The sequence below is a fragment of the Camelus dromedarius genome, chromosome 20, assembly GCF_036321535.1.
Source record: "Camelus dromedarius isolate mCamDro1 chromosome 20, mCamDro1.pat, whole genome shotgun sequence".
NCBI classification, from domain to species: Eukaryota; Metazoa; Chordata; class Mammalia; order Artiodactyla; family Camelidae; genus Camelus; species Camelus dromedarius.
In genome coordinates, this window is record NC_087455.1 from 29,930,620 (window position 1) to 30,002,708 (window position 72,089).

Genomic DNA, 72,089 nt, shown 5'->3' on the forward strand with positions numbered 1-72,089 from the left:
ATAGGCAGTCAGTTCCCATCTTTCACCAAATGGAGCAAATCAAGCCTGCTCCACCATCTCCACATTACTCCACGTGCGTGTCGTAGCCAAAAAGTTCGTCCACCATGTCTCATTCACCCTTAGTGCAAACCTGGCTGTGTTGTTATTATTGTTGGAAAAACATAAAATGATGAATTATTTCGGATCCTCATTCCTCATTTGAGAGCCTCTTTTAATTCATGATTTATGATTTAGTGTTTCTGCAGTTCTTTCAAGTATTTTCAGCCATATAAAAGCAAAAAGAAAAAGAAAAAAAAACAAAGCTATCATTGTGTGCCATCTACAATTTTGAAGAACAGTTAATTCAAGCATATTATATCTATTTAACTTGATAGTGACTTTCTGAGAAAAGAGAAGTGTACATTCAAATTTTATAAATCAGAATTTAAATGAACCATGGAGACATTCTGAGATGATCCTGTGGCGAATAATTTAACTCACCTGAAAAAGAATCCTGCAAAAAATGAATGAAAGAGACAACAAAAGGAAGAAAAAAATTCCAGTGTTGAACCCAAACCTGGTGATTTGTACCCATTTTTCTTTTTTTTCCCCCCACATGATGGTTATTCAAGCGTTGGGCACATATTTATGTTTTCCTTCCCACCTCTCCTCTCTAGGTAAGAAGCCCACAGCACTTCCCACTGTCCCCAGGGGGGACTATCAGCATCACTGGGATGCGTGCAGCATCTTGGAAGACTTTTTCAAACTCCACAGCAGGTCTCGCAGTGGAATCCGACATGCCTCAGGGTTAGGTGAAGGGAGCCAGCATTGCAGGTTAGGTTCTCTGGGATGTTGATGCTGAGAAAGAACTGGGAGTACAAAAGATTTCTTGGGAGGTAAGATCTATAACAGGAAAAGAGGAGGAAGCAGAATTGAGCAGGTGGACCAGTCCAAAGGCCATGGGACTTGACCAAGTCTGCCAGCCCCATAAGGAGCTCAGTCACAGAGATTGCCTGTTGGAGGGTCTCACACTGAGGGGAAGTGGCTAGTCAAGGGGAAGTGCCGCCATCTTGTTCAGCTCTTGGCTGAGGATCTCCCCAAGGAGAGTGTGACCTTGACTTGAATCACTGAGGCAGATCCCAAAGGAGCTGACAGCTGTTGGACAATCACAGTTCCCTCAGTGCGCAGTGAGTTATCTCTTGAAGAGGGCTCTGAGCAACACACGTCTGTCTGCCCCAACAGGGGAAGAATGGGAGAATCTGACATACATTTTAGAGGAGTCCTAGCGACTCTTGGTGATTGGTCAGCTCTACAGAAAAGAGGTTGAAGGGAACCCTGACAACCAGGATAGCACTGCTGTCAACAGACAGCGTTTGGTTGGGATATAACCCCTTCCCACCCTACCCACAGCCACCTTTTACCGCAAGTGGCCTACTTATTTTCTGCAGAGGTTGCCATGACTTGTGCCCTCTACGTTGAGCGACCAGCCATGCTCTTTAGCTGCTCCCCTGCTCTGCTCACCAGGGGATTGATCCACGACCCAAGGCAGCCATATGCAGGCTGGGGGTGGCTTGATGAGAAATGGTCCCATTTTAAATGGGGACAAATGAACAAAATACTCCCGTTTTGGAAGATGCAGGTATTTAGTGTAAAAGGAGGGGTGGGAGCAGGTGCTCAGGCTGCATCCTAAAGGACACTGAGTATTGTTCCCTTCCTCTCCTGCCACACTGAGCTGACCAGAGAGCAGTGGATGTACACTCTGTTGTCACGTGAAGAAGCAACATGTCCTTTGCTACCCAAGATTCTTGCAGGAGGCTCCAGTCATCCCAGGTAATCTGGGGATGCCACTTCCTTAAAGAGTCTGTCCTTTGAACTTCACAATGACGATGCTGATGGTTATTTCTCCTTTGTAAAAGTGGGTGAAAAGATGAAGTTTGACTCTGAACCTCTAAGAGCCATCCTTTAGTTCTTGGTTTGGGCAGCTTGCCTTCTCACCACCTCTGGTAGTTCTTCCCACAGAGGGAGCTATCATGTCTCTAAATTTTGAATCTCAGGTTGATCTGCCTGGCATTCTTTACTTGCAGCAGGTGATACAAAGAACACTGTCTTTGACTCTCTGTTCACAATCTAATTAGCAAGACTCTACCTCAAGCTGACCTTATTTATTCTGTATAGATAAAACTGTTTATAGTACTATCTATTCAGTATTAAATCTCTGTAACATCCTTCCAGTATCTGAAGTCTTAAAAGCATGATTTAAAACTTGAACTGAGCTACACACACACACACACACACACACATCACTTAGAAGCAGGGAGGCTCTGTTGCTCTAATTCCCTGCCCCTACTACAGGTTAGGAATTCTTTGACCTTCAGATCATGAAATAAGAATCATCTATTTCTTTGAGATTTTGCCCAGGGAGAAGCCAGATTAAAATGGAACAAGAGAAACCACTAAGAGGTTGTGTTGCAAGGAATTTTAATTTTTAAAACGTATCACTAATTTTCACATTATATCTGATACTATTATCTCTATTTTATAAAGGAAGAACTGAGAATCAGAGGATCAGAGAGGTTGCAAGTGACTCTATAACCTAATCTGTACTCACCGTGCCACACTGCCTCTAAGAATTGTGATGCCACCAAAGTAAACTGTAAATAAAGTTAATTTATTTTAAACTGTGTAACCAATTGCTGACTTCCATATCATTCCTGTCAGATGTCACACAACTTTTGTTGGAATATTTCCAGTGATGGGTAGCATCACCTCTTTGAGGCAGCACATTTCACTGCTGATCAGATTGATGCCTACAGGACACTCTTTTATTTTGGTGAAATGTGCTTAATGGTTGATGTAGAGGAATTTCCCTGATTCAGTAAATATTTTAACACCTTTCACAGTGTGATTAACTGCTACTCCTGGGTTGGCATCATAGGTCTTAGGGTGCTTGGTGGACCTTGGCCTCGAATCTATTACTGGTCTTCAATCTACTGGAATGAAACGAAAAGCAGGATGGAAGATTCCACTACCCTCCATCCATCTCTAGTGCCACTACTCTCCTGGACTGTGGTACTTCCTATGATTCCTCGAAGAGGCATGCCATGGGACACATCTTCTGCAACGCAGAGAGGCTTCTCAAACTTAGAAAAGGAATGATTACCTTTGCAAGGGGTCAAAAAAATTACTAAGAAGAATTATTCACTAAAATGCTAACAGGCTGGCTTGAAGAAGTTAAGTTCTTCACATTTGGTTAGCAATATGATCACCAAAGTATCATGTTCACTCCTAATTTACCAAAGGATGAGCAGTAAGCACTACATTTTTTAAAGTTATTCTCTTGTATACCCTTCTTTAAACAACATAGTACTATAATGGAAATCCAAATATGTACACTAAATAAATCAGGAAAATTGTTCTCTCTCTCTCTCTCTTTTTAATGAGGAGTGACTTTTGTTTTCTTGAACACTTAATATCCTTTGAAGCTGGGAAGAATCATTTCAGAATTCCTTTAAAGGTAAGCTCCCTCAAAATACTTATTTGGGATTTTTTAAACCTATAACTAATAAGACAAAAAAAATTAAAAATGAAAAAAAGATAAGACAATATATAAATGGCAAGTAAGCACATGAAAAAATGCTCAGCAACATTAGTCATTAGGGAAATGTATTCTGAAATGACAACGAGATAGCACTACACACCACCCAGAGTGGCTATAAACAACGAGACTAACAATACTAAGTGCTTCCAAGGATGTAGAATAACAGACTCCCATACATTGCTGGTGGGAATACAAATTCGTACAGCCACTTTAGAAAGCAGTTTGGCAGTTTCTTATAAAATAAAACATACACCTCCCATACGATCCTTCAGTCTCATTCCTAAATATTTACCAAAGAGAAAGGAAAGCAGATGTCCACACATAACTGGTATGTCAGTGCTCACAGCAGCTTTCTTCATAATAGTCAAAAGCAAAAAGCAACCAAATGTCCAACAATGGGTGAGGGGTTAAAGATACTGTGGTATATCCATACAATGGAATACTATTCAGGAATAAAAAGGAATTAACTACATAGACTCACACAAATTTGCCCAGCTGATTTTTGGCAAAGGTGCAAAAGCAATTCAATGAAGGAAGGATACCTTTCCCCCAAAAATGATGTTAGGGCAATTGGACAGCTATAGGCAAAATCACAAAATGAACCTCAAACTACAGTCATAGAATCCATGACAAGTACATAAAATAGATAACAATTTTGGGACTATTTATGCCAATATTGGTTAGAATTAGGTTTGACTACAAATGACAGACACTTCATATTAGCAGCAGCTTAATTTCATGAACAACAACAACAATAACAAAAATGAACATAAGGGCTAGTACGGCAGTTCCCAGGGGTTGTAATAGCCCAAGGCTCCTTCTGCTTGGCTGCTCCACTTTCCTTGGGATTCCACCTGGTCCAGGTTGGCTATCCCAGCCCTCACCATGTCCATGTCCTGGCCAGCAGGAAGGGGACAGGACAAAGTAGTGAGCATCCTTCCCTTTCTGGACACTTCCCAGAGGTCTCCCATCAAACATCTCTTTACATCTCTTGACTGTCACTTATTTACAAGGCCCACCTAGCTGGGTGGGCAGTAAGAAATGCGGTCTTTTTTCCAGGGAGTGTTGTGCCCAGCTGAAAATCAGACATTCTATTAATGTTTCTAAGAAGAAAGGAAGAAGGTATATTGGAGAAACTTGGAGACTCTTTCACAGGCCACATTTACATTTGTTTCTTCAACTGTTCTCAAGTCTTTACCTTCTTGAAAAGTCTAAACAAAAAATATGACTTCTATAAAAATACAAAACACCCAACACTCATTAGATGATTTATCATTCATTTAATAGGTATACTCTCTTTTTTCAAGAAATTGTGCTAGGTGCTAAATCATTAAGAAAAGATACACTCTCAAGGAAAAAAAATTCATTATTAGTAGCAATTAAAAAAACTTACTATTGATCTGTACTTTTTTAACTTTACCTGGGTTATTGTTTTTTTTTTTTTTTAAGTTTTATAAAAGTGATCTAATCAGCAGGGATTACATTTTGGCTTTTAAAAAAATTAGATTTTGTCATTATATATAATCCTTGGTTTATTTGGATATTTTTTCAGAACTAGAGTTGAAGGTGATATTTTAATTCTAATAGCCATTTTTAAGTTTGTATCTAGAGTCTGTCCCCCAAATAAAGTAAATATTTCAAAAATGACAATGTCCATTTTATTGTCAGTATTTATACATAACTGGATCATCCCGGTCTTGTTTCTCTTCTCCTTTCACTCCCTTATCTCCTTTCATCACTGACCAGATCTACATCGAGGTCCTTGCAGAGAAATGAACATAAAGAAAATTTACTCCGTTTTTCTTAATAAAGAAATAGTTCCTAGTATTTCTGGGTTTAAATAAATACTGAGAATGCGTTTATCAGTGAATTTCATTTATCCATGTTATTTATTCATATGCAGCAATATTAGCAATCTCGAAAATGCTATTCTCTTCTTTTTAAAAAAATCCATTTATTTATTTTTCTTCCATTCAACCAGTCTTTACCAATTACCTACAAAGAAGTGGCTCATATATTTTTCTTTCCCATCAAAATATGGCTTTACTGTGGTCCAGAAGTGTTTTCTTTGTTTCCATCTTTCCAGTCTCAGCACCTGTTACATCTGGTATTTAAGTAATTGTTCAACAGACATCTGTTTAAGAATGAAAGAAAGAATAAATGTGGTCTTTCCAGATCCCAGATCCATTGATGGTGTGCTGTTTTCTTAAAAACGATGAAAACAATCTATGATGATGTTGAGTGTTTCACTGACACTCCAGAATCTCCTGGTCCTGGTATTATTTATGTGCCACTCTATAAAGGCCCTTGCGATGTTTCGGTGAAGGAGAGGAGTCAGATACCATACCGAAGACCGTGTCTTAGAACGTGGTCTCCATGCTGTCTCTGTACAGAAGACATCGGTGCTTTCCCTGAGTTTAGAATTCCCCTCTATTCCCTACCAAGTACAACATGCACTTCTCCCTGACCTCTCACCCTCAACTTAACTCTAATAAAACAATCAAGCCTTTCTTTGTCAGCAGCTCAGGGTTAATTGTTCTTTCTAAAGCTTGACCTTCGTGCTGTTTCTAATCCCTACCCTCTTGTATCCGCAGACACTGCCTACCAGATATATTTTGACTTACTTATGCCGCTTGCATGCGTAAGCTATTGCTAGCTGCTCTGCTGTGATAGGAAAGTCACAAAAGGAAGGTGACCTCATCTTATAAATTGCTTAGATAGATCTTTTGGCCAATGGTGGTTTAGAGAACCAATTCAACCCCTGTGCCCTTTCCTTCTACTGGTCACTTACCAATTAAAATGTTCCTGCAGTTGTTACTTATTCATTTTTTAATTGACCAAGCTTGAAGCTTGCTGATTCTATTAGCCTGACTGAAAAATCAATGTTTAACAGGTAAGTGAGGCATTCACTGTATGAAAGTTGGTCATGTCAAAAACACACATCTGACTTTCTCAAAATAAGCATCTCATGTCCTATAGAGTGGGTTTGGCTTAAATTTCCTATTAAGTGGCTGAAATATTGAAATATTTCAGAGACTCCTGAGGATTTCATGCCTAAGAAATTGTGTGAACTCCTCCTAAAAATAATTTTAAGTTGAGAGCAATTGCCCCAGAGGAAGGACCAGGGAAACTAGAATACAGAAATTCTGCTCTTAGGTCCAGGAAAAATTTTATATCAGGGCTTGGGAAAACTGCCAGAAATTCACACTGCCCTTGATTCCTTTTCCAGATGCTTGTTTTGCTCAAGGGGTGGGAGGGTTTAAAGTATTCTGATATATATGCATTCTTATTGTATTTTCAACTCTTAATGAATTCCAAATGTTTCCTTTGCTCCTTCCTGGGCACTAAGGACTGAAATACAGGCCAGAAAGGGACAAATTCTTCTCCTGACTTTTCCACTTCATGATTACTTTTGAATCGTAAATGATGCACTTTTGAAACTGGGAGATCCCAGCCGCTTTTACCTGTCTTAAACTATTGTCAAAAGATTTCAGGCTCCAAAGGATGATCAGACATGGTAGCACCTGTAGCTTCTCTCATTTTGCCTTGCCCATATGAGTCCCTCTCATATGAAATGATTACTGAATTCAGATAACATTTCTGATAAGTATTATAAACCAGCACCTTCATTTCCATGCTACTAATCTCAGTGATGACTTTCAAAATTATTTTAATGTTTAACACCAAATTAAAGTCTTTACTTTTGCTTACAAATATGAAAATGTAATACAGGAAAAATATAATTGATCAAGATGATGAGAAAGCAAGCCATAAACTAGGAGAAAATATTTGCAAAGTCTGATAAAGGACTGCTACCCCAAATTATGCAAAGAACTCTTAAAACTCAACAGTGAGAAAACAACTGGATTAAAAAGTGGGCCAAAGACCTTAGTAGACACCTCACCAAAGAAGATAGACAGATGGCAAAGAAGCATATGAAAAGATGCTCCACGTCAAATGTTATGGGGGAAATGCAAATTAAAACAACACCTATTAGAATGGTCAAAATCTAGAACACTGACAACATCAAATGATGACAAGGATGGAGAGCAACAGGAACTATCATTCACTGCTGATGGGAATGCACAATGGTACAGTCAATATGGAAGACAGTTTGGTGGTTTCTTATAAAACTAAACATATTCTTACCATACAATCTGGCAATGGTACTCCTTGGGGTTTACTCAAAGGAGTTCAAAACTTATGTCCACATAAAAACCTGCACGTGGATGTTTATAGCAGCTTTACTCATAATTGCCCAAACCTGGAAGCAACCAAAGTGTCCTTTGATAGGTGAATGGATATAACACAGTTTTGTGGTACATCCAGACAACAGAATATTATTCGATCCTAAAAAAAAAATCCGAGGAAAGTCATGAAAGGGCGTGGAGGAATCTTAAGTGCATATCACTAAATGAAAGAGACCAATGTGAAAAGGCTACACACGGTATGATTCCAACTATATAACATTCTGGAAAAGGAAAAACTATGGAGACAATAAAAAGATCAGTGGTTGCCATGGGTGAAGGGGAGAGATTGAACAGGTAGCGCAGAGAATTTTTAGAGCAGTAAAACTACTCTCTACGATACTATAATTATGGATATATATAATCATACATTTGTTCAAACCCATGGAATGTATAATACCCAGAGTGAACCGTAAAGTAAACTTTGAACTTTGGGTGATAACGATTTGTGTGTGTATTTTAACAAAATACACCACTGATTTTAAACAAATCAGTTTCATCCATTTTAACAAATATTTCACTCTGGTGGGAGATGTTGAAAATAGGCCAAGTTATGCGTAAGTGGGGGCTGGACTATATGGAAATCTCTGTACTTTCCTCTCAGCTTTGTTGTGAACTGAAAACTGCTCTAAAAATAAATTTTACTATATATATATTATATGTGTATGTTTGTGTGTGTGTGTATGTGTGTGTATAAATGACTGTGAACGGAGACTTAAATGTTAAGATGCTAAAATGGTGCTAGGCTATGATTCTTGCTACAATTTCCCTCACTTTTCCATTAAGATATCATGAAAAGGTTTTTGAAAAATAAGTCAACCATTTGCAAGAGGAATTTCCCCTGATTGAGGTGCAGAGGAAGCCAAACCAAGACGTTTATCGTGAATAGTTTATCCTCCAAAAGAGAAGAGCAAAATTGGTAGGAAGAAGTTAAGCCTTCACACTATTATTCAATCAGAATCTCCAAATTCCAGGAGAAGGCACAATGGAAGCACAGAGGGCCAGGAAGCCTGGGTGGCTGGTTACAGAATGTGATGGATAGACCCCTAGTGTTAGGAGCTGCAGATAAGCAGTGCAGGGAAGCGTGCTGACAGCCCACAGTGTTCAAGTTTGTAGTTTTTCCATTTATCACAGCTGATTAAAGAAAACCCCAGATAGCCTCTGATTCTTGACAACATAAATTCTCCTTGCAGACAACTAGACAATGGGTCAGGGGAAGATTCTGTCATGGCGGCTGCTCAAGAGGTGATAAATGGAAACGTCTGCTGGATTCCAGCCTTTGGGCAAGGGAGCATGTTCCCAATCCCTCCCACAACTTTAGACCTATCTGTTTTCAAGAAGATGGGAAAGAGAAGCAGAGGAAGTTTCATTGACCAGTTGGCCAGCTCTGAGACTGGAAGGAACTTCCCTCATTGACATGTGATAGGAAAACAATCACCACCACAACCTAAGATCCATCAAATATTCTATAGTATAAGGAAACAGAATGCTATCTGAAGATGCCAAAGAATCACACGTAACTGGAGATTACTATAGGAAAAGAAAACTTGAGAATATGTCTGTTTGTGTACTTAGTGGGATGCGAGGCAATATGGTGTCTATCAGTGACTAGTAAGTTAAAAATGTAAGGAAACTAAAAATTTCACTGTGGAATTAGAAATGCCATTGGAGGCAAAAAAGCAAAACTGACTCTGCTGATAATCAAAACAGTCATTCATAGGATGAATAAGAGTTTTCTGTTTTTTGTTTTTCCAGGAACCTTCCTCATTTCTCCAGAGACAGTGCTCGCAGCTCAGATTTCTTGAAACACAATGTGCTCACCTTTATGAGCCCTGACTTCACTGTGCTTTGCTGTAATTGCATTTGATGTTTGTCTCTGTCCCTAGACTATGAGCTCCTTTAGGGAGGGACCATGAGCTATGCATTTTTGTCCCAATAAGCAGCATAAACTCCAACCAGTGGGTATGAAGGTATGAAATGAGAGCTCACACTTGGCTTTCTTATTAGTTTACATTTTTGTTTTTTTAATCAGCATGAAAAAAACCCAGTCTGTGACTACAGTATCACAGAACACAGGGCTCGAGTTTGGGATGTGGGGATACGGTTGAAAGGTATGGACTGAAAAACAAATTTTTTAAGAAAAACAAAGCTAAAGTAATAAACAAAGTAATGGGGATGGCAAACAGGAATGAGGAACCAAGCAAATAGTAAATTAAAAAGTAAAGTAGTGAAACTGTAAGATTGACTTAGAATTAAATAAGGAAATGTTACTTTCCTAAGGTCATTCCAGGGGTCAACAGATTAGTTGAGAATACATAAAATAGCTTTTATCACAAGATCAGTTTCCTTTTTCTTACTCTCTCATTTCATTTCTTTCTCCTCCCCACCCCCAACCCCACTTTTTCCTTTCCCAGTTTTCTCTTTAAAAAAAAGAAAATCTTTATCATGCTTTGAACTTGCCAAAGACAGCTACAGACAATAGAGTGATTGCTGTTATAACAGATAAAACCTAAATCTCAGTGGCTTAAAAAAGAGAAGTTAACCCTCAATAAAGTCCAAAATGACAGGGCTGTCTTTGATAGCCTTTCAGGGACTCAGGTTCCTTTCATTTTATGGTCCCACCCTCCTCTAAAACCTTGGAATCCTCTCCATCTGTTACCAAAGGCAAGTTCGTGTGCCCACTGCACCACAAAGCAAAACAAACTGAAACGTCGAAGTTTGGAGCAGAGAAAAGTTTATTGCAGAGCCAAGCAAGGAGGACGGGGTGGCTCATGCCTAAGAAAACCCTGAACTCCCCAAAGGATTTTGGCCAAAAATATTTAAAAGCCAGGTAAGGGAGTGGGTGTCGCAGGGTATGTGATCAGCTTGTGCACAACCCTCTGACTGGTTGATGTGGAGGTAACAGGGTGATCATTATCAACCCCAAGGCACCAGAAGGTCTGGGGGCAATGCACCCTCGATCATCAAGTAGTTAATTTCTTCCCTTTGGTGGTGGTTTTAAGCATCTGAAGAACTCAGGAAATATACATGAGATACTATGATCTGGGTGCTTCAAAGAGGAGCTGTCCCAAAGGATATAGGGGAGAGGTCTAACCCTGGCAGGCCCCCCAGGGTCCTGCTCCGTTACACATCCTGGTGGCAAATAGAGGTCCATTAAGGGACCGAATAGAGATTCAAACAGGGACGTTTTTATGGACCAAGGGCACAAGTGGAGCACATCACTTTGGTCATATCCTATTAATTAGTGATCGGTCACATGGCCACACCTAAATGCAACGGAGACTGGGAGTGGAGTCCAGCTGTGGCTCTGATAGAGCAAAATGGGTTTGGTGAATAACTTGTCTGCCTCTGCCACAAACAGGTTATTACAACAATGGATAATTGTGATATAGTGCACTGTATGCAGCTCTCTCCTTACTCTCTCTTATCCTTGCAATACTCTGATGAAACTGGATATTAGTATGTCCAATTTAGCAGCCTACAGGTCTGAATGACAAACCAAGATTAGTATCCCATTCTGACAACAAAGTCCACTGCACTATGCTGCATTTCTCCAAGTAAAGCATAATGTGGAAGTGAGCTTATAACCTGACTGAATTGTAATGAAGCTTAAAAGATCATGAAATTGACACATCATCAATAGATTCCATCCTTTGAGATGTCTTTCTAATTCAGATAATGGACTTATGCTAATTCACGTGAACGCTTTCCCATTTTAACGGACAACACAGAACTGAAGAGATCATTGCAGTCTCTTGCAGAGGAATGGAGCAATTGTCATTTTCCCATCACTTACGTCTCATTTGTGCTAACAGAGTAACAAATTTCCATTTCTAGGTGACCATCTTTAGACCTCACACTTTTCAAAGATGTTTTAAATATGTAGTTTCATTTTATCTTCACAACCCTTTGAACAGTAGAGACATTAGATATATCCATTTACAAAGAGATAGCAAGGAATGCTGCTAAACACTATGTATATAAAATACATAATATTGTATATAGTACTATAATTAATATATATAACACATATAAAGTACTATAATTCATATAGATAACACATATAAGGTATAGATCACTTACACATTGTATTACATATATATTATACATTCTATGTATCTTGCATATTTTAAGATTATATTTATATAATTGCTTATATATAATTATAATCACTGATAGAAGATTCTTATATCTTTAACATTTTTACTGAGTGATAGCCATTTTACAATGTTGTGTCAAATTCCAGTGTAGAGCACAATTTTTCAATTATACATGAACATACATGTATTCATTGTCATTTTTTTCACTGTGAGCTACAAGATCTTGTATATATTTCTCCATGCTATGCAGTATAATCTTGTTTATCTATTCTTATACCTTTTATTACATGTATTTATACATTCATTTAATCCTCAAACCATTTAATGAGTGTTTTTATTACCAATATTTTATTGACTTGGATATCAAGACAGAAGGTTAAGCAACTTGACTGAGGCAATAGAGTTGAGCAGTGAAGAAAATAAAACAGGTCCGGCTACTAGTGAAAGTCTCTAGTAACTCTAGTCCCAGAGTTCAGCTTCATAGATTCTATTTATTCTTTGTTTTCAATTATCCTTGACATCTATTATTCCCATTCATCAAAACACTTACCACTTGGGGCTTTCATGACATTCCCTATTCTTGCTTCCCTGTAACCTCATTACAGTTTATTCCATGAACATGTTGATTTGAGTATGTAAAACCTAGCTGTTTCTTAAAATAAATCCACAGCTTATTTATGCAGAGAAATCCTTAAACTTCTAAAATAAAGGGTGTATATTTTATCTAGACATATATTTGAGATACTAAAGAAACACCAGTTTCCTTTTAAGAAATATTTTTAAAACATTATTTTCTGTCAAATTTCTGGTGCCTAGCACTGAAGACAAAAAAATGTTTTAAAAGAAAGCTTTTGAAATATTAGTCATTTTTAAGTGAGTCACGCCCTAAAAGAATTTGCTTGGGAGTCAAAGAAAGGTGACTTTAATATGCCATAAATAAAACCCTGATCAATTTGTTCATGCATTCAGCCTACTATGAATCTGCTCTGAAACAGAAAATAAAAGACTAAACACCAGTAGAAACTTCAGGGAAAACGTAATTTGTAGAATAGTTGTGGCCCAGACATTGTACCCAACATACAGGATAAGATGAGTGCTCAGAAGCACCAGGTCCTGTAAGAGTGAGGAAACACTTTGTGTATCTGCTACAGACAAATTCAATCCTCTGGGGACCTTGAGGCCGAACTCTTGTGAGGCTCCCTGGTCAGCTGAGGCTAACAGCAGGGCCCTAGTAGGTGCTCAATAAAAAGATGCTGTAAAAGTCAATGCGGCCAAGGTGGAGTTTACACAAGAGTAGTAGGAAGAGTTCTGAGTTCGTTCTCTAACTAGAAACTCTAGATGACCTTAGCAACTGGTTTTGCAGGTAATCCAGGCGCTAATCTTTTCTAAACTCTAACACATTTAAAGGAAGACGGGACTAGAGACATTTTACACTGAGTGCATCTCTTTGAACTTCCTTAAGTAGACTGGGTGGAGGCCCTACCGTTTTTTATGTTGGCGCGTTAATGGGGCACCTGCAATTTCCGCCCTTCTCTTTCCCCTCTTCCTGACGGTCCCCGCTCCTCGCCCAGCTAGCAGGCCCACTCCCACCGCCAGCTGGGTTAATCGGGGCCCTGGGAACCACCGTGTCCCTCAAATCTTGCTTCAGGAGAAAACAGGTAATGATCACTATGTTTTAAGCCATTTAAGCCACTGCAGCATGAAAATCTTCAAGTGAAAGCTTTATTTAGACAGAGAAATCTAACCTACGAGAAAAGAGTCAGTACGGTCAAACCTTTTCCTTTGCCTAACTTCATGTTAAGGCCCCCGTGGTCACTTCCATCTAAGGACGCTGTCTCTTCCCCTGGGGGTTTGTAGGCTTTCAGAGAGCCGCGGCGCCTCCTCCCAGGCTCACCTCCCGCCAGCTCCTCCCGCCGGGCCCACCTCACCCCCACTTCGCGCCCACCCATTGTCCCCTCGCAGCTGTCACTGCGCGCAGATTCCCCAGCTCGCGATTGGAAAACCATCCCGTCGCTCAGCCCACACTCTGGGGCCGGATGCCTCACTCTCTTCCGAACCTTAAAAGGCTCCGGACGCCTTCCCGAGCCAGCAGGTAAAGCCACCGCGGCGGAAGGGAGAAAGGGAGGGGCCGCGCGCCCCCGTCGCCTCGCCCTGGAGGGGAGAACGGCAGACTACGGGTGGGGGTGAAATCGCGCCATAACGGCCCTCCCCAAGCCTCTGACCGCATGCCCCCACCCCCAAGTCCAGATCATAATGCCCGCGCCGCTAAGAGGCTCTTGTAATCCAGCCCCCGGGTGGCCCCGGGGACAGTTACCACCGCGAAGCACGGAGGGCGGGGCGGGCCAGGCGGCTTGGAGGGGGTGGGGGGGGGGATGTGAGAAGTCCCGGATGTTGCTGAACCGGAGCCCCTTCTAGAGGGAGTAACAAGCGCAGGCGCAGAAGGGCCGCACGAAAAGCTAAGGTGGGGGCAGGGAGAAATTTCTTCTCGGCTGGTTTAGAGGCGTGAGCCGGCGGTGGCGAGGGATCTGAGGGGAAGGCGAGGTAGGTGGGGGTAGTAGTGGCCAGGAGGGGGACAAAAAGAGGGGCTTCCTGCCCAGGCATACTCGGGACAAGAGTAGAGAAGTTGGAAGCCGAGCGGGCTGGGGAGGAGTGTTGGTAGCGGAGAGGACGCTCGCTCCTCCGCTCGCCCTCTAGCGCGGGCGGGCAGGGCGCGCGCGCTGGGGAGCGGCGGTTGCTCTGGGCCCCCAGAGCTGTGGGCACCAATCAACGGTTGCCATAGCAGCGTTTGACGTCATCGTGCGTGTGGTGCCCCTGCTGCCGGGGCTGGTGATTGGAGGAAACCCCGTGTCTGCGGAGCGGCTGTAGCCTGTGAGCAGCGAGATCCAGGGACAGAGTCTCAGCCTCGCCGCTGCCGCCCAGAGACTGCTGAGCCCCCGTCCGTCCGCCGCCACCCACTCCGGACACAGGTAAGGGACCGGCCGCCGCCTCGTCGCCCCGCTCCTTCCTGTCCCGGGCCAGCCTTCCGAAAGAGCGGGGCCGTTCCCGCTCCACATCCCCTCAGTCTCTTTCGCCCCGCGGTAGCGGCGCTGGGCTGAGGCGGAGTCTCCTCAGGCGGAGACGGGCGGCGGCTTCTCTTCCGCTGGATTCGGGCGGGCGGGCGGCTCGCGGCTGCCTCGGGCTACTTGCTTCCGGATCGACGCCGCGGCCCAGATGAGCGTCCGTTCCCGGTCGGGTCCCCGGGGGTGGGAAGGGCGCCCACAAGCTAGGTCCCCGGGGACCCGCCCGCTCCCGGGGGTGGGCCAACCGCGATCCGACCCGCGGCCCCGAAAGCCCCCTCTTCCGCGCCGCCCCGCTGCCCGCTTCCGCCTGAGATAATGACTCGGCGGCGGCGGGCATTGCAGTGGCGCAGGTGAGGCCGCCCTCTCCCCGCTGTCCTCTTCTCCTCTCCCCTCCCCCTGCCTCTCCCGCCCGCTCCTCGGCGCAGCCTCCGCGCCCTGCGCTGCGGCGGCTGCCGCGGCACCCAGCCCTCCCCCACCCGGGCGGCGGCGCGGGCTCCGGGATGCGAGCCGAGGGGCCGGGAAGCGCCGGCCAGGTAGACCAGGGCGAGGCCGCGCTTCTGGCGAGCCGGCTCTGGGGTGGGGCTCGCCCGCGACAGAGAGCTGAATTTCCTGGGTCCCGGTGGGGGAGGACTTGAATTTTCCCGGCGGGGTGGGGGATGGGGCTGGTTGTCTCTCTCTGGGTGGAGGGGGGCTCGGAGCCCAGGTGGGGGTAGAGACGAGGAAGACGGCGGGCGCTAGAGCGGGAGGGTTCCTCTCTGGGTGTGTAGACGCCGACTCCGCTCTGCGGGGCGGGTGAGCCCTAGCGTAACAGCCGGTGGTGGCCGGGCTAGCCTGGGTGTGGCTCGCCCCCTCCCCCACCTGCCGCAGCTGTCGGGTCCCCGTAGACTAAAGGAGCCCCCTCGGTGTCCGGTGGCGGACGGACGCCGGTGGGAGAGTGGGGTGTGTCCGTGGCCCGGCGGATCGTGGTTCCGCTTCTGCGGGTGGCGCTGGTGTCTGTTCTCCAGGCACAGGCGGGCGGCTCCCCCTCCTTGGCTCGGGCGGGGGCGCTCGGCTCCTCCCTCCGGCCCTGGTGGGGGAATTAACTCTCGGCAGTAGGTTGGGCTCCTTGACACAGATCCGCCATGACAAAGAGGGAGACTCGGGGACTCGAGCGGAGGCACACGCTTGGGCGGAGCCAAGGAGGGGCGGTGAGGATGGAGCGGACGGGGCGGACTGAAGGGTTTGCACTTTAAAGTCATGGTCGGCCAGTTTTCATCTCATCCCCCTCGATGTCTGACGTCGGTTAAGGGTTAAATGGGTGCGGCAAGGCCTAGGAGCGCTGGTTATTCTATGAGAAACCTAATCCATTTCCCCTTGTACCCGAAGGGTTGGGGAGAGAAACCTTTGTGCTGGTTTTAGACAATTTTTTATTAGAAGCAGCATTAGCCTAAGAGCATTTTCGAGTTCCTTGAGGAAAAATCAATAATTTCGAGAAAGGGGTTGAAAGGGGATGTTAATGCGATCACAAATTTTAGTTTTCGCATTGAAACAGTGTACTTCCCATTCAGGCTGATGCTTACTAGTTTAAATACTGGGGACCTGTACCAATTTGGTTTTTGGTTTTTGTTTTTAAGTATTGTGGGATTTCCCTGGGAAGGTAAAGGGAGTCATTCAGTTCCCATAGAGACAGTAGCTCTTGTGTTCATCACTCAGGCTGTACATTTTTCCTTAAAATCATTTAGCCTGTGGGATCATTGTATGACTTAGTATCTTTCTGTGCTATTTTAGGACCTTTCAAAAGAATATCTTAAGGAAGAGTATAGCGGGGGTAAATTGAAAAGTTCAGGGAGCTTTAAAATGAGAGAATTAGAAAGTCACGATAAGAGTAGCTTGAGTTTGAGTGATAACGTATTCAATTAATTTTGACTACTAGAAACAAAATGTAATTATGCATTTAAACTGAACAGTGACATCAGAAACACTGGTTCCCCTGGAGCACTTAATGTGTATATTTTAGTGCTCACAGATAGAGTTGGAGTTCCAGGACTCATGGATATATCTTTTAAGCCTATGCATATTACAAGGTACAGATAAATGAAGCTTTAGGGTCAGTTAGATACTGATCCTTGGTGGTGGTTTTATATTCAGAATATCGTAAAACAAGCAATTTGGTTATTTCTCCGAGAAAATTGGCGTGCTATGCTCAGCTGACAAATGTTGCAAAGATCAGTGAACTTGGGGTGGTGGGGGTGGGGTACCAACTAAAATTTAAACTCTCTTGAAAGGACTAGCTATTAAAAAAGTAAAGACATGTATTAAACTGACATGAATCGTGATTCTCGAAGTATGATAAAAAGTAATGCTCTTCATAGGTGGTGTTTTCACTGAAGAAAGCTGCTTAATTTTGGATTACTTAGTGATACTGCAAACTAGAGTTGAGATTTTGACCAAGTAAGATTAAAGTTGTTTGCAAGGTAGCCTCTTGGTCAAATGTGCTTTGACCTTATGTGAAATTAGGGTCTTCTGAGCAAAGATGAGGTAATGCAATTTTAGTTTTGCTAAACCAGTGTTAGTAGCTTTAAATGTACCTTCTGCATGCTTGAGTGTGCTTTTTTTTTTTTTCTTGTTCTGAGCATCTTTTTGAGAGGCTGCATTAAATTCCTCATGTGAAGAATGTCCCATAGGTAATTAGGTTTGAGAGATTAACATAGTTTATTTACATAGTTTATAATTTTGAGTCTGTTTGTTTTAATGGAAAAAGTATTTAAATGCTACTTTTTTTTTCCTGCAGAACATTCAGTCATGGATAAAAATGAGCTGGTGCAGAAGGCCAAACTGGCCGAGCAGGCTGAGCGATATGATGACATGGCAGCCTGCATGAAGTCTGTAACTGAGCAAGGAGCTGAATTATCCAATGAGGAGAGGAATCTTCTCTCAGTTGCTTATAAAAATGTTGTAGGAGCCCGTAGGTCATCTTGGAGGGTCGTCTCAAGTATTGAGCAAAAGACGGAAGGTGCTGAGAAAAAACAGCAGATGGCTCGAGAATACAGAGAGAAAATTGAGACCGAGCTAAGAGAGATCTGCAATGATGTACTGGTGAGAATCAAACCATTCAGTCTGGCGTCACTGTGATACAGGGCACCTATAATGAATTATCAGTTATGTTACTTATAACTTTTTCTTTCTTTGATTTTTCTTTTCCGTTTAAAGATGGGGTGTTCTAGAAATCGAAGTCTTTTAGGGTGTCATTACTGAGATGTTAAAACACTTGTGGTTAAGTTTGTACAAAATAAGTGCAATGATGATTATCAGTCAGTTCAAAGAGAGACTGGTAGTATAGTTTGTTCTAACTGGAAAGATAAAGTAATAGTATTACCCTTTCAGTTATTAGAATATTTGTTGTAGTTCTAGGGCTGATTTTTTTAAAAGAACATATATGGATGCAGAAATTTTACTTACCTTGTTTTATGTAAGATGTAGTAAGAGACTTGTTGAACACTGTACCCTTCCCTGGGTTAGCCACTATAATGTGCACGTAATGAGTAAGCTACACAGAAAACTGGCGTCGGGGTTGCTTTTGCCTCTTCCTGAATTTAAGTGTTGGAAGTCTACTTTGAGCACTGACAACCACAATGAAAGGTTATGAAAAGCTCAAGCTTGATTTTCCAGGTTCAGTTTTAACTATTCAGTACCTACTGTGTTGAAGCACTGCTTCTCTAAATAGCTTAAGAGAATTGAACATTACAATTTGATTGATTTTAATGTTTTCTTCCAAATGGTGACTTTCTGCTTCAGGAAAGTTTAAATCTGAGGGTAAGTTGATAGAAAATCCAATCATTAAGCATGTAATATCCTATATACAGTAATACTTTTCCCTTTTAATGAACCAGGAGTTTTTGGAATAATATTTAAAGTGGGTTTTACTAAATGATTACCCTTATATTGCAGGACTTCAGTTTATACAAGGTTGGATCTCAGTATGATAGGGCTCTCATATGTGGAGAGATGTAGTATCCCAGTTTATCTGAAAATCCAGCTGCACTACTTACTATTTGAACCTTATTCACAGAAGAACTACTATAATGATGTTGTTGTGGGTTTGGGGTTTTTGTTAAAGTTGTAATAGTATTAGGATTCCTTTACACTAGCCTAACTAATGGAAGAGCGAGTAGCTTCAGTTCCTAAATCATGAGTATTGTTTCTCAAATTTTCTTTAGGCTGCCTTTTTAAAGAACAATAGTTTTTTATCTTAACGTGGGCTCACAGTCTTCTCACTTGCTGTCTGTCTTGTGTGTGGTTTGTTTGTCTTTGATTGCTTACTTGAAATTTTTATATTGATAGCTATCATTTATTTCTAAGATCAGAAGGGAATTCCATTCTTTTATTGAGGCTAAATGACAAATGCTTATCTTTTGGTTTGCTAGGGTAATAATATTTAAAATTTGAAAATACCATGTTTTTCTTTCTGTAATTAAAAAATATGTTAGGCTTTTTCCATCTTGCTCTGTTTACTGATTAGTACCTGTGTACATGTTACTGAATTTTGTTCACTCTCATGTTTTTCCCTCAATTTTTACACCTAATCAAATTTTATTCTGGTTTCAAAGAGTTTGTTGCAAGTTATAATATCCCTTAAGAAAAGTCAATTTTATAAATAAAAGGGGATGTGGTATGGTAACATTTACCCTCTACTAACAAGCTTATTTGCAATTCCAGGTAGGTATTTGCATGTTTTCCACACAAAAAGAATAAAAACTCCTGTCATTGTGAGGGTTTTCCTAGGATAAGACTGTAGTGGTTTTAATGTTACTCCCCTTTTCTTTCCTTATCAAAAAAAAAAAAATACTGCATAGGATCAGTGGGTGAGAATTACTGGGTTAATCTCTAAATAGCTTTTCTTCTTGATATGATTATTTAAGGGGGTTTAATATTGGTCACTACCCATGTTGTTCTTCAGACTAGCACCGGCTTCTCACCAAGTCTAAATGAAATTTCCACTTTGAAAGTATAGATAAATAAAAATTTAATTGCTTTAGCATGCAAAAGGCTCAGAGAATTCTAAAGCTTTTGCTTCCAGCCTTAGTCTATTCAAAAGTTAAGTTCTGTTAGTGATCTTTCACGGCTCATACCTCCTAATATATAGTAGATACTCAAGTATTTGTTAAGTAAATGAGCAGAAAGTCTTTGGGAAAGAGAATAATAGGAATTAGGTTAGCAGCACTGCTAATTTTCCAAGGCCTTTTCTGCTTCAACTTGGGAAAATTTGATATTTACAGATACTGTGATTCTTTACAGGCAGGCTTCTTTTCCCTATCTTTTTTCAGACAGGTCATGTTGCCTCTGGAAACATATTGCATGAAATTCCTTCTCCCCTTTTTAGTAAAATGGGAGAATAAAATACAGCAGAACTGATATTTCTTCTAGGGAAAAAAATTCTTTGAAGTGATGTACTTGGTGATTAGTGAAAGTATGCTTAATTATATCCCAGGATCTTACTTACATGATAAAAATATAACCAATTATAATTTTTATGACTCTACTTCTTCCCCCCCCAAACTTTGATTTTTTGGGGGGAAAATAAGCAGGTAATATCTTTCCAGAATTAATGTTACTGGCTTGGGGTATTAGTGATGGACCAGACCTCATTGTTTATTGAGTACCTGTATCATACTGGCTTATTCTTTCTTCCATTAGTGGGAGCTAACCTCCACTGTTCAAAGTTTTTCTGAAGAGCTCTTTAGTCCATTATTAGGTTACTGCCATTCTAGTTATGTGCATCTGTCAAGTGTTTAGTTTATATAATTTCCTAAGAAAAAGAGCAGGGACCATGTTACTTTGTACAAGAGTCAGAGAGCATTACTGTGGGAAATGGTCACTGGCGTATTCTTCCCAACATGGACTACTCTTTATGCAAGATAATTTGCTGTTCTTCTCTTCTTTGGGTTGTTAATTTAAAATTGCAGTATGTGAACTAATGCAGTCTGTCTTTTCTACCAGATCTTAGACCAGATCTCTTTGTTAGTGGGGGTGGACCTCAGCACTAATGATGCTTAGCATCTCTTCTGCCTAATTTCACAAGAAGCCAAAAATTGGGTAGTTTTGTCTTGAAGATGATGAAATGGAAAATGAAATGAGGAAATGCATATTAGATTGAACCTAAATCAAACTCAAAGAAGAATGTAGAGCTCCAGGTTTTGAATCAAACCAACTTTTTACCATTGAATAGCCAAGTGGCCTGAAGAAATCACTCATCTCTCAGAGAAAAACTGAGCTCAATTAAATGGGAATAATATCCACTCCATGGGAATGTGGGGAATGAAAATCATGTAATGCTCTTAGCATGCCACTTATCTCAGCTTTGGGCTTCTGTTTAAAGCAGTGACAAGAGTATAAGCTGGCCTCTAATAGTATAGAGGACTCTTAACTCAGGATTCCAAGAATTAGATTTAAAAGATCCAAGAAGCCTTAAAAATTGGGTGTTTTTTTTAGAGGAGAAGGTCCATACTGGCCAGCAAATTTTTAAAGGTTTCATTTAAAAATTTGGAAACCACTGGTATAAGGTAAAAAGAATGGCTTCCTCTCCTATTAGGACATAACAGTTGGGAACAGTAGTTGTGTGATTCAGTTGACTTGACTGAGTTCCATTTTATTATGCTTTTCTACATTTTTAAGGAGTGGTTTTTAAGGTGTGGTTGCTGGGCACTGGTTTTTATCTCCAGCTCATAGAACTGCCGTTGAGCAGAAGCAAGCTAGAAAACCAGGCAGCTTTGGGGTCCTTCCTAGACTGACTGTATTAATATATGTCTTGAGCTTTAAAAACTGCTATATAGAGTTTTAAGTTGAAAATCACTAGGCAGCTCATTTATTGGAATAAGGGCTTCTTAAAAGAATTCTGGTGTTATGTTCATTTTTATCACATATGTTTTGTCAGGCACTGCTTTTGATATGTTTCAGAGTACAAAGACTTCATACGACATCGCAGATAGCAACAGTCCCTCTTAGGAAAGAGTACATTAGACAGTCTTTTTGGTAATAAAATTCAGTAGTCATTTTAAAAGAGTTTTCATGACAACCATTAAGTATTACATCTAGTGAGGTATTGTACAGTTGGAGAGTCTGAGACATATGAAGTGGAAATGAGAGAAAATAAAAGAACATAGACTGGAAAGGCCTAGCATAAAGCCAGTCTATCAGTTAAGTGGGATTTGGTTAATCTAGCAAATTAAGTGATGGTTCTGTAAAAGAGTTGTTGGAGTCTGGATCATTCTATCAGAACATTATTAGGTAGGAATATTGCTTCATTTAAAAATCCTTTTCCAGTAATTTTGTAGTAAATGAGCCTAGGAGAGAGGGGTACTGGTTAGATCATGAAGGGCCTACTATATTGGAAATAAGGATTATTATTAACAGCCACGGGCAAACTTCAGACAAAAGAAATGACACAAGATTTTGCCTCTAACAAGGTAGACTGACATACAAAAACAGTTTTCCTTTTATAAAGGAAATCAGAGCTTTTGATTTGACCCTTTTTTTTTTTTGAAGATTTGATCTCTGATAATCTGGTTCTGTTCTTTGGACTAATTTTCTCCTTTGTTAATATCAGAATAGATTCTCAGTGCCCTCCATCACAGTTTATCATCTTTTATACATTAACTTTTGGTTTTTTTGGAATTGGGGCTTTAACCTATGAAAAACTTAGGAGTTTTTTTCCCCCCTGTGAATATATCTGTTTTCGTATCTGATGAGTGGTTCTACCACATAAAGGGAGCCCAGTATAGGAAATAGTTCAGTGTTTATAATACTGAATTGTTATTGGACCATTTAGATTAATTTGACCACAAGCTTTTTATTCCAAAATAAATGATCTTTGGCACATTTACATGGAAGAATGTATGTATGAGAAATAAATTTTTTTGAAGTCAAAATTATGGGTGTTCTGGTATCAGCTGACTTAATATATAGTCTCTTGAAATTGTAATAATAGGCTTTAGAATTTTTTTTCCTAGAATTCCTGAGATACCCATATTGAGAGTTCATCCTGGTTTCCATAGCTCTTGCTTTATTACGATTTTAACATAGAGAATAAACGTTGCTCTTTAGGAGATTTAGAATTATTGTCAGTTTCAGTATGCTGCAAGCAAGAGTTCATCTTCCTTTTGAAACTACCTGACCTTTCTAGCCATCTAATTTTTAGCCATTTTCCAGCCTTAATCAAAAATGACATCTTGAACTCAACTTTGACTTCATTTTCTGATTGCAAGTAGTTATTGCTGTGTTGCTTAGATCATTGGTTCTCTCAACCCTTTACTCTCATGTTGATACTCATGTGTATGACACTTCTATGGGTAGTACCCAGGATTTGCTATTCCCATTGTACTAGTAGTTCTACCCCTTACTCTCTCACTCAGAAGCATATTGGCAAGAGTGATGTTGTAAGGATAAGCTTGACCTAGTGTTAATGGGCAAAAGCTAAATTGTAAACTTTTTACTGCTGCTGGTGGTCATTCACTTGGACTGGGTATCTTTACTGTTCTTTTCCCAGTTCCATGCTACATACAGCTCTTACTCTTATTTTATAAAACAGTTCTTTCCTTCTGTCCATTTGCTTGATCTTTATCAAAATATTCTACACAAAGCCTTTGACTCTGATTTGGTCTTCTCACTGTTCCTGACACCGACCATTGCTAATTCCCATCTTTATGGCCTGAGGGTTTCCTGCTTTATTACTCTGATTTATAGCTTATTTTAATATTGATGTCCTTTTTTTTTTTTAACTCTAGAAGATTGGCTCTATTCCTTCATTTCCCTTGAAAACAGGACCATTGACGCATGTGGTGTTTAATCTGTGAAGTATGCTGAAGAAATATGATATGCTTAATGTTTAGGTGGCACAAGTTTGAATTTGGCTTGAGAGAAAAGGCATGCTTAGCCACCATGTTCTTATCAGTTCCCATTGTACTGAGTACGTTTTGCAACAGGTCATTCCGTATTTGTTCCCTAGTGAGTAATTCCCTATAATGAAGAAAAACTTGTATCTGAAAATTGCTCTGCAGTAGCAGTCATTTGTCATTTGTCATTGATAAAGTTTTACACTTTCTGGTAAGGTATAATGTGACATAAGTACTAATGTGGTGTAAAATAGTCTTGGTAGATTTCACTAATTTTTTCTGTTGACTTATTCTTTTGCTATATAGTATGGATCTTGGAGACAAGAAAGCATGGATAAATATAGCTGGCTTGTTATGTTACCAGTATGGTCCTGTTGTATTGCAGCATATTGCAAAAGGTTTCAGCATACAGGCTTTTTCTGAGTTTCTTTGACAGAATTTGTTGTGAGCTTTCTTCCCTTCTCCCCCAAATAAAAATATGGTTACAGTGGTATTAGCCATAGTAGGATGGCAAAGTAAAAACGTAAGGTCAGTCAAATGTTAATCTGTAGAGTTAAGTAGATCAAAATAAGACTGTCCAGTGGGTTGGCCTTATTTATTCTTTTAAATCTAGGAAAGATCCATTTGTATTTAATTTTCAAGGAGTGCCCACTTTTTGTGGTATTGGAATTTCATTTATTTGAATTGTTTAATGAATTGGACATCATTAGAGAAGTTAGAAACACTTTAGTGGAGGTTAACTTCCATCTTGCAAACGAGTTTTGAGACCTAGAAGTTTTTTTTAAATTAGCAGTATTACCAAGGAACCCAGTGGTGAGTTTAATGTTTCTCATCTGAGTAAATACAAATGCGTTTCTGAGGAATACTACTTCTCTTGTTGATCCAAGACTGTTGAATTGTCAGCTTATAATTATTTTTGCTTGTTAAAATAGTATTAAACACTATTGCCCAGTTTCAAAGGATACTTGAACCACGTTCAACCCAGAGACACTTGATGAAAGTTCTGCTCAGAACACATTAGCTTTAAAATGTGGTTCTGAAAAATGTACAGTTGAGGACAATGTTTTATATAGGCATGCTGTAGAATAATTAGAATAAGCAAGTTCTCAATTCAGTAATTTGATGAATATTTTACTGCTGTGTTTAGAAGATGTTTGAAAATAAGACGTATCAAAGGGTTCATGCTCTTGTTAATAGTAATGACTTTTCCTTCCAGTTTTCCCTTTGGTAGTTTCCATCTGATAAGAGATGATTACCATCAGACAGTTAACTTAATTGGATCATAGGGATGAGACTCAAGAATAATCTTGTGTAATATTCCTAAAAATAAAGTAAAATGTGTACTGCCTTACTTAAAAGGGGTGATATAACCTAGCACAGGCTATGTACACTTTGGGGGTTTGAATTTTTAATTTATTTTATGACTTTGGGCAAGTTATTAATCTCTGACTCTTATTTCCACGTCTTCAAATGGGAATGGTAATGGTAGCATCTACCTCTAGGATGTCTTGTATATAGAGTTAATATATCCCCATGATGATATTAAATAGCAGATACACTGCTTACTTTCTTTTGTGCTTCTGTGATGTCACATCATTGTGGCTTGATTTATTAATTTTGGATTAAATTTAAGAGAAGTTTTAATAAGCAGCTTAAACTTTAATATTTATTGATTACCTGCTATTTTATAAACCCTGTGCTATAAAGAAAAATACAATAGATATAAAGAGCCTGTGCTCTTAAAAAAAATCTCAACAACCTAGAGGGGAAAATACTATGTGTTGGTCGAATTCAGAAAAGCTGGTCTTCAACTTTTTTAAAAGTGGCTGATAAAATCTGGTCCCACTAAGGGGTTTATACGTAATATGCAATGTGCACGTGCACGTTTAAAAAACAGTCGGAAAAAATGAAGTGTTTTAAACAAACAAAAATGCTTTGTGATAGAAATATTGAGAAATGGGGCCTTGGTTGGTGAGAAACTTCAGCCCAGGTCAACATTAACGCCAACTCTGAAAGGGGGTCTGGAGGTAGGGAGAAGGAAAGCCCTCAAAGAGTGTCAGTAAGTTTTAGCAGTTACCGCTCAGGGCTCGGTGGGTTATTTTTGGTATCTTTCACTATTTTACTTTGAATCTTTAGGAGGTACATTTTGAATATGAAATTTAATTCTCCTGGGGATTATTTTGCTAGCATTAAGGATCCAGAGGCAGGCAGTTCTGATTTAATTTAGTAGTTTTTAGTCCCACTTATTGTTAACCTTTTCACCCAATTGATTTTTCCAAAAAAAAAAGTTTGTGTTTTTTTTTAAGAGCACTTGAGGCGTTCTATAAGCATTGAGTTTTTGTGTGGTTATCTTTTGGTTTTTTGGCAAAAAAAAAAATGGAGCCAACCACTCTTAATTTTTAACAGGAATTTAAATGAAATTTTAGGCTGGTCTTAATATTCCTTAAATACCAGGGATAATCTATTTGGTATTCTTTTTGGTATTTTAAAAGTTCAGTGGTGAAAATGTGCCATCTATTTCTTATTAATGATAAATGCATTCAGTTAAGTGATTGGTCAGAATTCTCTATGATTCCATTCTTGAACTTTATTTTAGCAGCTGTCTCTTTTCTATATGACCGTATCATTTGTAGAACACATAAAATTTTAGTCTTAGGCCAGCATTGCACAGAAAGATGAGTGCGCAGAACGTCAAAATGTCTGCAAATGTCTACCAAATTAGTTCTTAACCACCACCTAATTCATTAGCATTTTGGTGGAATACTTTTCTAATTGGTTGGAAGCAACTGGTGAAGTTGCAAATGAAAGAAAGCCATTCCAGCCACGAGAGGGAGTAAGAGACTAATTTCCAAATTGATGGGCCTCTCTTGCGACAAAAATAGCTGCTTTTTTTTTTTTTCTTTCTTTCTTTTTTTGAGAATTTTGAGGGTTCTAGGAATGATAAAAGTCTTAGTGGCTCTGTAGAATACAGTGGAAGTCCTGGGGAAATTTCCTCTGTGCACAAGGGAATTGTGCAAGACCAGAAATTTAAACTTCTACATTGTGCTGTGGAATTTAAATTAAGTTTCATACTGATGATATTTAAAATGACATTTGTGGGGCTTTTGAGTCTTTAATAATAAAGTAAATTAGGAATTGAATTTTATAGAATCACTGAATTTTAGACTTAAAGGAGCATCCAACCTAGCTTTTTCATTTTCACAGGTCAAGAAGCTGAAGCAGAATAAGACTTTGTCCAGTTACTTGATCTGTATGCATGTTTGTTCTTTTAAAATCTAGGAGAGTCCCTATTGCATTTAATTTACAAGGAGTGCCCAATTTTGGTTGTATTGAAATTTCATTTATTTGAGTTGCTTAATGGGTTGGACATTCCAGAATTAGAAACGTTTTTTTAGTGGAGGTTAAATCCCATCTTGCAAACTGGAAAATTTACCGTTTTGTTTAATTAAAAGTGATGGCTTTAGTTTTAGACTATATTTTAGGGCTCTGTGCTTAAATGAAAATAACAAGAATCACACTTGAGAGCCTTGTGCCTCAAGTTCATGGCACTTTTTCTATTTTAGCTGTCGGGATTTTTTTGAGCCTGTCTGGTACGAAAGGATAATACCTATTTTCTGACCTCTTTTCTTAGTTGTGTTCATGGAAGAGGGCGGCGATAGTACAATCTAAAACAGGAATGGGTTATGGAGGCTTGGTCTTCCCCGTGCTCATATCTGGTATGGTCAAGGCAAAGGAGATTGACCCAGCTATGTTTTCAAATTGCAGTCCATAAATGTCTCAGTAGAGGTTGATTCTTTTGCTTTGATGTTCTGGGACTGCTTAATATTTGCTTAGTGACATTTTATATATATTTTTATCTTAATGGAAATTAAATTTAACACTGACCAATTGGTGGAATACTGTTAAGACAAAGTGGGAACCTCCTCTCCACCCCTCATATTTTTATTTACAAATGCATCATTTGTTTTTGTGCTGTTTTTCTCCTTAATACAAGTTTTACCGGCCCAATAAGGAAATTTAAAAAACACAAATGAGCACAGAAAGGGTGTATGGGTGGAGAGCAAAACTCACTGGAAATGCCATCTTCCAGAAATAGTCACTATTAAAAAGAGTTTTCCTTTAAAACTTATTTTTATATAATGGTAATATCAAGTAACCAAAAGGGAAAATAACCCTTTCTACATATGGTAGTTAAACTGCCTTTCTGACGAGTTACTTATTTTCAACTCTTTATTTTGAAATAATTCAAGTTGGGGGGGTAGAATTTCCCATATATCCTTTACCTCATTCCCCAAATGTTAACATGTGTAACTACAGTATAATAATCAGAATCAGTAAATTAATAAAATAATGAATAAAATAAACTGTTATATAATCTGTAGCACTTATTCACAAATTATACCACTCACTGTCATTGTCTAATTCTAATCCAGAATTCAGGATCACAGTTTGCATTTCATTGTCATGTCTCCGTACTCTCCTTTAATTTGAATCAGTTTTTCAGTCTTTGCCTTTCATACTTTTGTCACTTTCTTCAAGAGTACTGGCCAGTTATTTTGTAGAATGTCAAATTTCAATTTGGATTTGTCTGGTGATTCCTCATGAGTAAATTCAGATTTTGCATTTTGGGGGGATATTCCTGGAAATGATACTGTGCCCTCCTTGGTGCATCATAATAGCAGACACATGCTATTATCCTGTTACCTAACTATTACCTAGATAGGACATTATATTTTTGAGTTTAAACAACAGTGAGGAGTTTTAAAATCGCTCTATGGTATAAAAGTATCAAAAAAAATTTTGTAGATGTCCCATAAGTATGATTACTTCATCAAAGGTTAGAACTAAATATATTTTGCCAACATGTTTTCTAAATGGATTATGTCATTTTATAATAAATGGATTACTTTTTGAAAGGGGGCAATATCGCAGCTCTATAACTTATAATTTTCCTTCGAAATACATTTTCATTAATTGGATTCATGTATTCTAATTGGCAACCCAAATCACAGCACATAGCCCAGTGATTTAATTTGAGTGCATAGTGGTAGGTGATCATTCTTTAGGACTGAAATAAATATATAAACACTTTATAATGGATACTTGTTAATTTTTTAGAGTTTAGTCTAAGGACCCTTAGTCTATTATCTGATTCCCATTTAAGAAAGAAAGGAAAGGAAAAGTGACCTTTTAAGAAAATATAAGGAGTAGTGGTAGGGTGGGAAGTTGAAGGCATTAGAGGAGCTTTCCAGAGATGAAATTTGGGAGGAAGGTTTTGAAATGAGAATGCTATAGTGAAACACAAGAAGATTGAATGAGGGGATGGGTTATCATTTTGTATTTGAAACTCCCATCCATCTTCTTGGTGACAGAGTTTTAGTACCAAAATCTAGGTCTCCTGACTTCTAAACAAGTTTATTTGCCTATCCTACCGTGTCTCTAGTGATATTTTAATTTTTTTTTTGTCTTTTTCTTTTTCTTTGTCTCCTTTAGTTGTCTCCTCCAGAGTCATTACATAGAAACTCAGAGCTTATCCAAGGGTCCTGAAGGCATATGAGGATGTACTGAGCCTGCCCTTCAGCTGCTGTTTCTGATTATACTTGCTTATTAGTACAGCACCCAAACACCTGTCATTTTTGAGCAATTTCTCAATATTTAGAGAAGGAAAACATTGTTTTTTCTTTTTGAGCAAAATACTGTCTAACCTACAGTATAAACCTGAATAATTTCTATCCTGCTTTATCTTAACTAATTAAAATTAGTTAAGATGATGAACTTTTGTTTTTTATCTTTGAAAATTTTTTATTTTTATAAGATGATGAATTCTTGGTCTTCAGGATGCTAGGCTAAGACTTCCTTCTAAGATTGTTCTACGTTTCCTCTATTATATTTAAATGTAACTGTTCAAATTAGTATGTATACTAATTGGGCCTGGGGGGTTGTAATCTGTGTGCCTAATGTGTGCAAAATGTGTGTCTTTAAGGAGCCTATAAGTAAGGCAAGAATATATACATGAAAAGTCAAAGGTGCAAAATCATAATTTAATTTTATTTTTAATTATACTTGCTCTGGATAATAGCCGTTATAGAGCATAGGATATAAAGTTAAAAAATAAAACTTCTCTGACATCATCCCACTTCCTCAGAGGTAATCTCTAACAGTCTTTTTTTTAACCTCCTGGGAACTTGCTGTACCCATGCAAACAGTTCTGTCCTTGAAGCTCATACACATAAGGCTATAGGATCATATACAGACTATTTTGTAACCCACACACACAACACTTTGATGTATATCTTATGTTTCATTCCATTTTGGCACACAGGCTCGCTCTTTTTAATGTCTCTAGTATTATGTGGGCATAACATAATTTATTGTTGATATTGATGGAAATTAAGATATTTCCTTTCGTTTCTCTTTCAGTTAAAAGCTCTTCACCAGACGCTAGAGGTATAGAAAATGGAGGCTAAACAGTATTTTTGAGAATTAGCTTTAGGGAGAACATGGCATTAGAACTGGATATTGAAAGATGGACGGCATTTATTAGCTCAGATTCCTTTAAATCAACCAACAGTTCTTAAAAGTGATCTGTGGACCCCCTGGGGGCCCTGTTGGGGGGGTCCCATGAGGTTGCATCTATTTTCTTGATACTCAAGTTGTGATTGGCTTTTTCCACTTTGGACATTCGCATTGATGGAAAAGCAGTGGTAGGTAAGACTGCTGATTCCTTAACACTAATAAAGTCAGTAGCACCATACTGTACTAGTAATTGTTATAGTCTTCACCACCATGGACAATGTTCTTTAAAAAAAAAAAAGAGTGGCTTTACTTTAATGTCTTTGAAGAAGCTGTAAAATTATTTTATTAATAGCTCTTATGTAGACATCTTTCTAAATTCTGTGAGAAACAGTGGGAAATACAATAATTTTTTTTTTTCCCTTTCATGGAACACTCTTCAAAGCATAGCCAACAGGCAAGCTGTGATTATTCATACTTGGTTATTTGGCAAACATCTACTGAGAATGATTGAGGTGAGCCTGTCATTTTAAGAAAAACAAATGGTATTGTTGTGACCATGGTAAAGTTTAAGCTTTGAAGCAAAAAGATAATTTTGGAAAACTTGTGTCCACTACTGTCATCTTGACAGCTTTCAAAAAAAATTTGTATGAGTATAAAGTGGTCTTAAGACCAAAAAATTTTAAGCTATACAGATGGAACATTTGTTATTATTTTTTGTTTTCCTAGAACGTATACATGTTTAGAGAGAAATAAAAGTACTACAGTTTGGAGGAATAAGTTAGCATTTTTTAAACAAAAGGAAATTTATTCACATGAAGGAGAGTCCAGAACTAAGATGAGTTTTGGGGAAGATGGTGGGTTGATTGGTTAAGATGTCATTTTACAGTTACTACAGTGCAAATACTTTCTAAGGTAGTATACTTGATTAGTTTAACCAGTGCTGGAATGAAAGAAATAGTCGGTTAGGGACTATGATTCGTATTATACTGTTTCACCCTCTAAGAGGATAATACTTCTACTGTTCTAGGTGCTTTCAATAGATTGACTCGTTTAATCCTCACAATAACCTCGTGCATTCTTTCTAGTTGCTAATAACTCTCTTTTACAGGTGAGAAACCTGAGGCCCTGAGAGGTTTCAGAACTTTGGCAAAGTGAGCACAGCTAGTAAGCAGTGAACTGGGATTTGACCTTAGGCAGTAGGCAGTGTTTTCCAGTTTGTTCCCTTTACAAATCTGCTGGGGGGGGGGGGGAATATATATATATATATTTATAACATTTTCCCTTTACCTTTTGTATTTTGGTATGACTTAATCCTGTTTTCAAATAAAAGGGTTTTTGCTCATTATTTCACCAGTCTTACTAAATACTCAAAATTTTAATTACTGAACCCAAAGTAAAGAACTAAAATTGAGAGTACAAGTACACTAAAGCAGGTTTTTGAATGTCAGGATCCCTGTATCTTATGTTTACATCTAACTGAATAGAGTGCCTACTATGTCAGAAGCTGTGATTGAAATATATTTTTCTATTAAAAAATAAATCATTTTATAAAATTAAATTTTATTTAATCCTTTTATAGGTGAGAAAATTAAGGCTCTGGGAGATTAACTTGCCTGAGATCTCGAAATTAATAATGACAGTGGGATTTAAGTTCTGCTTGATTTTAGTGTGTACTATTTCTGTTACACCAATCTGTTGCTCCAAGAAATGCTTGAATGCCCAGCTATCAGGGCCTTGCCAGCAGCTCAGGCAGCAGTTTTGATGTTTTAGGTAGTTTCTAGGCTTGATTATTCCTACAGATTTGATGTTTTACTCTTCCTCTTAATGTCAAGCTATAGGCATACTAAAGGGCAAGGAGAGAGGTATTTTACTAGAATAGAGATGGGTTTTCAGTTTATAAACCTTTCATTAGAAATATTTGACCACAGGTGGGATTGAATGTTTCTTTCCTATTAGTGGGGACAGGTTGAGCCTACCTCAAGAAGGGCAGTCAGAACTAGATGACCTGTCAGTTTATGTGGTTCCTCAGTTTTAATACATTCCAAAGTCAAAGCATTGATGTTACTTATGTAGACCATCTTTGGATCAAGGCATGTGTTGGAAACTATTGTTAATATATTCTGCCCTGGGTAAACTGACTGGCTCAAGGGAAAAATCATTACTTGATCTCATATGTCTTAAGTGTTTTTACAGCCTGAGAGGTTAATTGTTGTACCATGGTGCTGTAGAGGAAGAAAAATATTTTATCTCTAAAATCTTAAGCTCCACTTATTTTATCCATTGATTGAATTAAAGTTCAACACCCTCCCCAGAACTATCATGTATTTAGCTCTGTATTATGAACCATTTATGGAGACATTTTGCATGTGGGCTTCATGCTTCCAGTCCCACTTAAAGGTTATTAGGATGACTTCTGTATAAAGTCAGAATATGCATTAACTCTAATTCAAATTAATTTTATTTATTTTTTAAATGGCCACGATTATCTTTAAAAAAACAATGGCTGTCATCAAAACCAGATATTTTAATTGCTTGAGGAAATACTGTGAATCTCTAAATCAAATTCATAAGTATAGATTCAAGATTCATAAGTATAAACACTGTAGCCCCAGTTCAGTGCCTGGATGTAAGATGTTCCTCAGTTTTGTGTTAGACCTGAAAATCCTTTTCTGTTATAAATTACATTTAGAGTGAATGTACTATGTCATACGGAGAATTTTCCAAGTAGAAGGTACATCAGTGGTCAGCCTAACCTTCATTTTATAAGTAGAGGTTGTGACTCATTTGTTCTTCCCTTATGTAATGCTATGTCTCTCCTTTTAAACTCAGATTCTTACAGTGTCCCAGAATTTTCATCACTTTCATTGTGCTACCGTAGTTGAATGAAATCTAGCAGGTTGTGTGTATACTTAGCAAGGTATTCTGTGAAGTTTTTGTACTTTTTGAAAATAGCTATTAGTTCTTACCTCCTGTTTTTATTCTGCATTTTTCTTGTCACTGCTGCTTTCTGGTAAGTGCTGCTACTACCTTCACTCTCACCCCCTTTGTTTTTATTTCCATCATGGCCCTCTCCCTACATTTGCCTCTTTTCTCTGGCTTCCAAATCTAGAAAATTGAACTTTTATTTCTTTTTGGTCAAATTGATAAGTTAACATATTTAATCACCTCGGTAGTGTTACAATTAACTTAATTCAGTGAACTCTATATCTTCCACATCTTAAGAGTTGAATGAGACTACATCTAATTTATGAATATCCTCTACAAAATACCCAAGTGAGTTTCTCATTTCTCCTTAAAGTCTCTGAAAAGAGTAGAGCTTGCTATCTGACTAGGTGGCCTATTCCAAATTTGGACCACTCATAAGTTTTCTCATACTGAGCAGAAATCTGCCTCTGCCTAAATTTAACTAGTCTTGTCTTCTGGAGCCGTGCATGTCATATTCTTTCAGTTTTCATGAAATTTCCAGTTTGCTCAACATTTTTGCTTCCTTTTCTGGATACTCCAGTTTGTCTGAGCCTGTCTTGATAACATTTTTAAAGAAACTATACTGTAGATATGTAGATAATGTAGAATCATTATCCTGAATTTTGATTTTAATTGATATCTTGGCATCACACTCTCCTTTTCAGTAGGCATATCACCCTAATGAGGCAGAGAAACCACAGCATTATGTTTTAGTACAGGTCAGATTGCTTAGTTGAAGTTGTACCTTCACAACTTAGCTGTGGTTTTGAGCACATTACATTACATTGCTGGGCCCCATTATCTTTTATAAGATGGGGATAATTGTAATTTGTACCTCATAGGTAAGGTTATGGAAGGATCTAATTAATCATATAAAGTGCTTAATTAAAGTGTCATGTTTATTATTGAAATGATGTTTTGATTCTTTTTCTCAGATGTCTGTTGCTGTATAAGAAACCAGTCAAAACTAAAACAGTGATTTATTCTTTTCTGTGACTCTGTGGTTTGCCTAGATTCTTTGGGGCCGTTTTTCTCATAGTGTTGGCTGGGGTCGCTCATTGCTGCATTCAGCTGGTGCTGAAGTACCCAAGTGACTTCACTGAACATGTCCCATGACTGGGGCTTTCTCTCCAGCAGGAGAATTTGATTTCTCAGATGGTGGCTTAGGGCTCCAAGAGAGCAAAACAGGAACCTGCTGTCCTCTAAAGCATTAGGCTTCTTAAGCAACAGTCACTTGCACCGCATTCTAATGATTAGTTAGCCCAGATTTGGGAAGAGAAATAAATTCCACCTCTTGACAGGAGGAATGAATGCCTACCTGAACACGGGTGGTGAGGAATTGGTGGAGGCCATCTTTGGAGACACAGTCTACCACAGTTTGATAGTTAGCTTTTGAACCACATTTAATCTTTTTTTTTTTAATTATTTCATTTTTTTTAATTGAAGTATAGTCAGTTACAGTGTGGCAGTTTATGATATACAGCACAATGTCCCAGTCACGCATATACACATATTTGTTTCATATTCTTTTTCATTAAAGGTTATTACAAGACATTGAATATTGAATATAGCTCCCTGTGCTGTACGGAAGAAATTTGGGGTTTTAAAATCTATTTTTGTATATAGTGGCTGACATTTCCAAATCTCAAACTCACAAATTTATCCCTTCCCCATCCCCTTTCTCCTGGTAACCATAGGATTGTTTATTATGTCTGCGAGTCTATTTCTGTTTTGTAGATGAGTTCAGAACCATATTTAATCTTTAATCCAGTCTTTCTTACTTTTTGTTACTTAAATCTTAATGGTTCTTACCTTTATGTCATCAGAGGATTTTAACAGTATGTCATTTATCCCTTTCTCAACTTTTTATTTTTAATAGCTTTATTGAAGTATAATTGACATACAAAGGACTGTACATATATAATGAGTATAGTGTGATGAGTTTGCTTTTTCAACTTTTTATAGTCATTATTTTACCAGAAACATTCACTACTGTTGATACTTGGTCCTTTTGGTCTATCATTAGGCCAGTAAGCAGACTACCTACTGTTATCTCGCCTTCCTGTTACTTGTAGGTTCTGGTTAATAGCTTTAAAATAGTTTTTGTTGTTGTTTTAATCAGACACTATAGCTAAATTCAGTGTTCACTGTAGGGGAAGAGATGCTTCATTGCTAATTTAAAAATTCTCTGTGTGAGTACCCCAGTGTAATTTTTTTTTTCAGAAATGCAGGAGTTATTACTCAGGTGGATTACAAATTCTCATAGCGTTTATTGACACTTTGCCTAAATAACTTCTACAAGTTTTTAAATGTATAAAGTTTTATATCTTAAGTGATTCACCTTTAACTGCGCATTTGTGGCCTTCATCTTTACATATATATAGTGGGCTAGATAACTAAATCATTGAAAAGTGAAGAATATAATGAGGCAGTATTCTTAGTTTCAGTTGTCTTCCCTGCTAGACAGTTTATTCTCAGACTTGGAGACTGTCTTGCTCACTATCATATTCTCAGTGCCTAGCACAGTGGCATTTAAGTATTGGAGACTAAGTGAATGTAAAAAATACATTGAAGCAGTAAAATATGAAACAGAAATGCCTAGGTAGATAATTAATTTCATGGTTAAGCTTTTAGTTCATGTCACTTCTTTTATTTGAAATTTTTCTTGGTATAATCTTAAATATACATAACTGAGCCAGAGAGCAGTTCACAATTGAATTGTATATGGGATCTTCTTTTAAATTTATATCTTACCCATTATTTAATTTTATTTAATTGAAGTTATTTGTGAATTCTGGTTAATCACAACACACTTTTTCTTTAGTCTTCATAGTCTAATTTTTAGCCTAGCCAATCAGAAGCGGAATTTATTCTTCAAAGTGTGGAGTGCTACATTTTAAACCTTGCCTGACTCCAAAGCCATTATGCTGTACCATCTCCCATAGTTGAGTAAATGATGCGTTTTGTATTAAAATACAAAACCTGAAAAGACCTGGTCATTTGTTTCTTAAGTGAAAAAAAAAAATGCCCTTACTATATGTTAAATGGAATTATCTTCTTGCTATTTGACACAGATCCCCAAAGAGCAGCCATAATATTCACAGTGTTCATGCCTCAAAGAGAATGATGGTGTTTAAAGGACAGAATGGCAGGAAGTTTGGATTTTGACAAGTTTTAGGTTGTAGGCGTTCCCGCTTCAGAGACAGCGGGTGGTCTTCCAGTCCCAGAGGGTCCCTTCACTTCTAGTTTGGTTGAGATTCCAGGTAGAAGCTGCCTCAAAATGTGAATGAATGAATGACAGCATTTTTACAGCTTAGAGATCTTTGAATAGGAGAGTCTGGGTGTGGTATAAGAATTTTGTTACCCCAAAGTGCTCTTTTGATTTCAGGCCAGTGGTTTCATCACTTAATAATCACAGGAAACATTATTTCATGTTGACTTCTCTCACCTCTAACCTTTCCTGTAGTGCATTGCAGCCTGTTCCTACTGCCAGCTTGGCACTGCCCACTTCTTCTGGGTGTCTGTAGTTTAAGTTGTAGAAAGAGGAGAAGCTGGCTTAAAGCTTACCCACCCATCCACCATTTGGAACATAATAATGGTGTAAACATACAAAATTCGAGTTATTATTTAAAAACATTCTTCAAACAGTTTGACGTATAAGTAGGTGCTATATAGTCTAAACTACTGGGTGAGTGCCAGGGGAATAGAGACCAAGAATTAGATGCCCCTTTTCCTTGTACAAATTGAGATTTGTTTCGGGCAAGTCCAGTTGAAAAATAACTTCACCTTGATTCCTAAAGTATATTCAGTAAGAAGAAATGGAGTTTTTGTTTTGTTTTGTTTTTATTTTGCCTAATTCTACTGAAATACTATCTTTCTTCCTTTTAAAATAAAATAACTAGTTTATTGTGCCTTATCTTCCTAATACAGTGATACCATGTTTTACTTTATATCAATTATAAAATATATTAGCGTGTTAGGATTTAATTAGATTGTTACAATTTTGAACAGAATTATGTAGGATGAAGTTTTACCTATTGTCTGAGTTAATCCATAAACATGTATCTTACTAGCTGAAAGTCACTTTAATGAAACTAAGGGTTTACTCTTCAGATCTGTAATTCTCATAATCCTACCAGTGTCTTAATTTAATTAGGAAAAATAAAACTTTTACTTTGAAAAGCTTTTTACCTGTTGTGAGGTATTACTTGTATTCTTATAAGTGAAGTTAATTTTGTTCTGCTTCCTCTGTCATGGCCTCTGGTAATGTCTGTTATATTGTTGGTTTCTGCTTAAATCATATATTCCTCTAGAATCCCAAAAGGTTAATCTCTTATGTATTTTCCATTCTAATGTTTTGACTACCTTGAAAATGAAAAGTTTGCCAACTGGTTAAATAATATAATAACATAATTATGAAATATTATGAGCTATCATGCTTTTATATTTGTTAACGTGCAGTCTTCATTGGCATGTAAATTGATAGCACAGTGAGGGGAGAGGCCAGTAATCAGGTATATCATCCTTAGGTAATAAGCTGAACACGAATTTCAAATTTTAAGTGTTGCTGTCCAAAGCATTCTACTTTTAAACCACAAATTTTTGAGGCTACTACATTCAAAGGTTGTATTATTGGTAGTGACTGGGTATTAAAGTTTTATAACCTAGGCTGTAATACGCTCTTAGGAAATGCAGATTCTTTCAGTTTTGTAAATATTTTAGTCTTCTTATGACTCTCTTTCTTTTCTTCCCAAGTCTCTTTTGGAAAAGTTCTTAATCCCTAATGCTTCACAAGCAGAGAGCAAAGTCTTCTATTTGAAAATGAAAGGAGACTACTACCGCTACTTGGCTGAGGTTGCCGCCGGGGATGACAAGAAAGGTACGCTGCATCCTCCTGTTGGCTGGACGTTTATAAAATAACACAGAAGGAAAGTAGTTTCTTTTTGTGTAGACAACTGTTTTGTTGTTTTTCTTAATTGCCTAGAGCACTTAATGAAAAGCAGTAATGGACTTTTTTCTACTTTTCTTTCCTTTTTTTTTTTTTTTTCAAGTCCTGAGACTTAACAGTTGATCCTTGAGTAACACAGGTTTCAGCTGCGCAGGTCGATTTACACGCAGATTTTTTCCTGTAAATACTATAGTACTGCGTGATCCGAGCTTGGGTGACTGTGGATATAAAGGGCTGACGTTAAAATGATATCCAAATTTTTGCATGTAGAGTCAGCACCCCTAAACCCTGTGTTGTTCGAGAGTCAGATATATATATATCTACTGCATGATAATTGGTATTCTAAAATGAATGCTTGCTGATAAGCCAATTTTATGTTTAGGAATGTTTCCTCACAACTTTAAGAGAGAGTGATTACAGTATAACTGTGAAATAGTACAAACTAATTATTAAAAAAATCACTGAGGTGATTACAGAGTTCTTTTTGTCTTGACATTGATCAATGGCTAGCATAATATTCCAGGAGAAGCTTATTTGTTAAAATTTAAGAGCCTATTCAGTTAAGTTTGCTTAATATTTCAGAGGATATCGTTGGGTAGTAAAGATTTGGTTTGAGAGATGAAGGTGAAATGCAAACTTTTATCAGTACATTTTGGTACATTTTGTTATCTAGGGATTGTGGATCAGTCACAGCAAGCATACCAAGAAGCTTTTGAAATCAGCAAAAAGGAAATGCAACCAACACATCCTATCAGATTGGGTCTGGCCCTTAACTTCTCTGTGTTCTATTATGAGATTCTGAACTCCCCAGAGAAAGCCTGCTCTCTTGCAAAGACGGTATGTTTTTTTTTTCCTATTCTGTGGAAATTAAGTAATCATTATTATTTGAGCACTGAAATGTATTTTTGTATCATAGGCATTTGATGAAGCCATTGCTGAACTTGATACATTAAGTGAAGAGTCATACAAAGACAGCACACTAATAATGCAGTTACTGAGAGACAACTTGACAGTAAGTACATAACAGCATCATGAGTGGTCAATGTGGTTGAAGAGATTACAAGCATACCTCTATTTTATTGCACTTCACAGATACTGTGATTTTTACAAATTGAAGGTTTGTTGCAACCCTGTGTTGAGCAAGTCTGTGGGTACTGTTTTCTTAAAAGCATTTGCTCACTTCGTGTCTCTGTCGCATTTTGGTAATTCTCACAGTATTTCAAACCCTCCACCAGCAAAAAGATCACAACTTGCTGAAGACTCAAGTTGATGGTCAGCATTTTTTAGTAATAAATTTTTTAGTAAGGTATGTACATTGTTTTTAAAAGACATGCTGCTATTCCATACTTAATAGACTACAGTGTGGTGTAAACATTTGTGTGACTCACTTTCTTTTGATACTTGCTTTATTGTGATGATCTGGAACTGAGCTCTCAACATCTCCGAGGTATGCCTGGATGTTGTTTGATAGATTACTACAGGAGCATTTCTAGGCTTTTTAAATTAAATGTAAGATCCTGTCTGCTGTTAAAACCATGAAGAAAAACACCCTTACAGAAACAAATATTAGACCAAGGACTGAAAATTTGCCCTTTCTACTAATATATGCCCATTGTTAAAATTTTGGTTTTTAAAATAATTTCATAATTTGAACGTTTTGGACTTTCAGTCATATAAGCCACTTAATTTTTCATTTCAATGTAGGTGATTCTGGTTTTTTTAGTCACAGGAGAGTTTAGCTTCTAGTATCAAAGTATACTGAAATTCTCTTCATATTTAAATTCCATTAAAAATGGTGACCATAAAGTTGCCTCTGTATTTATATAGCTATGGTGGGGTATTTAATAACCTTAGTTACAAAATTTCAAGGCACTCTACAGAGTCCAAGTGGACATCTGTTTTGCCTGGTCTCTAAGTAAAAAAAAAAAATTACTTACTATGGCAGGTCATGATTGTCCCTGGTATACTTCACACTGAAAAAAAAGAACTACAATGCCGTTACCACACCAAAATAATATACTGTTAATAGGTAATGTTAAATTTCTAGTGTTCATATTCCAGTTGTCTTTTTTGTATTGCTTTTTTTTTCCAAGTTTTTTATTTGCATTGGGATCCAAATCATGTCTGTGTATTAGTTGGTTGATGTTTCCTTTGATCCCATAGGTTTTCACATTCCTCTGCTTCAGGTAAATACTAAATCTGAAATTTTGAGGCTTAAGTGAAAAGAGTATCAAATATCAAACATGTGCCAGGTAAAGAGCTAGGAATGAAGATGATAGTCCAGTGCTGCGTGTTTTTGTTAGCTTTAGGGCCGTTTCTCTTGGGGACTGTACAGCATTATTTTATACATTTCACTTTGTCCCACTGTATCCAGTCCACTGCCAATTTTCTGAATCAGTTATAATTCTGGTGTTGAATAGTCCCAGCAGTTTTTTGAACAGTACTGTGTACTCGTTTATTAAACACTGAAAATTATTTTAGAAAGTGTAATTGGAGGCTACCTACAAACTTGTGAGATTTTTATTTTACTCAAGAGGCCAAGGTAACGTATAGTTTCTTAGAATGAATCATTGTATGTATATCAAATGAAAGAAGCAATTTAGTTTGTTAGCTAATTTTAATTTTCAGAAATTTTCATATTTTTCTGGTTTGAAATGATGAGATAATTATTCTAAAAGGTAGAACTTGAAGCCTAGTCACTGCTGAGATATGTCGTCAGCACTTTTTGAGAAGGCACGATCTGAAATACATACTTCCAGCTGAATTTTGGTATCAGTATAGCATGAAGAGCTGAGTGGCTACTACTTCTGCTACTACATACACTGCTCACTTCAGCAGCTGAGTAAGAACACCACCAAGGTTCAGATTCTGATTCTGTCACTATTTACTGTGTGTCTTCTCGGAACCTTGGTCGTATCACCTGTTACCATTATAGTTTGAGTGTATCATTTATCTGTCAAGTAGAGAGATTTTTGTCTAAACTATCTAGTATTCGAGTCTAGATCCAATTGACCAATATTGTCAGTGCATAACCCTAGGAAGAGAAATAATCTTTCATCAAATTTTTCATGTTCATATAGAAAATTCAAGAATCCTTGAAAGTTAGAACTGGAAAGAGATGATGGAAGATAACTTCATCTTGTCTTGCAAGACCCCCTATTTAAAAGGAACACATAGACTTCTAGAGGTCATTCGGCTAACTGTATGATCTTCAAAGGAGTCTTCCCAGGCTAGAGATATATTTCGTTAATATATAAATAAAACTAATGGGTGATTGTGGGGATAGGAAAATTTTATTAACTGAGTTTCCTCCCCTTCATTTTCCAGTGTATAAACAATGTAAAAGTTAAGGTCATCTTGAGTCAATCCTTTTATAATTATCTCTAAAAATTATTATAGAATGATAAGATTTAATATTTGAAGCAGCTGTGATAATTTTGATATCATCATTTTAAGCTGTGGAAAAACTATAACATTAATCTAAAAATTAAGACTCCATAGTCTTACCACTTTGGGACAATTCAGTCTTTATATCTTAGAAGATTTCGTTCTTACCAAACTGCTTAGCTACTTATTTTCAATCATACAAATTCACAAAGGAATTTTTTTTAAACTTAAAAATGTTAGAAAAGCTAAATTTGTATCTTAGTTCAAACTTGATCCTGGCTCTTGAATTCCATAGTGTGTGCGATTCCCTTTGGAGTGAGCCTAGGATCTACCAGGAGAAAGTAGTCAGCCTGAGCTTCTTGAGCATGGACTGAATTTGATGATTCTGATTTAGTTGCACTAAACTTATGCATCTGTCTCTCAATGGGGCCATCTGATAATTATAATCACTGTTGATAATTAGTATTTTGCATTTCTATGATTTCTTCTATTTTTTTCTTTACCTTCTATGAATAACCAAGAATTTCTTATATCTGACTTATTTGAAGACAACTCTGCTATGTACTTACTGTGCTTACAGAGTGATTACGGAGAAAATAAATGTATTATATTGAGGTTTATATCTTGAAACTGTCTTCAGTGATGCTTTTTTTTAAAGAAAGCCTTTCAGCAGAAACTGTGCTTACATTCTGGTACCTTGGAATATAAAGATTTTTTTCAAACTGAAATATACTAAAATATCTTTTTACTTTTTTTTTTTCCCCACTAGTTGTGGACATCGGATACTCAAGGAGACGAAGCTGAAGCAGGAGAAGGAGGGGAAAATTAACCGGCCTTCCAACTTTTGTCTGCCTCATTCTAAGATTTACACAGTAGACCATTTGTCATCCATGCTGTCCCACAAATAGTTTTTTGTTTACGATTTATGACAGGTTTATGTTACTTCTATTTGAATTTCTATATTTCCCATGTGGTTTTTATGTTTAATATTAGGGGAGTAGAGCCAGTTAACATTTAGGGAGTTATCTGTTTTCATCTTGAGGTGGCCAATATGGGGATGTGGAATTTTTATTCAAGTTATAAATGTTTGGCATAGTACTTTTGGTACATTGTGGCTTCACGAGGGCCAGTGTTAAAACCGCTTCCATGTCTAAGCAAAGAAAACTGCCTACATATTGGTTTGTCCCAGTGGGGAATAAAAGGGATAATTGGTTCCAGTCACAGTGTAGTTGTGGGTACTTTAAGGTTTGGAGCACTTACAAGGCTGTAGTAGAAATGAATATCCCACGGATATTAACATCTGTGGAATACTCGGTCTCCGTGTGCACACCTGACTATAGCTGCATAAGTGTTCCTTTAATTGTGACCCAACTTCCTCTGGATAAGGGCAGAAACGGTTCACATTCCATTATTTGTAAAGTTACCTGCTGTTTGCTTTCATTATTTTTGCTACACTCATTTTATTTGTATTTAAATGTTTTAGGCAACCTAAGAACAAATGTACAAGTAAAGATGCAGTAAAAATGAATTGCTTGATATCCATTACTTCGTGTATATCAAGCACAGCAGTAAAACAAAAACCCCATGTATTTAACTTTTTTTAGGTTTTTTTGCTTTTGTGATTTTTTTTTTTTTGATACTTGCCTAACATGCATGTGCTGTAAAAATAGTTAAACAGGGAAATAACTTGAGATGATGGCTAGCTTTGTTTAATGTCTTATGAAATTTTCATGAACAATCCAAGCATAATTGTTAAGAACACGTGTATTAAGTTCATGTAAGTGGAATAAAAGTTTTATGAATGGACTTTTCAACTACTTTCTCTACAGCTTTTCATGTAAATTAGTCTTTTGGTTCTGAAACTTCTCTAAAGGAAATTGTACATTTTTGGAAATTTATTCCGTATTCCCTCTTGGCAGCTAATGGGCTTTTACCAATTTTAAATAAGTCTATCGTAACAACAAAATACTACTAATATAACTACTACTGTTCCCAACTATGTCCCATACTCCCCTCTTCCCCTGAAAAAAAATTTTTTTTCCAGAAGTGGGGAGAATTGATTGAAAAAAAGTAATGTATTCCATTTAAAATTTTGGTATATGGCATTTTCTAACTTAGGAAGCCACAATGTTCTTGGCCCATCATGACATTGTAAGTTTCGTGCTTCCAAATCTCTTTTATTTTTAAGAATTTCTTGATACTCTTACAGCCTGCCTTCAATGTGATCCTTTATTCTATTTGTCAGGTGCACAGGATTACCTTTTTTAGCCTTCTGTCTTGTCACCAATCATTCCTACTTGGTGGCCATGTACTTGGAATAAAGGCCGCATGATCTTCCTGGCTCCACTCAGTGTTTAAGGATACCCTGCTTCCTTTGCTTGCATCCCACAAACTATTTCCCTCATCCTACTCACTGCAGCAGATCTCTCCTGAGTTGATGAGATTGTGTTTATCTCCCTGTAAAGCCTACCTTTCCTGAATGGTCTGTCATTGTCTTTGCCTTTAAAATCCTTCCTCTTTCTCTCTTCTTGAAATAATGATGGGGCTAAGTTATACCCAAAGCTCACCCTACAAACTATTTCCTCAGTACCTTGCAGAAAACACCAAACAAAAATACCATTTTAAAAGAGGTGTATTTTTTTTTTTCTTTTAGAATGTAAGCTCCTCAAGAGCAGGGACAATGTTTTCTGTATGTTCTATTGTGCCTAGTACACTGTAAATGCTCAATAAATACTGATGATGGGAGGCAGTGAGTCTTGATGATAAGGGTGAGAAACTGAAATCCCAAATACTGTTTCGTTGCTTGTTTTATTATGACTTCAAATTAAATTGGGAAATATCAGCCCTGTGGGACACTTGTCCCAAATATTACATTCAAATAAAAGTGCAATGGAGGTCTTGGGGTCTTTCTTTCAAGGAGAAAAAGATCTCTTACGCATACAGGGCAACATCATAATGCATCTCAACTCACAGCTCTTTTCCTATTGATTTCTCCTGACCCCCAGGCCAGGGACGTGAAATAATCATTTGATAGCTAAGAATTAAGCTAGACTGAGGAGATGGATCTTACTCAAGTAAATTATAAATAAAATCTAAAGGTTGTCACATTACCTGTTCATGTGCCTCAGTCATCTGCTAGTTTCATTCTGATATAAATTGTGATAATACTTCATTAATATTAGCTGTTAACTATATTTTTACATAGTAGTGCCCAACAGATAAAGATTTCAACTAGAGGATTTTTGCCTTGAGATTTGAATAATAAATTTTGTGTAACATTTCTTAAATTGCCCCCAAATTCAGGCTTCATGTCTGTTTCTGTCAGTGTAACAGTTCCAGGAATTTGGAGACTCAACAGTGCAATGTACTGGGTGTGTGTAGTAGTGAGAGCTGTTAAACTGTAGAGGTGTGCCTTGAGAGTGGAGCAGCAGTGTGATCAGTTAAAAGGATGGATTTTGCTGCCACTCTGGCCTATGGTCCTGGTTTTTCCAGTTAGTATTTGTTCTTCATACTATAAAGATCATCAAAATTGGGGTGAGGCTGTACAAGAGGATTAAAAGGATGTAATGTCAGGTGGCTTCATAGCTATAGGAGCTCAGTTCATTTTGTTCTTGTCCCTAAAAATAGTCACCAATCCTGTCATGGCCCAAAGCATATTTTAAAACTAGTTAAGGCCAATTTGTAATCTGCAATCTTAGATTATTTGTTGTCAGACCTCAACTTGATCGAATAATGGGAACTCATCAGTGGTGAGATGTCTAAAAATCTTTAGTTGACTCTGGATACAGATCCAGATACAAATGTGAGACTTTTCCAGCAGTCACAGCGTCATTTAAATGATTTGTGTCTGTTACGAGAATGGCACTTTCTTCGGATGTAAGTACATCATAGTCACTGCATGCGGCCCTGCAGTGTGTGAGGAACTCTAACTGGTGCCTATGTGCTCTGGTATATGTGTTCCTGTAGGGAAACTTCAAGAAGTCATGAATTATTTTGACACATACCACATAGGAGGTAACAGTGGTAGAACTGAAATATTTAGCCTTAAGGTGGTAGCTTAGACTGGGTACTTGGAAAATGGCTGGGCTTGGATCCTTTCTAAATGAAATTGCATCTATAAAGTACTGTTATCTTCAGTGTGATTGATATTAATCAATCTCGATTAATTCTCTTTTTAAAAGACTAGAGACCTAAAAATAAGATACTGCTGGGTCTTTGTAGGGTTTTTTGTCTGTTTTTGGATAACAAAATCGTATTGAAGAACCCATCACAGTGGTAGATCTGCTTTTAAAGCCTGAAAGCTAACCTTAAAAATGTGACTGTGTGTGTGTACATCCAAGTCTGATTATGCTACTCACCTGAGTCCTTTGAAGTCTATTTTATATATGACTCATGATACCCCCAAGAATTTCAAGACTTGAGTAGCAAATCAACTAACAGCAAACTTGCTGGTAGGCCAGCTGTTAGGAAGACATCTACAGCACCTGACTTGTGTTCCGTAATTACTCAGTTTTTAAGAATATTCAGCCATCATGCTGGTCAAGCAGGCATTCATGCCTTTTGAATGCAGAAACTAAGACTACATTGAATGGATATATTTAGACACATTAAACAAAAGCACCAAGATAGAAGAACTTAAAAGGTAACTTCATGCACTCGCAGGTGAGAGGCCCTGTGACAGAGTGTAGGAAGAAGAAATAGATTCTGCTTCCTAAGTGACAGGCCTCTGGTTTTCACTTTTAATGCTTTTAATCAACTTGGGGAGAACTTGTTTAAAATGCCTACTCCCAGTATCCAGTCTCGGGAATTCTCATTCTCAGGTAAAAGCCCAGGGAGAAGTTTGCTTCCATGGGCTGTAATAAGTTAGTGTCCATACTGCTGAAGTCTGTAGGAGGAGAGGGAACACACATTTGGGAAAACAGGAGTGTGGAAAACTATTTCAAGCAGTAACCACCTCTCCCCCCAAAAAAACCTGTTTCTAAAACGGAGAATTTCAGTCTGCAAAACAAGTTTGTGGATCTGCTCAGCAGATCATGTTTCCCAAACAGATTAACGATAAAGTTTACTTGTCATGACAGTTTTTTCACATTAATGACCCTTTTGTTTGGAAGAAGGTACCATTTAGAACTTACACTATGTCAAGGGAAGAAAAGTGTTACATGATTTTGTGGGTTTTTAAAAAATGAATGCCATTTGTACTGTTTTTTCTTAATTCCTGCCATACACGAGAAGCAAGTCCAGAACAATGAAAAGACTTGTAAAAGCAAACTGGAATGTTCATAAGATGTAGGTGAGTAACTTGCTGACCTTGAAGTTTGTAAGGAAAGATCTATTAAAATGGACACAGAAAGCGAACTAGAAAAATTATATGTAAACTCAGAATATTAATATATGAACCTTAATATAAAATTCAACTATATAAAAATTTTGACAACTGGATGTGAAAAGCAACCAAGTCAAGACAACATAACAAAAATTTAGTATAAATATATAAATTACAAGAAAACAGAAAAGTAGACAAATGGACAAAGATTTTGAACAGGTATTTTTATAGAAAAGATACCTGACCATTGAAAAGATGCTTAACCAGGGCAATGCCAACCAAGACCACAATCAGATTACCATGATTTTACCTCATTTAATTAGTATAATTTAAAAGTCTAGTCACAGCAAGTGTTAGCAATGACGTGGATGGAGATCTCCTAGACATTGCTGATGGGAGTTTAGATTAGTACATCCCTTTAGAAAACAATTTGGCGTTATCTTGTGAAGTTGAACAGTCACATCCCTACAGCCGAGCAGTTCTCTTCTGAGCATCTCAAAAACTCTTGGCGTGTGTGCCCCAGGAAATCAAAAGAGTATTCAGAGCTCCACTGTTTGAATTATGAAAAACTGGAGATAATGTAAATGTTCATTGAGAGGAAATGGATGGAATTGACAGTATTCATTCATGAAAGTGAGGCAACCATAGTCCAGTCAGTAACATGGTTGAATTTTTTATTATTACAGTGTATCTTTATAAAATTGATAAATGAACAGATCTTTTGCTTAGACATACCTGTATGTGATAAAACTTTCTCTTTCATCTATCAAGGATATGAATGACAAGTACAAAATTCAGAATAGATGTTAACTACAGAGAAGAAGCAGGGGGACAGGCTAAGGCAGCAGGACAAGGTAAATGTAAGTTACTAGTGCTGTTACCAGCTCAGGAGCAGGGCGGCGGGTTCACAAATACTCATTAGAAAGAGATCCACTCAAGAACAGGGATGAACCAAGGATTATGATAAATCCAGTTCTGGGACACAGGAAAGGAACTAAATGAAAACAAAGTACATGGGGCCAATAAATTAATGAGTCAAAATCTTGCTTGAATGTAGAAAGATTGGCATAGCTTTAAAAATATGAAAAATAGATAAGTTTGATGAAACAGCTCCTGAAACTGTCAACAGAGACTTAAAAATTGCTACCCTATACATTAGACCCTAAAACTGTCCTACCATCCTTTCCTTTTAACTCTGCAGGAGCAGGGAGCAAGAACCAGAGATTGGTCAGAAGAATGGCTAAGCAGGGAAGGCTGTGTTCTGAAACAATGAAACAAGTGAAAAGTGCAGGTCTTTCCAATGAAGGTGCAGGAAAGTCTTCAAGAACTTTAGGTGGCACATTCTGAGTCTATCCTTGCAGGGCCTGAAGAATTTTATGTCCTACCAGCCAAATGCAATAATGTAATGTAAATGTTCACTGAATTCACTTCTTAACCTTTAGAGGAAACATCCTGCATTCAGTCCTGAATCACTGAGGCATCTTCTATTACACCTTATGTTTTACCAGGTCTTAGGATTTTCAATACTTTTTCCTCACCTCTGGGATTCTTCAATTCTTTATTTAATTTAATTGGTTTCTGTAGGGAAAGTCTGCTGACTTGACAAGAGTTTAAGATACAGAATCTACTTATTTATGATCCGTAAACAGTATTAGGTCAAATAGAAATACAGCTGTTGATCCTTTCTTTTCTTTCCCAGGATTTGCGAGAGAGGTGAGGTGTCCTGAAAGTCATTACTTGGAAGGTCTTATAAAGGATCAAAATTGAAGAGCCAAAAATTATAAATGAGAGTTTCTCTGGACAACACTTCAGAGTGTTGGGAATTTCTTCCATCACCACCTGCCCACTGGAGGAGAGGAGGGGTGCTCCAGCGGGACCGCTCCACAAACTATTCCGGAATCTAATGTGTGACACAGAGTGAAGCTAGGCTCATTGGAAACTCTCAAGCCCAGGGAGAATGTCTAGCTGGCCACGCTGATGGCAGAGTAGGGAGAAGTAACAGCATTAGAAACAGGCCGCTCTCTCAGGATTTGTGGAGTCTGGCAAAGAGTGTGGACATGTTTCCAGGAGGCCAGGATCAAGACCAGGAAGTTGGCTTAAAAGGCTTCCTGGAAAGGATCCCCAGTCTAGCAGCAGCCAATAGTGAGAGTGCTCAAGATCTAATCCCTCAAAGAACCAGTGAGGGACTAAGAAAGTTGGCTGTAACATCTGTCACAGTCAGCAGAGAGCCATGCCCACTTTCCTTTAGTTCCTGTCATGTGAGATTTTTATGTCCCCACCCAGTGCATCTCTGGTGGAGCCAGTGCAGCTGGTGTTGGGAGGGAGGAGTGGCTAGGTGAGGGCATGGAGAATGAAGCTGCCTGAAGTCCCTCCAGCCATCAGACCACAAATGAAAGAAGTTTAACAGGAAGTGCAGTGCAGTTAGAGCTTCATCTCCACTTATAAAACAATCTCAGCTCAGTGAAAAAGGACAAGGGTGAGTCTGCAAACAATGAACTGAAGGATTAGCTTCAATTCAAGAACTTGAGCGAAAGAGCCATCTGAAAGAAACTATTAAATGTGTTTGATATAATTAAGAAGGTGAAAGAAAGAACAGAAACCAAAATGAAAAAAATAAGACACTAAAAAGCCCAATTAGGTAATTGAATAATCTGGCAGGTGCTCTATGTAGCACTAAAACCCAGCTCAATAAACTATGAAAATATATTCCTATTTCCTACTTGATTTTTTTGTTTTATTCTTTTTTCCTTTCAAGGAAGTTTAAAACACCAACAATGAGGAATTTTTCTTTTCCCAGGAAATAAAATCTTTTCTACCTAATGACACAAAACAGCAACTTTTTTCCTGAGAATAAAGTCTTGTAATGATTCTTTTATTTTAAAAAATTCATATATTAAGGTATTAATATTTCCTGTTATCTTATTTTAAATAGTTTGTATCATTTAGCAAAACTTGAGATTGACCTCTCATCCAAAGAAATATGCTCAACACTGTGGCGTTTTAGGTGATTTGGAGTTAAAGACCTTTTGGGTTGCATATTCTTAACTATAGTAGCAAACATGAAATATTCTTTTTAAAAATTTAAGACTTACAGAAAAGTTGCAAAAATAGTGCAAAGAATTTTTATATAACTTTCACCCAGATTTTCCAAATGTCAACATATTACCATCTTTTTCTCTCTAAATAAATTTTTTTCTGAATCATTTGAGAGAAAATTGCAGATATGATGCTTCTTTACCTCTGTATACTTCAGTATTTATTTCTTAAAAACAAAGTCTCATATAAAACTGTATAATAATGAAAACCAGAAAATTTACATTAATGCAATACTAACATCGAATGTATAGACCTTGTTTAAATCTGCCAGTTGTCCTACTAATGACCTTTGTAGCCGAAGAAAGAAAATTTTTTTTCTGGGTCTGAGCTCCGACCCAGGATCTGTAGTTGTACATTATTGTTATGTGTCTTTAGTTTCCTTTAATCGGGAACGATTTCTCAGTCTTGTCTTTCATGGCATTTTTGAGGAGTACCAGCCAATTAATTTGTAGAATGTTTCTATTTTTGTTTGTTTTATTTTTTCCCCGATGTTTCCTCATTAGTTGCAGGTTGTGCACTTTTTTCAGGAGTCCCCCTGAAGTGATGTCGGGTCCTGAGGGCCTCGTAACAGGAGGCACGTGATATCTCTTTGTCCCATTACTGATACTATTAAAGAAAAATAACTTCTCAAGTTAAGAAAGGAGATGTCAAATTACTTATTCAAGATTTTCATTGTTTTAAAATTATACTAGTAAAACAAACTGTCAGACTACCAGACTCCTCTGTCCAGCAGGAGACCATTTCTACCAGCAATAGTTGTCCTGACCTCCAACAGGAGCTCTTGAAGACAAAAAATCATCCTCAGCTAGAACCTGCAACAAGAAGATGCTGGACAAGTGTTCCCTGCCTATCAGGGCAAGCATTCTGGAAATGCCCCAGACAAGTTATATCCAGAAAGGACTGCAACTTGAGTTTCTTGAGGGTGGCAACTATGTCCTATTGATCATTCTGTCCTCAGCACTCAGCATAGAACCTGCACATAATTGATACTTAGCAAACGTGTAAATAAACCTTAAACCCCCTTCTGGCATCTGTGCCAACAAAAAGATTTCCCTTTTTGACTTTGCAAACACCTAACACAGTGACTTATTCAGAAAAGGTGCTCAAAACATGGTGAAACGGAGGAACGAATCTCACTGGTAATTCGCTCCCAAGACCTTGCTTCCAGAGCCAAGGTTATTTTGTAGTTAACAGCTGCTTGTGGTTTTGGTTTTTTTTAATATAAAAAGTATTCTCAAGAGATATTGATAACAGGAACATCACTTTGAGTTACTGGTCAATTTGGAAGGGACTTCTAAAGGTGAATGTACCTGTCTCCTAGGGTTCTAGCCCGAGATCCACTTCATTGTAGATGTCTGCCCTGTGGATTGGCGGGGCCTGCCCTTGTTCACACACGTCAGCTCTGGGTCACGGCCTTTTCTGCTCCCCGCCCTCCAGGAGGACCTGTTTGCTCTTGTTAGCCTGCAATCCGAGTGTTAGATTTGCCTTCACTCACCAGAAATAGGCCTGATTCTTGCTCGCGGTCCCAGGATTCTGGGAAGTCTTTTTTGAGAATGTGGAGCTCATCGTTTTGATGTCAGGTATGATCTTCTCAGGCCAGGACTAGAGTCACATCTTCCTGGTGGCATGCAGCATACAAGCGAAACCTCTAGGGCCCAGGTGGGGCGTGTGTGTGAGACAGAGAAGGAGAGATTAGATCCAGTGTTAAGTCTGCTAGCTCTTATTTGGAATGAGAAGCTCTTCAAAAAATCTGACTGTTCCCAGACTAATAACGAGGCTCAAGAAATAAAAACTCTAGAGCAGTGGTTCCTAAACTTGGCTGCTCATTAGAATCACCCGGGGGATATTTAGAACCCCTGATACCCTGTCAGCACTCAGACCTACTACATGTCAATATCTAGGTGGGACCCAAGCACCACTCTTTTAAGCTCCCATGATGATTCCAATGTGTAGCCAAGTGTGAGAACCAGAGCCTAAAACAGGTTGCAGATTAGGAGTTAAAGGACTGCACTGTCCAATACAGTGGCTGTGGCGCTCTTGAAATGTGGCCAGTTTGAATTAAGATGTGCGTAAATAACATGCACACTGAATTGTGAAGACTTAACTTTAAAAAATATAAACAAAATCTTATTGGCAATGTCCATATTGATTACATGTTGAAATGATGGTGTTTGGGGCATATTGGGTTAAATAAAATTTATTTTTAATTTTACTTGTTTATTTTTGCCTTTTTTAAGGTTGCTATAAGGATATTTTAAATTACATATGTGGCTTGCATTATATTTCTCTTCAACAGTATTGCTCCTGAAAATAAAATTCTCAGTAAATATATTACTCCTGCTTAAAAAGAACCTCTGCCTGGCAGCGGGACCAAGATGGCGGAGTAGAAGGGTGCTGGTAGCTCACGGTCTCCCACAGATACACCAAGACTCACATCCACGGAACCCCCCCCCCCCCGCAGCCAACCAGAGCACGTGCTGAACTCAGACAGAACATCGCTCTCTTCGAAAGCCAAAAATCCAGTAGGAGAAAGGGAAAAAAGAAAGAAGAAAAAGCAAAACAGTGCGGGACCGGTCCCGCGGGGAGGGAGCGTCAAAGGAGGACTGGCGCTCGTTCGCTGGGTCTCCCCTCTCCAACGGAGAGGCCAGCGGGACAGAGAGGGAGCCTCCTAGGCTCAGATCTGCCCCGAACACCCCTTGACCGACAGAACTGAGTTAAACGGGCACAAAGGGTCCCCACAACACCCAGCCCGAGACGAGAGCGGGCAGCTGGGGCCGGGACGGGCAGCCCAAGCCAGGCGGAGGACGGGGGCGGCTGCACTGAGGCAGCCCCGGGGACTGCAGGGGGCTGCGCGCTGAGGCTGGGAGGGGATACGGAGCAGAACAACCTGGGCCCCCATAAATTATGAAAAAAAAGCAAAACAACACGGCTGGTGTGCCCTGGGGGGAGGGGCGCCGTAGCCTTCGTCTCCTCAGACCCCCGGCGCCATTAGTGGCGCTTCTCGTGAGAAGAGAGGCGGGGCGCAGCCACAGCCGCCATCTCCTCCTGTGCCGAGCGCCTGGGCCGGGGCAGGGCCGAGACCTGAATCCGCACCCGGGGGCTCCGCAACCTCCTAAGCAGGACTGAGACTTGTTCACAGTCTGAGGCAGATAGGATCTTTCTGCCCTGGCACCTCAGAGATCTCGCGCCGCCAAGACAGGCAAGGAGCTCAGCTTGGGAACCGAGCAGGAGCGGGGCTGTTCCGCGGTCTTCCCGGAGCCCGCCTACAGAGCGCCGACCGGAGGCGGAGCGGGCAGCTGCACAGAGCAGCGGAGCCACTGGCTCCGGGAGAGGGTGGGCGGCCGCCGCCCTTCCTGACAGGAACGCCGCCCCTGACCTCGGTGGTTGGAGGGAGCGCGATCCACCCACCTACCTTCCCCCCACAGCCAGCATCTGACTGCAGCGTGGGGAGGGAGAGTGACCTGCCTGCCCACTGCGAAGGAGACCAGCACCTGACCCAGTGTTGGGAGGGGGCGCGATCTGCTTGCCAACAGGCACTGGGAGCAGCACAGACGAGGGCACCAACAGAGGGCCTCTGGAGACAGCAAGCTGAGTTCGAGAAACAGGGCGAAGACAGAAAGACTTCTTGATAAAATCATTAAGAGTGCACGGTCTCCAGGAGAACACATCCTTTTTTTTTTTTTTTTTAAATCTTTTTTATATCTGTTCTATTTTCTATTACCTTTTTAATTTTTACTTTTTAAACAATTGTATATGTCTATAGTTTTAATCCCTTTAAAATTTTTCTTTTAAAATCTTATTGTTTTTTTAAAATCCACCTCATTTCGTTTTTAATTCTTTTGGTTTTGATCTCCAGTTATTGATTATACACAGGTTTCAAATATTGTTTTCTGATTTTTTTCTCCTTTGTTAAAGGTTTTTAAAAGACGTCTCAATTCGATTGCTATTCTGCTTCAACTTGCTCTATTCTTGATTATACAGTTTTCAAACCTTTTTTTCTCCCTTTTAAAATTCTCTCGTTTTATTCTTTTTAAAAGTCTATTCTATTTTCTATTACCTTTTAAAATTTTACTTTTTAAACAATTGTGTATGTCTCCAGTTTTCATCCCTTTAAAATTTTTTTTAAAATATTTTAATTTTTATTATTTAAAAAAATCCACCTCATTTTCATTTTCATTTCTCTTGGTTTTAATCTCCTGTTATTGATTATACACAGGTTTCAAATATTGTTTTCTGATTTTTTTCTCCTTTTTTAAAGGTTTTTAAAAGACGTCTCAACTCAATTGCTATTCTGCTTCAACTTGCTCTTCTATTATTGATTATACACTGTTTTCAAACCTTTATTTTCTCCATTCTTTTAAAATTCTCTCTTTCTTTTAAGTTTTATTCCTGTATAGGCTTTAGATAGATAAATAAATAAACTCCTTAAGGACCACAATAGATAACTGATACTCCTTAAGCCACAGTGCCAGAGAGATATGAACAAGATGAAGAAGCAGAGGAACCAGTCCGAATTAAAAGAGCAAGAGAAATCCCCTGAAAGAACAATCAATGAAATAGACATTGATGGCCTACTAGATCAAGATTTCAAAAAAGGAGTGATCAAAGTACTGAAGGAACTAAAAGAAATAAGTGTTTAGAGATATAAAATATGTCAAAAATGAAATAGAAGCTATAAAGAAGAGCCAAGTAGAATTGGCAAACTCATTTGCTGAGGTGAGAGCCAATCTAAAGGCTGTACAAAGCAGGTGTACAAGTGACCTAGAAGACAAGACAACAGAAAGCTCCCAATCAGCTGAGAGAAAAACAAATGAAAACAATATAAGGGACCTATGGGATAACATAAAGTGTGCCAATCTACGCGTAATAGGGGTTCCAGAAGGGAAAGAAAGAACAAAGGGGATTGAAAAGGTATTTGAAGAAATCATGACTGAAAACTTCCCAAACCTAAAGAAGGAATCAGATATCCAAGTACAGGAAGCTCTGAGGGTCCCAAACAGGAAGAACCCAAACAGACTCACACCAAGACATATCATAATCAAGATGGCCAGAGTCAAGGATAAAGAAATGATCCCTAAAGGCAGCAAGAGAAAAACAAAGAGTGAGTTACAAGGGAACCCCCATAACGCTCTCAGCTGATTTCTATACACAGACACTACAGGCCAGAAGGGAGTGGCAAGATAAATTCAAAGTCCTGAATGAAAAAAAGATGCAGCCTAGGATACTCTATCCAGCAAGGCTATCCTTTAGAATAGAAGGAGAGACAAAGAATTTCACAGATAAGCAAAAACTAAAAGAGTTTAGCAACATTAAATCCACGCTAAAAGAAATATTCACAGGTCTACTCTAAATAGAAAAGAAACAGGATGCTACAAAAAAGAGAAACTCATAACTGGAAAGGTGATAACTATCATGAATTACAAATAGAATAAACACAAAATTGTAAAATAAGACATCTAAATCATTAAGAGTGGGAGAGGGAAGCAAGGAAATGTAGAGTGTTTTTTTTTCTTTTTTAAATTTTTTGTTCTCTGTAGGATGGGTTTGAGATTATATTACTATCTGTTTAGTACAAACAGTTATAGTAATGGGTTAATGGAGTTACAAAAAAGGGTAACCACAAGCCAAAAACTTACAAGTGAGTCACAAAAACTAAATAAAATCCAAGATAATACAAAGGAAAATTGCCAAACCACAAAAGGAAGAAGAAAGGAACAAAGAGGAAATACCAAATCAACTGCAAGAATAAGTTCAAAATAGCAATAAACACACATCTATCATTAATTACTGTAAATGTTAATGGACTAAATGCTCCAGTCAAAAGATGTAGAGTGGCAGACTGGATAATAAAGCAAGAACCTTCAACGTGCTGCATACAAGAGACCCACTTTAGGGAGAAGGAACCCTATGATACCTGCACCCCAGTGTTCATAGCAGCACTATTTACAGTAGCCAAGACATGGAAACAGCCTAAATGTCCATCAAAAGATGACTGGATAAAGAAGATGTGGTATATATATACAATGGAATACTATTCAGCCATAAAAACCAACAACATAACGCCATTTGCAGCAACATGGATGTTCCTGGAGAATGTCATTCTAAGTGAAGTAAGCCAGAAAGAGAAAGAAAAATACCATATGAGATCACTCATATGTGAAATCTAAAAAAAAAAAAAACCAACATAAATACAAAACAGAAATAGACTCATAGACATAGAATTCAAACTTGTGGTTGCCAAGGGGATGGGGAGTGGGAAGGGACAGATTTGGATTTCAAAATGCATAATAGATAAACAAGATTATACTGTATAGCACAGGGAAATATATACAAGATCTTATGGTAGCTCACAGAGGAAAAAATGTGACAATGAGTATGTATATGTTCATGTATAACTGAAAAATTGTGCTCTACACTGGAATTTGACACAACATTGTAAAATGAGTATAACTCAATAAAAAAAGTTAAAAAAAAAAAAAAGAACTTCTATCTTTGAAAGGTTTATAGTCAACTGCTTGTAACAAAATCTGCATTGGTTTAACCAAATAGTAATTAATTTTTCTCCAAATACAAGATTCAGAGGTAGGGAATTCAGAGCTTGAATGGTGGTTCCTTGGCCTCCAGGGACCCAGTGTCGTCCCATCTATCATCCTTCAGAGGCCTCATTGCTGCAGCGGGGGTCTTCTGCTGTGGGTCAAGTCTTTGCCCCATGTGGACAAGCATTAAGGGCACTGTGGTGGAGCCATTCCTGCACAGAGGAAGGTTAAGACTACAAGCAAGTAGTCTTAGCAAGAGGGATTTGATTAGATAAGGCATAAATCATATCTTAAATTATAATGGCCATTTGGATAGAATTACAGTGTACCTTATAGGAAGGATTTGCTTTTGCTTTTCCTAAAAGGTTTTTATTTTATTAGTTGCTGGAAGAGTAGCAACTGGTTTTAAGCGAGCTGGGAAGCCATAACTGATGCAAAATGGGAAATGGTGCTAATCAGGCCTAATGTGCAGGTCTGAGAGTAGAGACATTAGCAAGGATCAAAAATTGTGGAAAACCCCGTGCTTGTGAGGAGAAAGGGCTCTCAGGCATTGCTGGTGGCGTGTCACTTAGTAAAACCACGTTGGAGGACAGTTTGGCAATATCTCTTCAATTTCAAAAACACATACCCCTGCGACCCAGAAATCCTGCTTCTAGGAAGGTATCCTGCATACATACGCATATATGTAAGATTATTCAGCGAAGCTTTGTTAAGTAGCACATGATTGGAAATCACCTCTGTCTCCATCATTATGTTGAGTTCTACCCGGCCATAAAAAGAAAAAAGAGGCCCTTTAGAGTCTCATAGGAAAAAACCTACAAAATATATCGTTAGGTAAAATAAGCCAAGTGAGGAACCATGGCTACACCAATTGTGTAAAAAACAAAAGGCAGAAGAAATATATTTGCTTAAATATAACTAAAATAACTCTGAAAGAATATACTAGAAACTGATGTATTTGATTGCCTCTTGGAAGAACTGGGTGGTTGGGGGATAGAAATGTGAGGAGATAGCCTTTGGAAATTTTTGAATTTTGGGGGAGGGTATAGCTCAGTAGTACATCTCATGTTTTGCATACATGAGGTCCTGGGTTCAATCCCCAGTAACTCCATTAAAGTAAATAAATATATAAACCTAATTACCCTTCTCCAAAAAAAAAAAAAAAAAAGTTAAAAAAAGTTTTGAATTTGGGCCCAAGTTTATAAACTATAAATACAAGTAAATAAAACAGTCTTTGAAAGGCATCTATTATCTGGTGTCATAGACCGTTGGAGAGATCAGGCCTCAGTCTCCCCTCCCACTGATGGCTTGTGAGTTTCCGCAAATGACAACTTTCTTGTCTCTGACTTCAGTTTCCTCATCTGTTAAAAGGATTCTAATAATGGATTTTGGAATCAGACATCCTCCTAGAAGAGGAGAGATTTATAATGAGCTGGGTTTCCAAAGACAGAGCTAGAGGGCTCAGGCAAGCAGTGGCTTGGGCCATTGCTTTTTTGAGCCTCTGTTGTTCATCAGGTGTATAAGCTGAAGAATAAAAAGAGAAAGAGAGAAAAGTCATTACTTACTCAGTTCATCTCTCTAGGACCTCAGAATCGAACGTCTTTCACTTCAAAGATTCTTAGCCTAGAAGAAAGAGAGAAAAAAAAATCCACTGTGGATTTATTCACTAAGGTCCAGAGGGACTATTACTGGGGTTTTCATGACAAATATGGAACAGGAAAAAACACCAAAGACTATGCCTTCGCGTCTCACATTTAACACACCTGCCTCGTGAGAAAGTGATGTGACACCTGCAGGCCACCCTCTTCCATGGGGTTAGCAATCCCATCAATCAAATTCCTAAAACAGTGCAGAGTGTACCCCACGTGCCAGTGTCTGCTGGTTCTTTCAGATCAGTCTTTTGGCCGTCTCTTACATGTGTGTAGCACTTTGAAATTCTAAACTGTTTTCATAAGTAGGAGCTCCTCACAGCCACTCTGTGAGGTTTAGGGGGCTGGTATTAGTCTTCCCATTTTGACATTAAAGAAACTATATAGAAGAGGTAACTGGCTTGTCCCTCCAAGCTGTCCCTCCAAGCTGAGCGGGACCCTGGATTGAAGGGGGAGAGCAGGGCAGGCAAAGCATGAGCAGAGGGTCAGGGAGTGGAACGCAGAGGCATATGTGGGGAAACCCAAGGTTTGTGTACAGAAGCAGAGGGTGATGTCATGGAGGGGCAAGCTGGGACCAGACCCAGAAGACATGGCAGGCACTGGATGTCCCAGCAGAGGGTGACAAATATCCTCAAGCTCCAGGGAGGGCAGGACCCAGTGCTCTGCAGCATCAGGAAAGGAAGACAGCAGGGTTTCTTTCCAGCACCTATTCTGCAGTGGTTTTCTCCTACGGGGCCCTGAGGCATGAGCTGAGAAACGCTAACAAGGCTGTGGATATCATTTGCACAGATTTATATGTGCTGTAAAATGTAGAACTAAAATTAGACTATCTTTCAAGACACAAAGGAATGATTAACGCACCGCACATGGTGGGATCTCCTCCCTAGCATCTCACGACTCATGCCACTGAGTGATTCTCTATTGTCCTCATGTATGAGCCACCAACTGGTCTGAATGGAAGAGCCCAGATATGACAGGAGATACCTCTGCCCTTGCTTCTCCCCCAACTCCTCTCCCTGTGGGAAGAAGGCTCCGGCAAGTTGCTCGCCAGGAGGAGAGCAAGCCCTGCTGCACGAGCTCCTGGCTGTTCTGCTCTGAGCTCTGAGGAAACGTCATCTTCAGCGCTGGAGACAGGGTGATACTCCTGTCCGTTACTAGTTCATCCAACCGTCCAGCCTTGGGGGTGGAAAAACAACCCAGTCCAACGACCCTCTGATGTGAGTATCACATCTGTATTTATTCATTGATTTATCCATTGATGAACTGTTGGGTTCTTGCATTAGTTCAACATCTAATGAGTAGCTGCTCTGGCCAGATAAGGTGCTGGTCACCGGAGAAGCTGAAATAGAAGGCGCAGGACCCCACAGTCTGATCAGTATTCAAGCACAACTATTACTAAACAATGGAAGGGAAACAGGAGAGCTTGGAGGATGTGCCCTAAGCCTCCGTATTTAACACTTCTTCCAGGTGGTCATTTGGCCCTAGCCTAGACCTTCAAGGTCCTGAGTCTCACTGCCTTTGGAGGCTGTGCGTGGATTTGCAGGAAGTTCCCATCTTCAGACAGTCCCCACACGTCTGGACGGAAGCTGACCTCCGTGCAACTTGTCCCCTCGTTCCTGGTTCTGGGCACCGGCAAGAGTCTCCTCGTTACTTAGTTGTTGGATCCCCGCAGGACATTCATCTTGTTGGGTTGGGGAAGGCATATCCAGCTTGCCTTCCTCGTCGATTTATTTAAAAAGAACATCTACAGACTAATCCCTTGTCTTCATCTAAGGCTCCAGTGACTTTCACCTACAAAAACTGAGACTTAGTTACAGCTCCTTAAGTGAGCAATCAGCGTGCAGTTTCTCTTTCTTCTTTGTGACACGCTGGCTCCTCATTTCCTCCACAGTGTCTTGGGGATCCTCAGAAGGGAATTAACTATTCTTTCTTGTTTACGATTAACTCTAGAACTCCAGGAAGCAAAAGATCCCGCCCCACCTGCCCAAAGGCAGCAGTCTCTTCTGGGTTGAGCAGGCAGGTTTCCCAGCTTCTCAACACCACTTACTGCAGAGATGACAAGAGCAGGAAGAAGACTCTCAGAAGTACCCAGAAGCTTCCAAGAGCGGGGGCTGCCTTCCCCAGAGGACGCTCCCCAAGGTGGTGGTTCCAAGAACCATGGCACGTCAATGACAAAAGGGGCCTCAGAGAACTTCAAGTTCAACCCCTTCATTTTACAAATGAAGAAGAGAGGTGATTTTCTCAAGGTCACGCAGCTGGTGACCTTGCACGAGAACTGGGATTTTTACTTTTTAGACCAGCACTGTCTAATAGAAATAGAATGCAAACCACATACGTAATTTTAAATTTTCAAGTAGCCACATTTAAAAAAAAAAAACCGATGAAGTTAATTTAAATGATATATTTTATTTAACCCAATATGTCCAAATATTATCACTTCAACATGTAATCAACACAAAATTATTAATAAGTTATGTTACAGTTCTTTTCCATGCTAAGTCTTTGAACTCTGGTATAGATTTTTCCACTTACAGCACATCTCAATTCAGACTGGCCACCACTCAGACGCCCACTAGCCACAATGGCTAGTGGCTATTGTATTGGGCAGGGCAGTTCTAGACAATCTTGGGTGGTCTTTTACCTGCTACGATATGGAAAGTGTGTGCCAGCTACCTTATCTGCCTTATTTCCAAGTGTTGGTTGGGTTTTTGTTTTGTTTTGTTTTGTTTATTTTTTTTTTTTTATTTGGGAGGAAAAGGTAATTAGGTTTACTTACTTATTTATTTAGAGGAAGTACTGGGGATTGAACCCAGGACCTGATGCATGCAAAGCATGTGCTGTACCATTTGAGCTATACCCTCCCCAACTGTTAGTTGTTTTTTCTGACCATACCCAGAGCTTTATATGAAATAGGTGGGCTCTAGGGATGTTTGGAATGGAAAAGTTCGTGGAGTGAGCCTGAGTGTGGGCTGTGGAGCCCGAGAGTCTGGTATCGACTCCTCACAAGGTACGGGGATGACTGAATAAGACGATACACGTTGCATCTAGCCCAGGGTCTGGCACACAGGAGATGCTCCGTCAGTACCAGTGGCCCCTCTGGCGAGGGAGAGAGTCACTCAGATGAGTCACTGGTCCACACAGAATGGCAGTGACTCGTGCCAGCCAGAGCTAAAGTACTGCTGGCTGAAAAACCCTTTTCAGAAACGTTTTTAGTGCTCACGCCTCCATTCTCTGCAGCCTCCAGCAGGGCTCAAACACTGAGCTTCCTCCTCCTCCTGATCCCCAGAAAGGCTGAGAAAGAGAAAGGCAGCTTCTAAACTCCCTCAGGCAGATAAGTCCCGTTAAGACCCAAGCAGCAGCCAGAAGGGACAACAGAGCTGTCCACCCCACAGGAGGCCTGGAGGTGAAACCCAGCCCGTGCCCAGCCCCCCCGAGCCAGCTCCTCTCCCCAGTCTGAGAACCATCATTCGGTAAAGGAGGACGTGAGGTCATGGAAAGCTGATGAAAGGGGGCCACACCCTTCCATAAAAATGCAGACGTGGGAAGGCTTCTACAATAGGTAAGGGCAGGGCTGATGTTCAGCCATTTCTGCCCTTCCAGCTGCTCAGAGCCACTGCCTGTTCTGATGGGCTGGTGCCCAGGCCTTACCAGTTAAAATGTTATTCAAATAGTACCTCTAGATGAAAGTGTCTTTTACTGAACCTTTCAAGGTGCCGCCATTATGCCAATATTTGACACCTCTGGTCCTTCACGCATGTTACTCCCTTGTCCTTTCCATTTCTCTTCCTATCTCCTCTCCACCAGATTCCACAGCATCCACAAACAAGCCAGCCACTCCCTGCAGCGAGCCTGGCCCTTGAAAGAGGGAGACCCGGTACTGCGCACTCTACTGATGGGACCAGCGACGGACAGCTGATCCTCAAACAGCTGACCATCAGCTGGCTAGGGAGCTGAGTGTCCTTGATTGAAGAATTGAGCTGGATCAGTCAGACTGCTGTTTCTTTCTAGATTTCAAACTAATTCTATAGATTGTGACCAGATAGGGATAAAGCAAATAAACAAAAGCAAAACAGTACTAGGCATTTATCTGTGTTCTAGGCTCAGATCCTGTGGCAGCCATTTGGGGTCATTTATAAGGTGATGCGCCAGCAGAGAGGCAGATCTACAGAGAAAAAGGAAGAGACACAGAGGGCATCAAAAATGAGAGAGGGGGAAGGGATGGGGAGCGGGGGAGAGAAGAAGGGAGGCACGGGGAGCAACTGTGTCTCCTCTGCTCTTTCCAGTGTCTGTTCCAGATGGTGACCCTGGGCTACAGAACTCATGTCCAGGGCGTGGGTTCCAGCTGACCTCTCAATACCTAGTTGGAAGAGATTTCTATTCCTTGAAGCCAAATGAGTCTTGGTGGAATATTATTCCTTGAGACTCAGATTGAATGCCCCCTCATGTGAGGACGGCACCCCCTCGCCCACAACTGTCACTGCCCTTGGCTGTCCCACCTTGTGGTTCTAGGCTTCCCCAAGCCCGGGCTTGTCCTGAGTTTCTCTGTATTCACAACGAGCACAGAGCCCACTGTGTCTCTCACCCCACATGAGACTGCTGATTGAGAGAATGAAATGTACCTAGTACATTTCAATCTCCTGTAAAACTTTCTTACCTTTGCAAAATTTTTCTAGTTTATAAAACATGTTCATCCCCAGGCTTCTCCACCTTAATGAAGTGGGTTGTGATGACCCCCCAAAATGCTAACACCATCCTTGAAGAAGGCTTTTTATGTCCCATCTCTGAGACCCCTCACCTCGCTCCAGGGACTGACTGCTCTGCGAATCTAGGACAAGGTTTTAAAGGACGTCAGCTTTCTATGAACTAGGGCGACACTGCCCTCTCAGAATGGCACTTATCTCCCAGCTTGCTCTCCTGGGCTGTAACCCCGCACAAAACCATAAATAAGAGTCAGGCCTCTGAGCTCCCTGGTGTCCCCATTCCTTAGAATCCCTCCTTAATTCACCCACCTCATGGCCAAAGCATTCTCACTGATTCCACGCAACTCGCCGTTTCACAGTAACACTGAGGATGCTAAATGAAACATTCCAGCCCCAGAGACAGACTTCATCCTTCCCTGTTCCTATTAGCCACATCCTCCCACCAAAGTATTAATGTGTGGAATGTCTAGTCCTTAAAATGTTACTCCTTAAGCAATATGCCTCCAGTAAGAGAAAAATTCTGTACAGAATTTTACATGGAATCCCCAAATTCTAAATGCTCATATTAGTGGATTTTTTTTCCCCCTACATATAAGATATTTAGACTGGGAATATAAGTATTAAACCAATAGTCTGATTACATCCTGATTTATTAACATAATTAAAATCATTTTAGCATTTTGGAAATGCTATCAAGTTTTTCAAAGAAGTGGCTTATTCTTTTATTCTGCACTCAGTTCTCCATGGCAGGCCAGTATGTCATTTTTTTCTTTTTTCTTTTATTGAAATATAATTGATTTACAATATTGTGTTAGTTTCTGGTGTACTGCACAGTAATTCAGTTACACATATATGTTCTTTTTCATATTCTTTTTCATTATAGGTTAACAAGATATTGAATATAGTTCCCTATGCTATATATTAGGACCTTGTTGTTTATTTTATATGTAGTAGTGTGTATCTGCTAATCCCAAACTCCTAATTTATCCCTCCCCCTCTTTTGCCTTTGGTAAACATAAGTTTGTTTTCCATGTCTGTGAGTCTCTCTCTGTTTTGTAAATAAGTTCATTTGTATTGTTGCTTTTTTTTGGATTCCACATATAAGTGACAGCATATGATATTTGTCTTTCTCTGTCTGACTTACTCAATATGATAATCTCTAGGTCCTTCCATGTTGCTGCAAATGGCATTATTTCATTCTTTTTTATGGCTGAATAATAATCCACCTCCTAATTTCATCCCCCCCAGGGGTTAGAGTTCAACATATGAATTTAGAGGCACAAACATTCAGGCCACAGCAACTCCCTTTCTCCCTGGTCTCATGACCTCTGGTCATGCTTCCTCTAGATGACAGATCTCACTGCGTCCTTTCCTGTGTGCTCCTCCTTCAGCACCGAGTGACAGTTTCAAGCTCTCAGCCTGACCCCACCTTTTGCACCTTCCCAGCCCGAGCTGTGCCATCCAGATCCCGTTACAGCTCTGTGTCTTTGCACACGCTTTTCCCTATGACTGGACTGCCTGCCTTTTTTTTTTTTTTTTTTTTTTCCTCCTTGGCAAACACCTCTTTATCTTTCAAGTCTTAGTTCTCTGTGAAGCCTTCTTGATGCCCCCACGGATAATTAAGGACTCATGCCTGTGGGTCCTCACAGCGCCTCTGCTGTATAGCCTTTGCCTTCCCATCTTTGCATCTCCAGGACTAGGCGGACGCCCCCTAGCGGCGCGCCGGCCCTTCATCTGCAGTACCTGCTCCCGGATGGAGCTGCGTCCTCTCCCCACGCCCTCGGGCCGGCCTGTGGACCGTGCGCCAGATACACAGCAGGTCACGGGCCCAGCGCCAGGCGAGGCCCTTCTGAAAGGCACACGGTGTCTGGGGCAGTTGTGCAAGGGCTTGGCGGGGTGGGGAGGTTGGACTCCTCCACTCCTCTTCTGCTGGGATGCCAGTAGTATGTAATCTTCTCTTTTTTTCGGGTGAGGAAAAAGTCTCTCCAGAACTTTGTGCAACGTTCTCTGGTACATTCCTTTCCCTTTGCCCTGGTTTCTCCTATAGTTACTTGCTCTTTTCTTTTTTCTACCCCTGGGGTGGGGGAAGGACATTGAGGAGAAGGGGCAGAGGGAGGAAAAAATCTTACATTTTTTACCTCGACAGGATTTTTTGTTTTCTTGGCTTCCCCACCACAAACAAGTGTGCTGAAACCATCGCCTCTGTTTTATTCAAGGGCCTTCCCCTTTCTTAGTAATTTTCCTGGGGTGGGGCCATGGTTCAATGCCCTAATTTCGGGTGGTTTAGACACTCAGTCAACACCAGAGAGAGTGGTTGTGTCCACACACGAACCCACGAGCAGAAGGTGAGGAAAGAGTATCTGAGATGCTTGCAGACAAAGTTTGTTTCAGAAAAGCCATTCAGCTCCTTACTGGTGTCCCTGCCCCCTCTTAGGGGAATACTCAGCCCCACTAACGCCAGGGGACCCAACATGACTGTAAGGAATCCTTTTCCTCCAGCTTGTCTCAGATGGGCTGGAAAGATCAGAAATTCTGAAAAGCATTGCATTATTTAATTCACTGATCCTTCTATTTATTCCACAAAATCATTTGAGCACCTTACACACCCCAGGCAGTGTGCTGGACCCTAAGCTTTCACTAACAAACATCAGACTTTATCTGCCCTGTGAGCTTCCAGGAAAAACAGGTATCACCGTATAGCACAGGCACCTCCTGCCTGCTTTCTGCCTGTCCACCTTGAATCGTGGAGCTGAAGAACTTAGAAGCACCAGGTTCAATGCCGTGTGCTCCAGGTGAGGGATGAAAGTTCCAGAGAGTTAAATGATTTGCTCAAAGCCACTCTGATGGTAAGTGGGAGCTGGGACTGGCACTCAGATCCTTTGAGAGCTAGTTCTGTGCTCTGCTGGTGACCCCAGAGGCTGAGAGAATCCAGGTTTTTTTTTTTTTCCTTGCCTTTGTGGTAACATAAACTTTGTAGCAAAGTTGATTATTACCCTAACAGATGCGCTGTGGGTTTAGGGGTTTAGCTGAGCTGGTTCCTGCACACACTGGGTGATCAGAAGCAGTCTGGGCCCTGTAAAAGATGATGTGACTGACAGCAGTGACACAGGGAGCTATATTGTCCAAAGGTCCTGGGCCTGCAGGGTCAGGGGTGCCGACCTGAGTGGTGCTCTGGAGGCAACAGGGTGCAGATGAGACACGGAGCTCTGAGAGGGAGCAGGGATGCCCTGCAGTCTGGCCCAGGAGACAAGCAGAAGCCAGACTCTTCTATGTGAAGGGGGCCAGGAGTCAGTGCAGAAAAGAGAAAGCCAGGTCTGGGGTAAAGCGCTCCGTTACAGTTTGAATTGTGTCCTGCAAAAAGGTAGTGAAGTTCTAAGCCACTGTACCTGTGAATGTCACCTTATGGTAATATAATCTTTTTTTTCCCCTGCTGCTTTTTTTTTCTTCCAGCTTTATTGAGATACAGTTGACATGTAGCATTGTATAAATTTAAGGTGTACAGCATGTTGATTTGATACACTTAAATATTGCAAACTGAGGTAATAGGCTCTTTTGGATGGTTATTTGGACAGTTATTTAGAAATAGGATCATCAAATGGATAATCAAGAGGAGGTCATTAGAGTGGGCCCTGACCCAATATGACTAGTGTCCTTAGGAGAAGAAATTTGGACATGGAGACACCCACACACAGGGAAAATGCCATGTGAAGATGAAGGCAGAGGTAGGATGATGTGTCTTTAAGCCGAAAAATGCCGAAGATGGCCAGCAGACCACCAGCGGCCAGGAGAGGGGCCTGGGCCAGAGCCTTCCTCACAGCCCTCAGAAGGAGCTGTCTTCCTGGCTCCTTGATCTTGGGCTACCAGCCTCCAAAACTGAGATGATAGGTCTCTGCTGTTTAAGCCACCCAGGTTGTGGTACAGGTGACCTGTGAACAACACGGGTTCGAACTGTGTGAGTCCCCTAACATGCAGATTTGTTTCAACAGAAAATGCAGATCCCCAGTTAGCTGAATCTGTGCTTACAGAATGGCAGGCACAGGAGGCTGACTATGGGATTCTGGTATCCAAATCGGGTCCTGGGACCAATCCCCTGTATTTGGTTACACCAGCCCTAGCAAGCTAGTACAGGAGCCAACCGGAAACGGGCAAGAGTGAGCAGATTAGAGTAGGGGCTGGACGCTGCCGAAGAAACGCCCAGAGTCCTGGAGGCACCATCAGGATTCACACATAAATAAAGAATGTCACTAGGTAAGCCGATGATTCTGGCCAAGGTCTCCTACTGTTCCAGACCTGGGCAGGGAGAGTCACAGACCTTTGAAAACCTGCATCTCCTCACCATCTCTACGTACAGGACCCTTGAGCATCTCTGAAAATCAGAGAGTGGCTTCCACGTTACTGGGGGCAGAATCAACTTAAATTGCTGTCAGCTTGTCTTCCAGCTGTAAGCTCAGGCCAGAGCATCATCTATTTTCCATCAATAATTCAACTGTCTCAGGAATAGAGGCCCCAGGGCTCCCCCGGGGAGCTGGCGCATGCCGTTCATTATTAAGCTTCAGCCTGGATGCCTTCCCTGTTGCTCCTCCCTTCCTCTCTCTGCCGTTCATTTGCATCTTCTTTTTCCACTCTTTCTCTGAGGCTGCTCCCATCCTCTGGCATGGAGCACCAGACTCCACAGCGTTTCCCACATCTATATGCTGCCATCCACCACAAGCAGGGATGCAAAAGTCTAGGAGGAAAGATGTAGTTAAGAATTCTAATTTGCCATCACACTTTAAAAGATTTTGTTTGTGTGTAGGGACACTTATAGGTTTTTGTTTGTTCGTTGCTCTTTTATCCCCCAAGATCCTTGTGAATTGTTCAAACAGGGCATCTTAACCGGGCAGCAGGGGAGAAGGACCAGTGTCCTTCTGATGTTTCCTTTACACCTGCCGATTGGCTGGGAGCTGCTGGTTTTGCAAGTGGTGAAGGAGGAGAGGAGTGGGTGGGGTGCATGCATGGTGTAGGGGCCACTGGAGAGAAGCAGGCCGGGAGAATGGGACCCACCAGGGGCTGGCTGTTTCCCACCTGGCTCCCTGAGCAGGACAGAGCCTTTGTTAGGGGCTGAGGACCAGAGCTGAAGAAACTGTCTTCCCCAGAGACTTTGTGAGACTCTGGGCTCATCTTACACCAGGGATTGGAGACAGCACCTGGGACAGCATCTGTGACACGGCCAGTTGGCAGTGGCAATGGTGAGACAGCTTTCAGTGGCATCTCAGGCAGTAGACAGGAATGAGTGGGATTTGGAGCCCAAGACAGGTTAACATGGGACACTCCATGGTCCCTGCCACTGACAGACAGACTGGTTTGAGAGAACATGTGGGCTCCTAGAGGTAACTGGGAGAATTGACTAAAGTGAGGGTGGTTGTTAGGTCAACAGTTTGCAATCAAGTGGCTGGGGGCTCAGGGCCACTGTATTCTGCAGATTAATGTTAATGTGACCTCTTTGGAACCATAGCCCATGGAAGCCAGCCACAAGACATATTCCAAAGACAGGGAGATTAGGGAATAATTGTTGGTCACTTTCAAACATTTATTATTCAGTGTTCTGATGATCTATAACTAGGAAACAAAATGCCCCAACACTTAATGACTTAATTTTGCTCATGATTTTGTAGGTCAGGCATTTGGGGAGGGCTTGCTGAATGGCGCATGTTCTACAAATGTCACCTGGGGCAGCAGGAGGACCCACTTCTGAGAGGGCTTTTCACTCACATGTCTGGCCTGTTCAGCGCTCCTTGGTCTCTCTCTTTCCATGTAGTGTCTCATCTTCCAGGTCCTGTGCACGTGGCTGGAACTTCTTAGAGCATGGTGGTCTCAGGGTAGCAGCATTTCTTATACGGCAACTGACTTCCACGATGCAGGATGTAGAAGATGCCACGCCTCTGAAGGGCCCCAGCGAGAACTGGTGCTGGGTCGTTTCCACTGTATGATATTGATCCAAGCAGGCATGGAGTCCTTGCAGGCCAGGGAGTGGAGGAATAGACTTGGCTAAGGATGGCAAGTTCTCAGTGCAGAAAAGCACATGGAATTATGTGACCATCTTTGGAAAATTCAGCCTTCCACACTCAGTAACTATGTTATGTGTGAATATGTAGTTTAAACTAATTTGTGGAAAAGTCACGGTTGTCTCTATAATCTTACAAATGCCCAATATGCCTTGTGTCACATGGAACGCTTTACTCCGACTGTCATTCACCCCAGACTGCTTGGAGCACATCCCTGTCATTGGTGGAAAGGACAGCTGTGATGCATTCCTTCATTTTCTTTTCCTTTTTTGACAGTGGGAGGTAATTAGGTTTATTTATTTATTTACTTTTTTGATGGAAGTACTGGGGATTGAACCCAGGACCTCATGCATGCTGGGCATGTGCTCTGCCACTGAGCTGTACCCTCCCCCATACCTTCATTTTCTTTCTTTTTTTTTTTTGTTTAACATTTTTTATTAAGTTATAATCATTTTACAATGTTGTGTCAAATTCCAGTGAAGAGCACAATTTTTCAGTTATACATGAATATATATATTCATTGTCACAGTTTTTTCTCTGTGAGCTACCATAAGATCTTGTATATATTTCCCTGTACTATACAGTATAATCTTGTTTATCTATTCTACATTTTGAAATCCAAATCTGTCCTTTCCCACCCCCACCCCCTTGGCAACCACAAGTTTGTATTCTCTGTCTATGAATCTGTTTCTGATTTGTATGTATGTATTTATTTATTTTAGATTCTACATATGAGCGATCTCATATGGTATTTTTCTTTCTCTTTCTGGCTTACTTCACTTAGAATGACATTCTCCAGGAGCATCCATGTTGCTGCAAATGGCGTTATGTTGTCGGTTTTTATGGCTGAATAGTATTCCATTGTAAAAATATACCACACCTTCTTTATCCAGTCATCTGTTGATGGAATTTTCTTAAGGCTGTGAGGAAGAGTCCCACACTCATGAAGTTCATGATGTGTCACCACTCGAAGAGGTCACTAAATGATAACTTGTGGAAAGTTTGAATTCATACTGAATTTCCTTGTGTACTGATTCTGTTGAGTTGATGAAAAGGTCAAGTTCTATGTAATATGTTTTTTAAGTTCCTAAATGAATGAATTGACTTTAGAGGCAATATAGGGTTTGATTAAGACTTCAGGCTTTGGAGTCAGATGAAACTGGCATCTCATCCTGGCTCTGCCACGTACTATGTGATCTTAGGAGAAGATTGTTAATCCTTCCCAGCCTCAGTAGCACTTCTGTTCTAAGGTTGGTATCATGTGTTACTGTTAATCATTACTGTGTAGCAACGTCCCCCAAACTGACTTAGAACAGCAGTTTCGTTCCTTCTAATTTCATGGGTAAGGAATTCATGAAAGGCTCAGCCGGATGGTTCTTCTGCTTTATGAGGCATCAGCTGAAGTCACTCTCACAGCTGCCTTTAACCTGCCATTTGATTTAGCTGGAAGGTGCTATAAGGCTTCACTTACATGGGGAGTGCCTCAGTGCTCCTCGCACTGGCTTCTCTCTCAACATGTTCTCTCGTTATTCAGTAATCTAGCCCCAGCTTCCTGATAGTGTGGTTCCTGACTTCTTCTGAGTGAAAGTGGAAGCTGCCAGCTCTCTTAAAAGTTAGCCCCAGAACTGGCACAGTGCCATTCAGTGTCTTCTCAATGAAAACTCAAACAGCAAAGGGGCAAGTGAGCTCTCCAGGTCTCTTTTTATAAGGCCACTAATCTCATTTGTGAGAACCCCACTCTCATGAGCTAATCACCTCCCAAGGCTCCACCTCCTCATACTATCACCTTGGGGGTTAGGATTTCTACATATGAATTTTGAGAAGACACAAACATCCAGACTATAGCACATGTTCATTCTTAAGGAGTTGAGACTTTTAAATATTAAATTTGAGAACCCCAAAATTTTGTTTGTGTGAAACGAGTAGACATAATGACTTCAGAAAGCTCACAAAGTCAGATAAATATTTATTTCCACCTCCTTATATTTTCACCCTTTCCAGCTGCAACCGCAAAAGCAAAATAATCACCCCAAACAAAGCACTATTCTCTAGCATGTAACATTCATAGACACTCATAAAAAGCCCTTCCCTTGTGCTTAGGGCTTTTGCACTGGCTGTCACCCAGCTTCAGTTTTCCCTAGGAAGGGTGTCAGTTGGGATGAAGGCACGTTCTCACCACATTAAGCTCTCAGGGCACTAGAGAGGTTGTTTCGGCTTAAACTGTGCATTTTCCACCCATGATGCCCTTGCAGAGATTTTCAGCCACTCACTGTTTTCCAGGCCTTGCATGATCTAATGGGGAGATAGCTGTGTACCATCTTAAAATGTCTTCAGTGTTCTTAGGAAAGGCTACTTACTAATTAGCCAACTACTTATTTTCCCTTTAATCGCTGCAATTACCTTTTTTGTAACAGAGGCAGGAGGAGGGTTGGTGGCCAAACAAGCCCAACAGGTGGAAGAAATTTTCAGAAGAGAAAAGAAAACTGGCCCAGTCAGATTGAGGTGGAGAGTCGGGGCTGACACGGGGAACTAAATGCTGCCCCAGCACTCAGAGGGAGGGGGCGGACGGAGGGAGTAGGGGAGCAGAGACGTTAAGAAGGAGTTTCACTCTTTTAGCAAAAACTTCTCCAGAAAACGTATACTTTCCTGCCTTAGTACACGGACCGGACCACGCAGAAAATAGTGGAATCACTAACGGCTGACTCACCCTTAGAAAACCTGCACCGGCCTGCCATTATACCCTCATTTGTGAGCTCTCTGGAATAATGGCTTCCACCTCCACTGATCCAGATACTTCACGAGACAAGGTCTGGGCGGGTTTTGCTCCCCATGGTAACCCCAGAGGCTAGCACGTTGCTCCACACATAAAGCTCTTAGAGCAGTGCCTGGTAAGTGCCAGTGAGCATAAAGATGCTGGCTATCATTATCATTATTGCTCACTCAAGCTAGAAAATGGTTTTGGATAAATCTCTGATCAGAGTTTGCATTGCTTTTGCTCTTTTTAAAACAATGTTAGCCTAAGCTAACCAATATTCTCTGAAAGCCATGCTGGTTTTCTTTTTTTTTTTTTTTTTAA

At 39.9% G+C, this 72,089-nt stretch overlaps 1 protein-coding gene across 3 annotated transcripts; it reads left to right on the forward strand.

The window, feature by feature from the left end:
- The first annotated feature begins 14,396 nt into the window (after positions 1-14,396).
- YWHAZ (tyrosine 3-monooxygenase/tryptophan 5-monooxygenase activation protein zeta) lies at positions 14,397-44,560 on the forward strand. Of its 3 annotated transcripts, XM_064476922.1 has the most exons (7): positions 14,397-14,465; positions 14,707-14,890; positions 17,754-18,058; positions 38,086-38,209; positions 38,952-39,115; positions 39,195-39,290; positions 42,435-44,560. In XM_064476922.1, the coding sequence occupies exons 3-7, from the start codon at positions 17,765-17,767 to the stop codon at positions 42,492-42,494; spliced, it is 738 nt and encodes a 245-aa protein (XP_064332992.1). In that variant the 5' UTR covers positions 14,397-14,465; positions 14,707-14,890; positions 17,754-17,764; the 3' UTR covers positions 42,495-44,560. The 3 variants fall into 3 exon arrangements, with proteins under 3 accessions (XP_064332992.1, XP_031295261.1, XP_064332993.1); XM_031439401.2 differs by lacking the exon at positions 14,397-14,465 and having other exon boundaries at positions 14,693-14,890; XM_064476923.1 differs by lacking the exons at positions 14,397-14,465; positions 14,707-14,890 and adding an exon at positions 15,311-15,333.
- Positions 44,561-72,089: the final 27,529 nt, after the last annotated feature.

Coding starts and splice junctions, on each gene's coding strand:
- YWHAZ (XM_064476922.1), top strand. CDS start 17,765: ATGGATAAAAATGAGCTGGTGCAGAAGGCCAAACTGGCCGAGCAGGCT. Junction 18,059..38,085: donor AGATCTGCAATGATGTACTG/GTGAGAATCAAA, acceptor TTTCTTCCCAAG/TCTCTTTTGGAAAAGTTCTT. Junction 39,291..42,434: donor TACTGAGAGACAACTTGACA/GTAAGTACATAA, acceptor TTTCCCCACTAG/TTGTGGACATCGGATACTCA.